General features: G+C 46.5%; 1 protein-coding gene across 2 annotated transcripts; it reads left to right on the forward strand.

Annotated features, from left to right (window-relative positions):
* Window positions 1-13041: 13041 nt before the first annotated feature.
* On the forward strand, window positions 13042-49899 carry LOC146808951 (chemerin-like receptor 1). 2 transcript variants are annotated; one of them, XM_085615746.1, is made up of 2 exons: window positions 13042-13115; window positions 43387-49899. In XM_085615746.1, the coding sequence occupies exon 2, from the start codon at window positions 43409-43411 to the stop codon at window positions 44645-44647; it is 1239 nt and encodes a 412-aa protein (XP_085471872.1). In that variant the 5' UTR covers window positions 13042-13115; window positions 43387-43408; the 3' UTR covers window positions 44648-49899. The 2 variants fall into 2 exon arrangements, with proteins under 2 accessions (XP_085471872.1, XP_085471873.1); XM_085615747.1 differs by lacking the exon at window positions 13042-13115 and adding an exon at window positions 15021-15120.
* The last annotated feature ends 22190 nt before the right edge of the window (window positions 49900-72089 follow it).

The raw sequence follows: 72089 nt of genomic DNA on the forward strand, positions 1-72089 counted from the left end.
CAGTGTTTTGTTGTTTGCTTGCTTTGAGGGTAACGGAGCCCGAGGTGTGGCGACTTTCCCTCACCTCAGAGTTACGGAGGGACGCGAGGCCAGTTTGAGAGAATGACTTCCAGGCCTGCTGGTCTGGGGAGGGGTCACGCCTGACATGTGGCTCCACCGACCCTCCTCGGGCATGCCTCAGCAGTGCGTTCCCCCAGTGTTCCCGTGGGATGTCTCGTCCTAGCATTGCAGACCCGTGCAGGGCACGGCGGGTGCTTGGAAGGAGCTGGCATTCCCAGGTTAGCAGAGGTGCCTCCATAGGAAGGGAGGTGAGGGTCCCTCTCTACCAGGCGCGCAACACCCATTGGAATCAAAGGGCTTCAGCCCCCCCCTTTCCCGTCGTGTGTGGCAGCCCGGGATGAGACATCTTCCCGGGCACAAACACAGCCGCGCCCGAGCACTTCACAGGTCTTTAAAAAGACCATTTGCATGTTAATGAGGCTTTGCTGTCGTTTCACCCCTTCTAAGAGCCCCTGCAGCTCCACTCTGCCTAGATTCAGCCCCCCCCCCGAAATTTTTGCTTAGCCCCCCCCCGAAATTTGGCTCTAGTTGCGCCTCTGCGTAGGGTGGAAGGATCCGAATGGCAGATTGGCCTGGAGGCTCCGTGTGTGTTCAGAGGGGGTTCACCTTCCCAGGCTCTGGTTTTCATACTGCTAAGGGATGTGAGGCGACAAATGTGTCCCACTGCGCATGCGCAGGTGTTCCACACATTATAAAAGCACATGGCTCATTCAGATCGGATTTTTGCAAGAAATCATGACAAGAACTGCTCACTGAAAACATTATAATCCTGTGGAGAGTATCGATTCCTGTCACTTTAAAATAATTAGAATCTTGCTGAGAAGTGCCAGTGCTGAGCAGTGTGGTACTGCTGGCCAATGAAAAGTGTTAAACTGTTGCTGAGAAGTGCAAGTGCAGAGCAGTGTGATACTGAATTCCCATTAAAAGTGTTACAATCTTGCTGAGAAGTGCCAGTGCTGAGCAGTGTGATAGCGCTGTTCAATTAAAACGGTTAGAATCTTGGTGAGAAGTGCCAGTGTGGTAGTGCTGTCCCGTCAAAAGTTTTAGAATCTTGCTGAGAAGTGCCAGTGCTGAGCAGTGTGGTACTGTTGGCCCATCGAATGTGTTAGAATCTTGCCGAGAAATGCCATGCTGAGCAGTGTGTTACTGCTGGCCCATTAAAAGTGTTAGAATCTTGCTAAGAAGTGTCACTGCTGAGCAGCATGATACTACTGTCCCATTATAAGTGCTAGAATCTTGCTGAGTAGTGTCATGTTTAGCAGAGTGGTACGGCTGTCCCATGAAAAGTGTTTGGATTTTGCTGAGAAGTGCCAGCACCGAGTAGTGTGGCAGTGATGTCACTTTAAAAGTAACAGAATACTTTTGAGATGTGCCATGATTTCATTTGATAAGTGCCAGTGCCATCACACAACAGGAATCCTGTAAAGAAGCGCCACCACTGTAGAGTTCATTTGATACCTGCTGATAAAAATCTGCACAGTCCCTTAAAACTATTAGGAAAAAAATGAGAATTGCAGCGGCTGTCCCATGAAAAGTATTCAAATAATCCATAGGCGTGCGTACACTGTCCGACAGAAAGTGTTCGATTACAGCTGATACAGGCCAGTCCCTCTCATCTGACACACAGGAGTCCTTTTGAGAACCGCCAGTACTACTTCATTGTGCAGAGAAGTTCCTGTAGCTGTCCCAATTCAAGTACGGAAGCCTTAAAGACCATGCTAACAATATCCTACCATAGTTAACTATTTTATGAGATGAGTCAGTTGTGTCCCGTGAACGTAATGATATATTCACGAGAAGTGACACTACTTTACTTTCAAAACCTGTCTCTGAAGCCCTGTTACATCACAGCTCCCTATGTGGGCTACAATCCAGCCACCAACGGACCCCGCAAGAATGAAGGCCAGTATCAGCCAGTCATTACTTATCTCAACCACCGACCATCTCACTTCCTCACAACATCCCTCTCCCTCACTACATCACTGTTTCACTAACTCACTCTTTCTCACTACATAACTCTCTCTACCTCACTACTCCACTCTATCTCACTACCTCACAACTTCTCTCTCTCAAAACATCACTACCTCACTCTCTAGCTCACAACCTCACAACTTCACTCTCTCTCACTCACTACCTCAATCACTCTCTATCTCACTACCTCACTCTTTCTATCTCACTAACTCACTTTCACTCTCTTTCACTACCTCTCTCTCTATCTCACTACATCACATCACTCTATGCTTATATATCACTACCTCACAACATCCCTCTCCCTCACTCTTTCACTACCTCACTCTCTCACTACCTCACTCTCTCACTACCTCACTTTCTATCTACCTCACTCTCTATCTCACTACCTCACTCTCTATCTACCTCACTCTCTCTCACTACCTCACTCTCTATTTCAATACCTCACTCTCTCTCTCTATCTCACTACCTCACTCTCTCTCTGCTAATGCAATAGGTATCGCATATGCAAAAAAAAGCTAATGCCAATAGAAATGCCAATGCCATTTATTTAGGGATACAAAAAATAATAAAAAAATAATGAGCAATACCAGTAGCTCTAACTATAATATTGCCGAGACCATTGCATTGTAAATGCTTGTTTTATCCTACTTTTACTTAATTCTCTCCCTACCTCCTCTGGTGCCCACTCTCCCTCTCTAACTCTCTCTACTTTTACTAAGGGAATTTCCTTCCTTTCCCCCATACTCGCAATTTTATGGTGGGGAGGTTCCCTGTTACCCCTCTCTTTCTTTGCACTCCTTCCTCCTTCCTCTCAGTTGTTCCCACAAATATCTCTAAAATCCTCATTCCTGGTATCGACCATTTTCTATTCTTTTCCCAGCCTCCAACTCCCATTTCTGTCCTTACATTTTCTTCTCTTCTTTTTTCATAGCAGATTTTCTTCTGGCTCATGCCGTCTTGGTTTGGGATAGACATGGGCAAAAGACAGTAACTACACAGGTGTGGTTCTGAAATATTGACATTCATCTATTTGCCTCATGGGTTATCTTTATTAGTAGATGGTATTTCTTTCATAATTGTGTCCCAGGCATGTACAACAGCATTGTGCCTCTGGCCCTGACTTGTTTCCCTTTTCAGTGCTGGTTGCTTTCATTAAGTCCCTTTATTGATCTCTTTACCCCGCTTCCAAATATTAGGCCCTACAGAGTTTTTCCAGCTCAAAGGTATCTGCCATTTACACAGTACAAGCGCTATAAATCTGCTCCCCAGGCTATTAGCCTTAGATATTGGGAAAAAGAATGTTGGAAATTACCCTCTTTTGCATGGTATTTCCCAAGATGGTTGCCTTCTTTAGATGAACCCTGCTTTCATTGGCCATAGGACTCTGCAATATTGACTCCTGCTAGCCAGTGGTAGTGTGCTTGTGGTCTCCACTTTAAACCTGATACATTTGGCGTATACCTAATTGGCACATTTAATTTACTACATGTAGCTAGGGCCTGTAAATATAATTCTACAGTGGGCTACAGAACCCATTGTGCCACCCTCTAAAGTAGCACTGTAAAACATGTCTTACGCCTACCACTGCATTGTGTGTGCAGTTGTATACTGCCATTTCGATCTGACAAAATAAAGCTATTGCCAGGGTTAAACCTTCCTTTATAAGGCCTATAAGGCACCCCGTGGGTCAGCTCCGAATGTCCGCAGAGCAGGCTGCAGGGTACCAAAGTCGTTTTTCACTGTGGCAAAGCCGGCTCTCCCATAGGAAATCACTGGGTTACAACACTTTATAATGCTTAACTTCAGTTTGGGAATAGCAGGAAAAATGATTAAAGGACTCATGTACATAGTAATTTAAAATCCTACTTAAAAGTAAGTCAGATATTTTATTACTATTTTGGAAAGGTGTGATTATCCTGCTTAACTCAAATGTGCCTTTCTGCCAGTGTCCAATGTCACCTGGCCCCTGATGGCTGCTCTGATGTGTATTCCTCCCAGAATGTGGACTGAGGGCCTAGAGTGAGGGGAGGGCTGTTCCTCTTCTAAGCGGGATCACCTGGTGGGCTGTGCCCAGCCCATGCTTGAGATTCAAAAGATAGCCTGAGATTTGTAGCCATCCCCTTCCTGACTGCATAGGTGCCAACCATGTGACTAGCAGATGCAACTCACACCTGGGCCTGCCCTGCCTTTGTCTCTCTAGTTAAGGGTGGACCAACTCCAGTGGGGGTCAAGGAACTGACCAGAACTGGTTGAGAGGGTTGCCAAAGGCCTCCCCTCCACCCACAAACTGGTACTTGGTATAAAAGTTGACCCTACAGATCTCCTCTCAGAACAGTACTTGACTCTGAAATGTAAAAAAAAAAGGACTGCCCGGCTGTCTGAATCCTTTAGGAAACTGGGCCTGCATGTCTTAAACACAGGACCCCGAGAAGTGACAACAAGGTTTAGTTGGTTGACCTCCAGTTTGACCTACATGGACCCAACAACCATCAACAACCTTTTTCCTACAATTGCTCAGCTGCCCTGAGCCCTGGCATCTGTTAAAGTGAGTGCTAACTCCTTAGTGGTATCTTCCATGTCCTGGACATTGGCTGGAGTTAGTTTGTACAGAAAACAATATGTGGTTAGTGCTTTGCTTAGAGGTACAATCACATGGTGTTATGTAAGTACCACATCTTCACTGGGTAAACTAGAGGAGAAAAAGCGTTAATGCTTACACGAGACGCTGAAGTCCCTGCATGCAGACACTCCAGCATGCAGTGGTCTAATATTCCTCGCGGGGTGTTCAACTCGAGACCAAGACGGGTCCTTCATTCTCTCACATCAGGTAATGGGGTTGGCTCTTTCCTAGGGGGATTCTTTGCTATACACCTACATTCATGCATGTTACACTTAGGTACATCTAGTTAGGGCTTGCATCGTTGGAGTGTACATTATTATTGTCATGTATCTATATGCCTGCATATATCCATTGTTTCAGCACTATGGTAGCTTTCTACATTCTATTTACTCTCTTGGTGCTTATAACTATATGCATCTGTTTCTGTCTAATGGTTGTTGCAGCACACGCATTTTATACGAGAATGATGCTGGTTCTATAAAAGCTTATTGAAAATGTCCCCACCGTTTATTCTGTATATCTCTCTGAGACTAGGAGAGCACTGGTGACTGAGCGAAAAATACTGTACTGTTTCCACAATCCCTGAGGGGTCAGGGTTGCGATGTTTGAGAGTTTCCAGAAACTATTTGTTACTTGGTAAGAGGGCCTCATAGTGGCACTGTGAGCTAGCTGGTCTACAGACTAGCATATCCTTTGGGGGTGCTTGGAATCAGTCTGGACACCAATCCCTTAATTTAAGTTGTCTAAACGTGCAGATCCTATATAGATTTGTAGGAATTACATGACATGGCGCCGCTAACGCTGGTTTTGTTCTTATTTAACAGTCATATCTGAGTAATTCAGTCGTTCTTTCTCAGAGACCCCTACTCACCTCTACGCAGAGACGTCTGGAGTGGGAATGGAAAATCCGCTGTAGCTCAGTAGGTACACTCTATGCATAGGCTGTAGGTATATTCAAGCTTGAAGCATTATAGTTCCCTACATTGTGCTAAACACGTATCTTTTTTAACTTGCATCCATACTGTACCAGACCGCAAACACTGCAGCTGATGGCAAGGCTAGTACTAGTAGGGAGGAAGCTGAGCAGGAAGGTGCGATAAACAATATAGAATATCGCAGAAATGCACTTGCTGTAAAATTAGAACATTTTGGTCTCTTCAGCTTTAGGAGGGACCGTAACATTTGTCATTGAAGCACATGAGTCATTCAGGACAGAGGCAATCTACTCATGGGTTGAATTCCCACCTGCAGATGCACATACAAATACATTTCATTCTTATACTGCAGATGAAATACCAGAAGAGTACTGTCCATCGAAGGACATAGAAGTACCGCACACATACCAAGAGCATATAAATTGGTTTAAAGGCGCCCTCCCACACACTACAGAAAAAATTAGACTTGTTCTGCTCAGCAGAGAAGAAGCGATTTTGTCGGTCCTAGCTGCTGACACACCGCATCCAGAAATTGACACCTTGCCAATAGCAGACTTACTTCCACTACACAAAGAAATAACAAAACTTTACAGAAATCAGACACAGTTCGTTATGAGAACACTCACACTTCAACCTACAAGGGTTACTCCAGGAGGTCGATTAGAAGGGACCACAACTAAAATTACCTGAAAAACACTGAACGCAGTTATGGGAAGAATGCCCACAAAACGTTAGCAAATGCTAATCTGGATAGCACAGAAAATAGCACAGCTAAAGACAGTGTTTCTGCACACAGGCCGACAAGAAAAACAAAGAATGTTACCAATCTGCATGCCAATGGGAATAGCTCCCCAGATAAAGGACTGTGCCACTTGGGGCACAGTTTTCGCTGCCATCAATACCAGGACTCATGGTATCCCTTCAATAGCAGCGATACCAGATGTATTAAGACAAATACAGAATGAGAACGGGGCAGAACCTGTTCTGAACTTAGGGGTGAAATTAATAGGCAATTTTTCCCAGGTATCTACGATTATGTTGGCTAAGATAAAAGGGGAGGCAGCAGCGGTGGCTATACGCCAACGCCTTAGGGAATGCACTCCTGCACAACACGAGCAAGAATTACCAAAAATTATCGAAGACACATATACATCATTAGGTAGGGATAACTTGGGAGCTAGACCTGCGAAACCACAAGTAATGGGTAGTCCTGAAGAGGATAACTCCAAGCAAGCACCTGATTCTTCTAAAAAGAAATGGGATAATAAACAACAGAAAAATAGAGAGAATAGATCACAATCACGGGGTGGGTCTCCTCAATAGGAGCCCTCTGACAGGAAGGATATCCGTAGAAATCATGACTATATTAAGAAACCTAACAGTTATCAGGATACTGATACATGTTCCTCTCATTCCTTTCAGGGTAGATCCAAACACTCCGAAAGGAAAGGACGGTCAAAACACAGTTCTGAGGAGCGAGCAAAGTCAAAAGTTATACATCGCACTTCAGACTATAATATCAAAAAAGAAGATAATAAAAAATCCAAACTTCAATTTAATTAGAAGAAAGTAGCTGGCTGTAGGAATGTAGGATCTGCTTCTTATGGTTACCCCCACTTTTTGCTTGATGTGATGCTGTTTTTGACTAGTCTGAATGGGATCCTGCTAATCAGGACCCCAGTCTATTTGCTTTCTCCCTAAATGATTGTGTTCAGTACTTAGGTACATCCCAGATTGGAGACTGGGGTAATCTTATAAGTCCCTAGTATATGGCACCCTTGTACCCAGGGCATAGGTACCCCAGAGGTCTCCCAGGGGCTGAAACATGCATTATGCCACCCATGAGAGACCATGCAAAATGGAACTACAGGCCTGCCATTGCAGCCTATATACGTTGGTGCATACACCACTTACTAAATATATAATTTTAATATATATATGGGTCACTGCACTTAAAACCTATAAGTCACCCCTATAGCAGGCCTTTACCATCCTGGGGCAGGGTGCTTGGTTCTAAGTGAGAGGGTGCCCCTGCATGAGCAGGACACCCCTGCAGCCTATGGAGTCCATTCTCCCAGGTTGTCAATGAAGCAGCCATATACTATATAGAGGGGCACCTCATAATCGCGCGATGACCATCTCGAAATCAGATGCAATTAATCCTATTATGATTGGAATCAAACATGTTGGAAGCATACCCCCACACCATAAACGGTGTGGAGGTATGATTCCAAGCACTGGAAGAGCCCTTCGTTAGGCTCTTAGTGTTCTTAGTACCAGCCTTCTAGTCCCAGATAGCATAAAATGGTTGCTACTGACCAGAGACACATTTCTGCCCTCCTGCTGCTGAGGCAAGCTCGAGCAGGGGAAGGTAGAATAATTGGCACAGGGAGATGTGACCACCTCCCAGATAGGATTTAGTGTATTAGGGATGGGTTGGTACGCTTGCCAGCACCTGTAGGTCTGCATGAGGGGCACATTTGGACCTCAATAATCAACACATCTCTCACAAGGGACAGTCGCAGACTGCCTTAAAACAAGACCAATCAAGTTCCATGTAAAAAAACCCAAAGCACACTTTGAAGATCTAAGCAAGTTTCATGCAGTGACCAAACTCCTTTTCCTAGCCAGAGTGCTTGACATCAGGGATGATGCCCTTGCAATGTGGGACAAAGATCAATCCTACCTGTTCATATTCCTCAATCCCTCCTTGGCCTTTGACACAATCATAACATTCTAAAAGCATGAAGGTACAGTACTTAAATGGTTCAAGTAATTTCTCAATAATTGCCACCTTCAAATTACACTTAAATACGACCTATCAAAACCTGCCCCAGCCAACCAAGGAGTGCCTCAGGCAGTGGCGTAGCTAGCTGTACTGCCACCCAGGGCGGCCCATACGTTTGCCGCCCCGGGTGAATTAGGAGCGGGGGTGTAACCGATGGCTGTCTTCTTCCGGGCAAGGTGGACGATAGACGACTTGTTCCTTGTTCTCGGGGCTGGGGGGCGGTGCTAGTCGACAGACCGCTCAGCCAACCCCCAGCTACACCACTGGCCTCACTCCAACTCTTTTCAATCTCTATAAGGCACCTTCCTACCCTCCATCGCCCACCAGGCCAATTTTGCACGCCCTCTTTACACAGATGACATACAGCTCAACCACAAAATCACATCGCTAGAAGATACAATTCACCTGAATCAAACACTGACCAAACAACAGACTTGGCTATCAATAAACCACTTGAAGCAAAATCCATTGAAGACTGAATTTCTGCTCATTCCACTCCAAACACAGCCCCTCTCTAATCCACAACTGGCTACACTATTTTAGCACTCTAGACTGCACATCAAAAATCATGGAATGCACTAAATCTTTTGAAATCACCCCAGAAAAACGCCTAAACATGATAGCCCACATGTACTCCACTCAGGGCCGGACTGGCTGTAGCGGTCACCGGGCTGGTTTTGGACCCCTGGGGGGCGTTTTTGTTACCGGGCCAGTTTTGCTGCATAACTGCAAATTGGCCTCCTTTAACAAAAGCAGCTTCAGTGTTTTCCATGCACCACGCCTTCACCCCCACCCACGGCCAGTCCGGCTCAATTGCCAGGGCCAGTTTGCGTTCCAAGTCCAACCCAGACACCAACAACAAATACTCACTGAGCCAACTCAGAGTACTTTACTGCCTGACTTCCAAAATGTGGTACAAGTACTGGTTACTTATGTGCAGACTAGACTTTGGTAATGCTGTGTTAACCAGCTCATCAAAATCTCAACTGACTCCTCCCAGGGCTACACTAAGTGTAACAGTGAGACTGATAACTGGAGCAAGCTGCGACGATGGAATGACTTCCGCCCTGTACGTACTCAAGTGGCTAGCTATTAAAGCACACTACATTCCAAAGACAGCATGTACTACAGATAACACACTGCACCATGGTACTTCAAAATACCTGACACAGAAACCAGGACCTCATCCTCACAGCCAAGTCTGGTTCCCTGCTGGGCCCACGCCCAGTATCTATCTTTAAATTGGTGCCTGAACCAATGGCTGAAAACCTTGTCCTCTTGTTCAACACAATAATAAAAGTGAGGTGTTTTCCAAGGGCTCGATAACAGCATGAATACTTCCTTTACTTCAGAAACCCAATCTTAATCCTAACGGCTCTAACAATTTACGGCCTATTTCCTGGCTTCCTTTGGCAGCAAAAATGTTTTGAAAAAACATGAATCTCCAACTATCCTCTTTTTTCCAGGGCAATGGTTTGTTAGATGGCATGCAATAAGGATTCAGAGGAGGCCACAGCACCGAATCAGCCATGATTACATCAGTTGAAGAAATCAGAGAGGCTTTAGGTTCTGGAGGTAAGGCAGCCCTGATCTGATTGGATCTCTTGGTGGCATTCGATACGGTCCACCATAACCTCCAGCTGGGCCGATTAGCATCAATTGGAGAACAGGGGGTAGCCCTCACCCTGGCGTGCTCTGTCCTCTCAGAGAGGAAACAGTTTGTGGCACTGGACTCCTTTGTTTCCAAGCCTTTTTCCCTTCCTAGTGGGGTCCTACAGGGCTCCTGCATCAGACCGACCCTGTTTAATATTTGTGTTACAGTGCGGGCACTCCAAATTAGATCATTCAGGTTTGTCTGGACATCACACTCCAACGACACGCAAATTGTCATCTCAGTCTCAAACCTGGAAAACAACACTGGCAGTAATGTTCATAACTACGATGGCTCTCTGCTCACGGATGAGAAACAACTGCCTAAAATTATATTCCGACAAAATGGAAGTTATTTTATTTGGCAGCAAACCCTCCTTTTGGTCCCCGCCTTGGCGGCCAGCAGAATTGGATCCACTGGCCGCTCCTGTTAAGAAAGCTCAAAACCTGGGGGCTATCATGGACAATAAAGTCTCCTCCGGAGACCCGGTCAATTCCCTGACGACCTCTACTTTTTTCATTTTTAGGATGATAAAAAAGGTCCTATGATTAATTCCTGTAGAATTCCAGAAAACGGTTGTGTCCTCCCTTTATCCTTTTCCAGGCTGGATTATTGCAACAGTCTGTGTCTGAAAATGCAGCAGGAACATCTTAACAAGCTGCAGCTGCTTCAAAATGCGGCTGCAGGACTCCTCTCTGGGACTCCCGAAGTCTGCTCTGTCAAATCAGTAATCCAGGAACTTCACTGGCTACCGGTCAGGAAGAGGATCGAATTTAAATCCTTGTGCACACCCTTCAAGGCTCTTCACAATACTACACCGCTCATTTCAGACAGACATTCACGTGGTGCATACCCAATACAACCCTCTGGTCTTCTGGGCAAGAACCTCGACTGATCCTAGATTTAAAAACAAGGAAGAGGAAGAAGTTTAGTCATTGGCACCGCCAAGGGATCGAATGAGCGGCCTCTCTCCATTTGTTCTGCTCCTAGCCTGCTCGCATTCAGAAAGGATCTGCGAACATGGCTATTCGGCAGCTAGGCCCCTCCTTCTGTTTCCTGATTCTTTGGAGATAGGGCCAGGACACCTCCAGGTAACAGTGCGCTTTATAAACACAGTTAACATTAACATTGAATTTACCATCATAGTGGACGCCCTTAGTATATCAGTGATGGTGGACTATAGCAATGCAGATTCCAGTTTACTAGTTAGAAACACATCTTTGTAGCCTCCTGTTGGGTGCGGGGTGCCCTACTTATCCTACTTGTAACTTTCTGTTGATTTCCTTACCTTATACTGTAAATCGCTTTGATACCGTCGGGTCACATTCACGCTCCCTATATAAATAAATGTCATGATCTGCCAATAATTCACATCATCCTTTCAGGGGAACGACATATTGTTAATGAAGTCCCAAGTCTGGGTGGACTACACCCCACAAAGAGGCGCAGGTATTGAGGCTCCCAGCCAATATTTGTTGTGATAGACTACGCCCTTGTCGAAGGTCCAGAGACACAGGCCTAAAAACAGCAGCAAGAGGATCTCTGACGTCCACAAAGTCAACTGGAAACCCCTGCCGCAGAGCATCAATCGAGCAATGACCAGCAAGCTTCACCAGCTCAAGCCAGAGACGAAGGCTGGGTCAAGGGGCGAAGGCGATGGGCACAGCCTGTGCCTTCTTTTAGACTGACCCCCGTCCTTCATGTTCATGAAGCATCACGCGCGCCCCCGCCAAGCTCTTCCCTATTGACTAGGGTGCTCGAGGCTTGGGATGGGACTCTTATTATGGGCGAATAGTGATGTCATGAGAACATGCAGCATATCATGGAAGCAAATTGGTCAACTTGTCATTTTCTTCTGTAAAAGGTGGGATCATGAACTGTGTGTGACTCCCCATTCCTGTGTGATCCAGTGTAAGCTGCGCACGCGCTGATTCGTGCACCCCGCACTATTACTGATGAGCTCTTTGAGACCCTCGTGTCCGAATCGCTAATGTCCAGGTGAGCCCATGAATCGTGAGAGGATGCCTGGCCAGGGGGTTCATAATCATCAAGGATGAGCCAGAAATACTCTCTTGGGCTAGTCTGTTAGATCTATGTGCAGTTCTGGCTTATTGCATAGAACTTGGCAGGTGTGCTGGGCTGATTAATAGGGGACAGTAGGAGTGCAGGACTGACCCAATTTGAGGGGTTTGATCTCTCCATATCATCTCCTTATGACCCCCCCCCCCCCCCTAAACGCAGCTCCCGCCCTTCAACCTGTAATTCTGCATCGAAAGTTGATTTTGATTTGCATTCCCTCGCGCTTATCTAAAGCTTGGATGTTTGGAGTACTAGTTCATGTGTCTTTCTTGGATCTCATAAGTCTTTTACGCACTTTTTTATCAACTTATGACTATTTTAAATGGTTGTGTGTGCTTACAGCTACGTATAATATTTCTATGTACTTTTATGGCTTATTGTTTTTAGACCGAATAAAGTTATATTGAATTGAATTGAAGTGCCCACTCTCTTATGGAACACCTGGCGCGCCTCTTTTATGCCCTATTTCCGAAGAGCGCAGCTCAGTGAAATAGCCGGTTAAATGGATTGACTTTACCCACTGTAAGTGCCTGTGCCAGCGCAGCCCATCAGAATAAGACCACAAGCGCGCTGTTCGCAAAAGAAACACTAAATATGTGTACCAATCACACGGCAAACCAAGGGGCAGCAATGGAAAGAATTCATTGTCAGGTGCGGCTTGAGAAGTTTGGGAACAATTACGATTTATTAAGGCAGGTCAACAGGAAAATCTGCAGCATTCCCATCTTTACTTCTGATTACACTAAAGAAGGCGCTTCCAGCAGAAGTGATAAGCACTTTTTCAAAAGTTCAGCCCCAACCCCTGACCGTCGTTCTCTCCATCCCCCGTGCGCGTGGGCACTTCCTCTCCTGGGCCTCTCCCGCTTCCCCGTGTTGCGCCACGCGCGCCCTGCTCACGTGACGCCCTCTGCTGTCATTCTTTCCTGGCGCGTGAAGACACGGCTGGGGGTTCAGAGCCGCAGTGACCGCACAGGGCAGAGGGCAGGTCGCGCGGACCGGGCAGTGCACAAGGTAAGCACCGGGCAGGGGTGTGGCCGGGCTGGGGGTGAAAGGAGGCGGAAGGGGGAAACACCTAACAGAGTCATGGAGTGGAAAGGAGAATACCTCTGAGAAGAACGGGCAGTATGTTGGAATTCATTAAACGAAACATAAATTAATAATGGGAGGGATAATCGAAGACATTGATCGGAGCAAAAGAATTAAAGAAACGAGCGGCTGACTGCAGCTGGGGAACCGGATTCGAGTCTGGCTGGAGGCTCAAACATCCGGCGATTCTGGGTAAATCACTTCATCTCCTAGTGCCTAAAAAAACAAGCATTTGCAATGCAATAGGTCTCGCATTTACGTGAGTTTGAGCTATTGACATTGCAAATGACAATGCCTTTTATTTTTGTTTCCGTTTAAAAAAATAAATAAAAGGCATTGTTATTTACAATGCCAATAACTTAAACTCACGTAAATGCGAGACCTATTGCATTGCAAATGCTTGTTATGCTATGGCATGACAGGCCAGTTGTCTCCAGAAAGCTTTGAGAGACAGACTCCCTAGGAAATGGGTTTTGGGTGCGTCAACTTGTTGGAAACTAGGAGGACATGTTTTGATTGGGCAGAGGTTGTGTGCTTCTACAAAAAAAGTTCTTGCCCTCCACACAGCTGTGTTCATTTTGTTTATTTATCCAGCTGTCGAGGCTTTAACTTTCTGGGGCACACACATGCCATTGTAATGCTATTACAGTGTCTCAGATGACTAGATAATTTATGGCGTTTTTCTCTGCAAGTTGGGGGAGGGCATTCATTAACGTCCATGAATGTTTAGGTCTGGCTTAACATGTCATTCTTTAGAATGAATGCATGAATTCATGAAATAAAACTTATAGAGCGCTAACTAAGCCCAAGGGCATCAAGGCGCTTAGACAGTCATTTTGGGATGGCCAATGCTTGAATCTGAATTAGCTCCATATTGGTCCACTGGTCTGTTTTTATTCTCACACTTTAGAAACTCTGTCTGCACCATGGCCTTCTCAGATCCCATACTTTGTACGCAAACATACAAATGCTCCTCATAATGGTAACAGTTTTTGGACAGTAACATAAAACCTGCTGATGGTAGAATACAAAAAAGTGTAGTCTGTCCGAGTCCTATCCGCGACTTCGCTTGGGAAAATCACTCAATGAGGCGGCACAATGGGACCGGGGCTTTGAGCGGGTTTTTAGAAGTAGAACCGGGTGAGGAGATGTGGCCTAACGGCCCAAGCTGCCGACTTTGGAACTCGGAATCCAGGTTCGAGGACCGCCATCGTCTCAACAGTCTGTGATTCAGATCACCTAATGTGTATGTGCCTTTAAAAATTATTCTGACCTTCTGTGATATAATCTGGCGTTTATGTAAAACGCTCTCATGACCGTGGTCCAAGCTTGCCCTATATTAACACACAAACTAACTGTAAAAAACAAAACACCTTGGTTATAGAAATGGTCGCACTTCAAGCTGAATTCAGATCTGAAAAAACTCGCACCTCTTTCTGCAAAAGCGTCCGGCTAGAAGTGTGTCTGCTCCTCGGCAAAGCCGTTGATTGAGTCGCCGCCCCCTGGCCCGCGCTTCGTTAGCCGTGGTCAGTGGCCCATGGGCCCAGCTGGACACCTCCATTGACTTCGTCAAAGCACAGCGGCCAGCGCGTTGATTGCATCACTGAAACAATGTCACTTGTGGGGCTTCGTCATTTCCTTGGGGGGGGGGGGGGGGGCTGGGGGGGGGCAGATGGGACAAAACTCGAATGACGTGATCCTGGAATCAGAGTTAGGCCTCAGAAGGGTCCCGAGTGGTCAGAGAGGTGTCAGCCACCGCGCCTTTCGGCTTAGTCCGCTACTGGGCTCTGCAACCACCGCCCCCCCCCCCCCCCTCGACACCCTCCCAACCAGACCCTCCAACCCTTTCATCTCCCACCACCACGGCCTGGTTCCTGTTGGACACTCTAGTCACCAGAGCGAGGCCTTCCGGAAGATTCCAGAGGCACAGGTAAACTTATTCAAACGTTTCTATGGTTATAGATTCTTGCCCTATCATAACGAACGTCTACCATCTGTCTGTTGAAGTAGACAGAACAATGCTTGATACCCACCCGTAAGGAAACATGAGTGATACAAAAAGTATGCAAAACATTAAACGGTATTGTACGGAGCTTATTTACAAGCCCCTTGCGCCGCCTGTGCGTCGCTTTTTTATGTGGGAAAAAGTTATGTCCCAGGCGGCGCAAGGGGTTTGTAAATAAGATACCTAGCCAGGTATATTTCATTTTAGGAGTGGGTCGTAGTAACGAAACATATGGCAAAGGAACTGTTGCAATCTCAATTGAAGGGATTCCGTGTAAGTCTTTAAACTTCGAATAAGCGGTGTACCACGAAAATACGATTCAGGGGGGAAGAACGTGTGTTTCTTGACTTAGATCTCTCCTGAGAGCCAGCGGCTGTTTTATGTTCTCCACAGGCCCGGCTATTTCTTCTAAAGCACGAATTCACTTGTTAAATTGTAAAATTATATACGGCCAGTTTTTCCATTTCTTGGTACAAAAAAACAAGAAATAGAAAAAGAGGGCGAGTTAATATTTACGTGCGTGGTGAGACTTTCAAAGTTTCTAAAGTGAGCAGGGATCCGCGCTCCTAGCACCAGGCGCAGGAAGCGGAAATCAAGACAGAGGAGGAAGTTCGTATTTGATAAAAGAAACCTCTTTGGTGCTTTCAGGGAAATGGTGAGATAATGCAGCAGGCAGAAGAGACGGCACGATTTCACTGTATGTGTCTCTGATATATGTGGACCACAGACTCACATGCTAATGTGATCCATGCCCAGATGGAAGCAGTGGAGAAGTGTGGCTCAATGATTGGAGCGGCAGACCCTGATGCAGAGGTCTAGCCCGGGACCAGGGTTCAATTCCCCGCCTCGGCGGGTCTTGGGCTCAAACATTCCACGGACCTGATAATTCTCGCCGCGGTGCCATTCCAATCATGGAGTCCCACTCTGGGCAATAGCTTGCTTAATCTCCACAACGGCCCCCACAACGCTAAGGATGTCTGGCCTCCACCTTGGGGGTGCCCAGGAGTGGACGCCTCACAGGGAAAGCCAGGATGGGTTCCACAGCGGTATTCGTACCCGGATAAAGATTAAATTCCATATTCCTTTTGAGATGAATAGTGTTATTTTGTGCACAGTCATTGTGTCTACTTGTGTCGCAGTTCCCTTTCTGTCTAGAAAGAGAGCGCTTGAAAGCTAATATTAAGCGCTAGGCACATACATGAGTTTCCCAGACCAACCTGCGGCCTCGCATATAGCATACGTGCACTGATGGCAGATACCCAGAGACACTCACGGGTAATAATGGAAGGGTGGCACGGCTTTCAAGGCCTGTGCCCCGGTGCCAACCTCTAAGATGCTACTTCATGGCACACGGGTCCATTGAGGGTTCCGCACTCGATAGGTGCATCTTTGTAAACCTGCTCCCCGGGGGCTCGGGAAAACAAGTTCCGTCCGTCGGGTGTCTCGTGTTCACCCGGAGTCAACAGAATTAGCCAGGAAGGTTCTGCGAGGGGCTGCTCGAAGGGACAGGATTAGGAGAATGGTGCCTAGCGAGTAGACACAACTTCACGGCCAAAGACTGCGAAACAGCCTTCAGAAGGAGCCCGACCTACGACTTTAGTCTGCAGACCATTGGGCACGAGTCCCTGGAACGGCAAACACAGGAAGCACAGAAGCGGTGAACTTGTCTGCACCTCATGGGTCACTGTAGGCATGCCCGATGGTTGTAGCATCCAGACGGGATAAGGACCCCAGGCATTGTGACCCGCCCCTGCTAGGGCCGAAGAACCACCATCTTGCCATTACCCCTGGTGGGGTGCAGGCGCCGCTGCTTGTCTGATGACGTAAGACGCCATATTTACAGGAGCCCAGCTCTAGCTGTGGCGTCACCTCTCTGTTAATGCGCCTACTCCCGGTGCTCCTCCTGCCCAAGCCCCTGCTGTGCTGGAGCACCGCCCGAACCCCTGGTGCTCAGTTCCTCTTTGTTGTGAAACGCTGCAGCACAGCCCCTCAGACTGACCATGCACAGCAGTCTCCATCTTTGACGCCTGTTCCCTAGTTGCACCAGAGCAGGCCACGCATTCTGTGCTCCTTTGATTTGTTTCACAGTTTGCCTTTCTCCTCAGTGTCTTCCGTCCCCCCCCCCCCCCTTCCGCAATCACCGCGATTTCGATATCTGATCTTCTAGAAACCCATTTTCTAGAAGCACCTGTCCTGAACATTTTACAGAGAACATTTTTATTGTAGCAGGTGTTGCTCTTAGACCCTGATAGGGTGCATATGGGCCGACATGCACCACACTTGAGAATTCATGACGTATGGACAGCAAGTTTACTAAAACCGAAATGAAGTATCCCAAAACTAATTTTCCCAAAACTGGGCGATTTTTTTAGCTTCATGGCCAACTACTGACGAGTCCCAACGAACCTGAACTTATCCCTATCAATACAATGGGGGAACCAGATCGATTACCTAAGAAATTAATGTAGTCTTCGTTCCAAAAATAAGGTACTTCATCTATGAAAAAATTATGCAATAATTATTGGTTTGTCAAAAAACTAAAAACGTATTTAAAATTTAAATCTGGTGCCTAAATAGCCCTTGTTTGCCAAGTCGTAAACTGCATTTGTGGAGATGTTTCATCTAGTTTTCTCTTCATGTATAAACGCTAGAAATATTTGTCTAGTAGCACTGGAAATATATAAATGTATTAACACCGGCGCTCGCACTGTTCAATGGTCTTTTACATGTTTACATTGTACATGTGTCCAATTTAATGCACACGGGTGTATAGCGGTTCCCCAACAATCGCACAGCATTATGAATATAGGAACATTATCAGGTGCACACATTTTCATACCTGTTCAAAATGACGAGATCCCAGATTGCTTGAACAGAACCTTTCCAGAGCGCTCACTTGGACACATGAGTGAATGTTTGAGCCTAGCGTCTCCTGTGAAGCCAGGCGCCTCGGGCAAACTCAGGAGTGGATGGGAAGCTGCCTGGAAGCAGTGACATATCTTGACATCCGACAGAAGATTACCTTTGTGAGTGTGTAAAGAAACTCGCGATCTTTTTAGCTTCAGCTGACCCGTCAGCCTCATGTAAACAAAAACATATCACAAATAGAGCGTCCATAGATGGCTTCCCCTCCTTAGTCAGGCGCTCATCTTCGCAATTCCGCAAACTAGCCAGTGAAACGGAAGGTTTTCAGCAAGCGTTGTGTGCACCAAACAGTGCCAGTGCGCGCGGAGAGTCGCCGTTGCTACAAAGACGTGTTTCGCAAGAGTGCCTCCCGCTGCGGTTTCACCCACCGGTTGCCACACTCCGTTCTCCGGTTGCTCCTGCGAGGAGGAACGTTTAGCGTGAGAGTTTGAGGGCTCTTGCTTTAGGAACACACGCATTTAACAACTTCTCAGGCATGCAGTCCTCCTAGGACGTGCATTAAAAGACCAGTGAGGGGCTTTCAGGATCAGAAGTATAGAGGCCCTGAGGGGAATTAGAGAGAAGATGTGGCCTTGTGGCTAGAGCTGCTTAACTCCAGCACGGGGCTCCAGACTCCCACCCCGGACTTGCCTCAAATTCACTTAAGGCCCAGTGTATAGCTTCGCCTCCGTCCGCCTGTGGTGACCATCTGTGTGATGAGAGGTTTGCTGTGCATCAAACTGAGCGCACCTGGGACCATCCCACTGTCGGGTCCCTGTAGATCAGCCTCGTTTCTGCTTCTTAATATTACAACGAGTGTTCTGCAAATACATCAAATTACATTCAGGCACAGGTTCCGAAAGCAGGCTGTTGGACACAAAAATATTTGAGGGCGTTACCAAAAAACCCCTAATTGGCCACTTGTCACCTCTTTTTTTGCACAACCTATGCATGTCCTTTACTGAATATTTCTCTGTTCAATAAAGGCCATTTCATTGGAATTTGATGTACTTTCTTGTTATAGATCATAAAATTGCTCTCACTTGATCTTCCATCTTAGGTCTTTCTTGGATGAAGAAGAAAAACTGTCTCCTCGTTGAGGGCTACTGATAATTCAAGAGATGTACATCCCGACCCATTGGGTCAATCTGACATCACTCCTTATTGCTCTGCACAATTTCCTTAATACATCCATCCTTGGCTTTATGCATTATCTCTGTTGCCTCGTGGTAGGGCTTGGGGCCCCATTTTTGGAGAAGCGCTCTTTGACCTGTCAGTTTTAGGCCACTGTTGACCAACAAGTCAACTTCCCTTTTGTTTGGTACATAGTTGTCTTCCCGTGTCACGCAATCCGTGTCTCGCGTGAGCTGTACCATTGAGGTAGTTGTATGAGCAGTATCTTCTGCGGACAGATGGGTTACACCCAGTTTGATCTCTCTGCTGTCCTCAAATAGACTTGAACATGGATTTTTTCTTAACATCTTGGAGACTTGAATGTGAGTCACAAGTACTGTGCTGATGTACAGATGTGGACAGGCAAGGATTTTCACATCGCATAAACGTACCTGGCAAGCTACAGGGCAGAGACAATCCTGTACATCTAGTGAGGATTTAATATATGTGAATTACACATTCCCATATCATGCAATGTTTACAAATGTTAGGCTCAGGAAAATTAAGTGATTTACTCAGATTTCACTAAGGAATTAGAACCCAGGTTAGTAGCTCGGTCACTTGGTCACATCCACTCACGTAATCAAGAAAAATGACACGGGGGGACAGGAAGCTAAATGAAGGCCCCGGGCTCCTGAGTAATGAATTGCTACTAAAGGGGGTCATTCATGCACAATATTCTTCAGCTACTGAGGGCCATAATTACCATGATAGAGGGACTCCTTTCATTAAATCCACTCATTTTAGATACCCTCTAGTCATTTTTTAACTCACCTATCACAGAACTAGCACTAACCTGTACACATCATACGACGTGTAAACTAAAAAGAACTCCTACAAAATGACCCTTCGGGGGACCCGTAGGGCAATGCAGCGCCGGCCCGACAAGGAGCACCGCCCTGTGTTGAAGCATAAAATCCTTCGGGGTGTGTGAGGGCATCAAGTAAAATCACTCTGACTTCCCCTCTTTCCAAAACGACTCCTACCCTTTCTTATAGGAACAGCGGCCCTGTTAGTAGCAATTCACATCTACTCACGGTCATGCATAGAATTTCTTACAAGCATGGTGAGGCTGCTCAAACCATACCGACATTGGGAAACACCTGGTCCCCACTAGAACGAGTTCTACTATCAGAACTGGATCAGTCGAGGGATTCTTAACCAGCCCCGAAAGCAACCACTTAGGTGCAAAATGCAGTTTTCATATACAGGGAAAGTTGTGGATGGAGAGAATGATTGGTCCTGTGTAACTTCTGGAGGTTTTGGAGTATTGGAAAATTTGCAATTTCTTTTCCAAGCTAATAAAAAATGTCCTTCTTATGTCTTTTAGGCTGATACATTTTTAAAATTGTGCTGTAAAATTAATTACTTGAAATCATTTTTAGGTGGAGCCTAGAGGCAGCGTGCTGGCGCTGCTCTGTGAGGCATGTTATAATCCCTCTGTGTTAGCCTTGGCACACCCTTGCTTTACATTTTTTTATTTTGTGTGACGTCGTAACATACTGGCTTTTCATTGGTGCATTGGTTGAATTTGTCCCTCCTTTGAGTGCTTGTTTCCCTCCCATTGCAGCTGACCCTCTTACATGTACTCTTTCTTTGCTGCTGCTCTATGCTGGTTGCAGCGCACTATTTTTATTTTACGTCTCAGCTTATGTTTGGTTGGGAGGAATGGAGCTTGTGGAGGACTGGCCCACTGAATCCTTGAGCTTTCACCACGTGGTGAGCGCTTTGTCTCCCTCAAACTGACCTGATTTCGGTGAGCGCACTCCCCAGTGCCCTCGGGGCACAAGTAGGCATCCACTTCGGTGCAAGTTAAAGGACGGCCAGTGTACACCAGCGTCTGCTTTTTCTTTTCTGCCCACAAATTTCCTACTCCTGTTTCAGTGGACATTGGTGGCTAGTGCTCATTTACTTATGTGTAGCTCCAACTCAAACAAGCATTGGTAATACATCGGTTTCGGATATGAGGGAAAAGTGCGGGACCTATTGCATTTCTAATGCTTAAAGAGATTTCCGACCTGGCAACTCAAGGAGGCATTGGTAGCAGGAAGTGAAGGAAGATGACGAAGGAAGACAAGGGGATGGGAGAGAGTGCAAGGTAGCGCCACCCCAGGATCCGCAGCACAGAACTGGAGCAGCACTGAAGGAGCAGCGGTGGGCAGCACTAAGTCATCAAGACACGCGAAGTCTGTGGGAGTGTGGCTCAGTGTGCACAGAATGGTGCAGTACTGCGGCGTGCACTGAATTCATCCAGTGCACCCCTCTTCCTGGAGAATCAGTGACAATTAGCCCCAGAGCACAAACTCTTGACAGTCAGTGCTCTATGTGCAGGTGGACTGTAAACAACTTACGTGCATTCTAGCTCACCTCGCACCACGTGCACACAGCCCACAGCCCAGCGAGTCTGTGGTAAACTCCGGGGGTGAGTACAGTGCAGTGACATGGATTGACACTGTAACACATAGGAGACAATAGCAGTACATTTTCTGCTACGTCTATACAGTCTTTGCTTCAGTGCATATATGTCATCCATACGTGCACAGCTTTGGCCAACCTTCGCCGTCGTATACCTATCCATTTGCTATGCATTGCCACCCTACAGCACTCAGAGCTGTGAGCACGCACATCAGCACACTGTTGTGTACTTTGTGTACTCCAATGTGTATTCACATACTACAAAATCCAGCACCACAAACACAATGCAAAACCCCAAGAAGCAACTGTGGGAAGCAATAGCATTGGGTACCCCTCGTGTCCCCAATATTCTGCGTGTCATAATGTAACCACAGCCAACACCACGTGTGCGTAAGAGCAGAACATACACTGTATGTACATGAATTGTGTTTAACACGAGGTCTTTCTGGGTCTTAGTGTCACACCTGCACCACAACCATCAACAGCATCCGCATGTGCTCCGATATATGAAATAAGTGAAATACTTCAACCGGCACAAGCAGGTACACACGCATGCACGTCACACGAGTGCGCGTCGCAGTGTCGCACTGCAACTGGAGCCTACTTCATTGCATGATCATCGCTTTAACCCCACCCAGACCAGTGCAGCATAAGGGGTCGCCGAAAACCAAAGCTGACAAAGCAACACCCTTGGCCACAAACCAGAAGCGCACGCAGGCTTCTTTCATCCCAAAGTGCACGTGAAGTGAGTCAGAGGTCAGCCGTGCTCACCGCGAACTGTCAAATGTACTTCACGTACCTCACTATACCTCATGTATGCAGGGTACATAGACTGCGTGTCCTCTTGCTCTCACGTTATCTGGGCACCATACCTGTCGGGTCTGCATTGGTCACTCCCCCTATCCCGAAGGCGGCTTTGGAATATTCCAGCGGAGGCGTATTCAGGGAAGTGGAAAGTAGTTGCTCCACGTTCCGATCCATTCATTTTCAAGAATCTTTTAATACGCACTGTCCACCTAATTGTAATTGCCCTTCACTGTGATACGGTTCAAGTATGGACGTGAAAGTGCCTCACAGCACACTGTGCAAACATCTGCCTATGATTTCCAAAAGGGGCCTTTTTCATGGGAAGACCAAACACGATGCATGGACAGTGGCGTAGCTAGGGGCGGGGGAGGGGGTGCACTCCAGGCGGCATGCATGAAATCTTGGGACGGCGGCTTCCCCCAGCCATTCCCTGCCGTCTCGGGCGGCAATAGCAAGCCCTACCCGCTCCTCAATGCGTTTGCCAACCCTGCCGCAAACTGAGAATACTCGCCAGCACCCCCCCCCCCCCCCCCCCCCCCTCCACCTTCAGTTTACACTGTGCGGCCGCAAAGCGGCAAACGCAGGGACCACCACGGGCAGCCAGGGGCGTAACATAGGTCCCCGCGGTGCATGGGGCCCCAGCTCCAGGGGCCCCCCTCAGCACAATGCTCTGGGCCGGGAGCTCCTGATTGAGCCCCGAGGGGGGCCCTCCACATACCTTGCAGGGGGGGGGCCCTTCAAGTTTCGTTACGCCACTGCGGGCTGGCTAGCTACGCCACTGTGCATGGAGGGTTTAATAACTATATATTCCTTGTGATGCTGGGTTCCGCTCTTTTTAATATTCAGCTCCCTCTAGAAGTTATGGATCACCTGCTTGTGCCGCGCATACACCTACACACACCACATGCCAAGCAGGGCCGGCTCTAGGGCGGTGCGACTGGTGCCACCGCACCGGGTGCTGACTTCCCGTGGGGGCGCCTGTTTGCTAGTTTTCATTGTTTTTTAAAGCACCCACAGTGTTCCTGGCCTCCAACAATTTCCAGCAAACAATAAAAATGTCAAGTGAACTCCGGAGATTAATGTTCTTCCCCGGAGAGAGACCCGAGTTTTGTCTAGTGGAATTTTGACTTGTGGAAGTTTTGATTCATCATAAGATAGCGCAGAAGGTTAATGTGCCTGCTGCGAAGAATGCGACCATGAAAATCACAAAGCGAATATAGCATACATAGGTAAGTGGGTTACTGCTTTCGACAGAGACTTCCCTTTGCTACCTGCAGTTTATAAGTTAAACTCCCAACAGTGAGCTACCAACTGTCATCAAAGAACTGAGATGCAGCCTTCAGGTATAGATTAGAGCGTATTGATTTTTTCCTCAGACTTTCATTATCCTAATGTTTCACAAAGGGGTTGTTTGGTAGACATCATTTCTGATTGTTCAGAGAACCCCCAACCACGGTGTGTTACGTTTTAAATTCTGAGTTTGTGCTTCTCCGACCAACCCCCCTAAACTCTCCTGCCTACCAGTGTGGATGACATAAATCCCACCCCTTGCAGTCCTCTGTCTTATGTAACGTTTCCGATATGGATTTACACACATATGATTGATTGTCTCTGTAATGTGTGTGCAGTGTAAAGTGCGCTGACACCCTTCACTTTTATGAGTGGCCCCATAAACTAATTAAATGCATTTTAGAGAGAGAGGCTACGGAGACTGTTATAGGGTGGTAGTGCGGGAATCCGTTTCGGAGGTGGTCGGTGGGAGGGGGACGCCAAAAAACATTGTCGCACTGGGCGCCACCAGTGCTAAAGCCGGCGCTGATGCCGAGACTGGGACTCCGCGGTGCTTTCTGCAGCAGTCTCCACCAGGGATGCCCAGCCTCTATCTGCTGCCAATATCTCAGTTCGGGATTGCCAATCTGCTGTGCTATGCTCCAACGCAGCAGAGACGTTTTAATGCATGGGCAAAGTGGGCTCTGGCCCAGGGCCCCAGCCTTTCAAGGGGCTCCCTGACAGAGTCAGCTCCGTTCTCCATAGTTTTGCCCTAATGACCTTGAATATTTCTTAAACAGATTATTTTAAATACTGTTTTCCTTTAATTTATTTTGTATGTACCTGATGTGTGAGTCTAGTACAGCCATTTTGCAGAGAAATGTTGTGTTTGTTTCATGAAATATACATAAAAAAAGTTTATTTTAGATCAAAACAAGGCCTAACATATACGAAATGGGAGGGCGTCACAGAGATTATTTGCACTAATATTGGTGAGCTGCTGCTGTGTTACAATATTGAAAACACACAGACCTATCCCTGAATATTAGATTTAAACTCATTTAGGGCCTTATATATGAGAAGTGATGCATCGCTGTGTGAAAACAGGGATGCGTCACTTCTTAGTGCGCCCTCCTTGCGACATGATGGATGCATCCTATTTACTGTATGACGCATCATGTCGCAAGGAGTTACAGATACATCAGTATTCCTGACATATCTGTAGGCGCAAAAGTGATGCATTGCTGGGGTGTGTCTGAAAATTGACGCAAGTCCAGCAATGTGTCCTTTCACATGTGGCAAGCCCCTTGTGAAAGGGCCTGCATCAGTCTTATGCCTGCTGTGAGGCAGGTGTAAGATATTGACGCAATGGGGTCCTAGAAGTGGTGCACTGAGTTCTCAAAGATTTCAATGTGCCACTTCTATGAGGCTTTTTGCGGGGGAAAACCCACCCTGCATACATTTTACCTGGCGCAGGTATAATGAGGTGCAGGCAGATCTTTTGGCCACCAAGAGCTCCAGTCAGGCGTTTCTGGATTCTTTTATGTTATGTTAGTGGGTTTATAAAGCGTGACAGCTGCACCAGCAAAGAGGTGTCCCGGCACTGACAGCAATGAGGTGACCAAGATCAGGGAGGGCCCAAGGAGGCCTACGAAGTGGGAAAGAGAAAGGTTATGATGGCTTTCCTAAATTCGAGGTAATTATGGAGCCCCCACACGTGGGCCGGCAGCGTGTTCCAAAGGATGGCCGCTCTGTTCCGAAAAGAACTACCTCCGGCACGAACCCTCCTAACCAGGGGGGCCACCTACCAGGTGTTGTCCCATGGAGCGGAGCTGGCAGGACGGAACATAAGGTAGAAGGAAGTCAGTCAATATATTAGGAGAGGCAAATTTCAGAACTTTAAAGGCTTTGCAGAGAGCCTTGAACTCAATCCGCCTAGCCACAGGCAGCCAGTGGGGACGGCGAATAGCGTTTGTCACTGAGCAGTCTCTGTGCAGACCGAGGAGAGATCTTGCGGCCGCATTCTGAACTCTCTGTAGCCTATGTATTTCTGTCTTGTTTGCTCCCAGATACAGTGAGCTAGGGCAATCAAGTCTTGACATAATCAAGGCCTGGATTATAATTTGCCTGGTGGGAGCATCAAAGAAGCCCAGAATGGGCATGAGTCCTCGCAACAACCCAAAGCAGGTTCCCGCCACCTTTTTCTTTTGAGTCTGGAAGTTAAGGGAAGCATCCATCCAAACCCCTAAGTTCTTCACTGCCTGCTTGGGAGAAGGGCAGTGCCTAGGCTCTTGGGCCACCAGAGCTCATTCCATAGACCATGGTCCTTTCCTATCAACAACACCTCCGACTTGTTGGCATTAAGTTGGAGACAGTTGGTGGTCATCCACTCGGCGACTACCCCAAGATCGCCTAGAAATTTAAAAGCATCCTGCTTAGAGTCGCTCAAGAGAGCCACCACCAACTATGTGTCGTCGGCATAGGAGACCATGGTCAGCCCTCTGCTCTTGTCTACTGTGGCCAGAGGTTGTACATATAGATTGAAAAACAGAGGGCTCAGGGAAGAGCCCTGTGGCACCCCTTGCTTGATGGGAAAGATGTCAGAGGTATACGGGGGAGCTATCACCTGAAACATCCTATCAGCAAGGAATGAGGCCAGCCACTTCAGGGCTGAACCAACAATTCCAGCCTTCTCCAGGCATCGCAACAGAATGGCGTGGAACACTGAATCAAACGCGGCACTGAGATCCAGAAGGATCAGTGTTGATGTCTGCCCAGCATCCAAAGCTGTCCACAGATGTTCTGTCACTGCCAAGAGCGCCGACTCTGTGCTGTGGCCAGGGCGAAAGCCATTTTGGGAAGGGTCAAGCCTGTTGTTGGAATTCAGGTGGTCCGTGAGGAGGGAGTTAATACAATATTACCAAAGAAAACAACTTCAGTTTTGTCAGGATTGCACTTCAGCTGATTGATCTTAAGTCAATTAAAAACCTTTGTGAGGCAAGACCTAATCATTGCCCTATCAATGTCAGTTCCTTTTTCACATGTAAAAATCAGCATAGGAAACAATTTTGGCACCCTCTTCCTCTACCAGAAATTCAAGGGGGATAAATATATATTAAAAAGGGTAGGGCTGAGAATGGAGCCCTGAGGGACACCTACAGTCACGGCCGGAACAGGGGCTGGGAAAGGGGGGAGCCAGATGTCCTGAGATCGGTTTTCCAAAAAGGATGACATCCATGTTAAGGCGGTCCTCCCCAGGCCGATGTTAGCAAGTTTCTCCAGGAGCTTCTCATGTGGGACCGTATCGAAGGCTGCCGACAGATCGAGCAGTATCAGAACAGCTTTGCCTCCCTGGTCCAGCTTACCTTTGACAAATTCAGTCACTTCCATCAGAGCGGACTCCGTACTGTAGTTTGCCCTAAAACCGGATTGGGACTCAGGAAGGAGCTTCCCATCTTCAATGTGTTTTTGGAGGGCCTTGTTTACATGCTTCTCTAATACTTTGGAGAGGTCCGGAAGAAGGGAGATTGGCCTGTAGTTGGCAGGGTCCGTCGGTTTGGCGGTAGCTTTTTTTATCAGTGGGAGAATCTTAGCATTCTTCCATAAATTTGGAACGTTGCCTGAGGAGAGGGAAGCATTAAAGAGCTGGTTTACCATGGGGTTTATGGTGGGAGCTAATGGGTTCAGGATATTCACTGGACATAGGTCGGTAGGAGAGTTGGAGTTAATGCTTTGGAGAAGGGTCAGTGACTCTTCAAGCTGAAACTCAGGGAAAGCTAGTAAGATGGAGGATCCAAGAGGTAGAAGGTCAGTTCTTCCTCTGAGATGTTAGTGAAGGCTTGTTGGATCATGGAGATCTTTTTGTGGAAGAATTGAGCTATTTGCTTAGACCATACTTCCATGCATGGCTCTTCCTTTGTGCCGGCTTTTGGTGCGGTAAAGGATTTAACTATGCTAAAGATTTCCTTACTCTTATTTTGGGCATTTTCTATCTTGGTTTTAAAGAAGTTTTTCTTGGCTGCCTTCACAAGAATGTAATGAGCTTTTAAGGTGTCTTTATACACCTTCCTGGCCTCAGGTAGATAGGATTTACGCCATTTCTGTACTATTTTTCTACAATTTCTTTTGCTAGATCTGAGGGAATTGTTAAACCATGGAGCTGGTGGGACCAACTACTTTGAAGAGCGGGAAAATACCGGTACCGCTGCACCAATGTTGGTTCAGAGCCATGAATCTATTGAGAGGGCGTCCGAGTCGGGCGGCTAGACAGCTCTGGTGAGGAACGACCGAGGGAGTCTGCTAACATCGGGATGGATATTTTATGGAACGTCCTGTAATTAGGAACCCTCTGCCCTGCGTTAGCCCGAGGGGCTGTGGCAGAGTTGGGAATGACGAATTTTAATAAGAGGTGGTCAGACCAGGTAATGGGAAGAGGTAGGCTTACTGATATGTCAAAGTTGTGAAAGATTTGGTCTAGGGTATGGCCCTTTCTCATGGGTGGGCGAAGAAATAGATGGAAACATGTTGCAGGCCTGCAGCATCTCCAATAAGGAAATTGTTTGAGGGTCATTTCATTTCATTAAACTTTATTCGGTGTGTAGAAACAACCATAAAGGTATACAGAAAATACAGTACATCGCGAGTAGTTCATAACATAAAAACTCATAAAATGTCATTAAAAAGACAGTACAATTACATCAAATCATCAAGAATTCAGCGGTCCATGGGAATAATTATGCTTTTACGTATATTAAGTGCATTTATAATAAAAAGCGCCATGTTAAAACAGACCCTAGCATCGCTGAGCTCGGATTTTTTTTTTGCTGCAGCAAGATGTGATCCACCACCAAATGCGAGCCAAAGTGGTTTAACCCCTTCAGTGCCCATGACGAGCTGGACTCGTCATGGGCTGCGGTGGCGCTGTGCCCATGACGAGTCCAGCTCGTCATGAACTCCGCCCGCTAATAAAAAGCGCGGCACTGGGCGGGGAAAGGGGCGGGCATGCAAGGGGTTAAGGTAGTAAATTCTGAAACCAGTATAAAATTAGCAAAACAACATAAAGTGCACTGTGCTCTGTTTACTTTGTCCATCGCATGGGCACGGAAACGTGTTTGAGGGACAGGATTTTTATGGGTAACGCAACCAAATGATGGACAATACCCAATCTTAGTCTAACTAGGGCAAAGCGATGCATGGGATTGTGTATATAGGTCAGCTAATCCTGGCAGCCCTGTACTTGGTTAAGCGTTAGATAAAACATAACTGATGGTTTCTCATTCTCACTAACTAGCCGGGTTTCCCTCCTAATATTCATATTTAAGTTTCTCTGATGGACAATTTACTAAGTGATAAAACTTGAAGGGGGTTATTCTGGATTGACATATTAAACATTTTGCTATACCCAGAATTGATATAGTTTAGCCAAGGGATCATAATGGCGTTGTCCAATTTAAGACTGTCTTGGATAATTGCTTTGGTAAAGCTGGTTTTGTCTTTGGACCATAGAGAATGCCAAAGCAATAGGGGGCGTGATGCAACTACATCTGTGAGGTACTGTAGTCCGACTTCTCTGTGAATAATCTCAGATGAAGCCGAGGTAGGCAGACAAAGTAAGCGTTTTAGGAAAACATTTTCCTTAGTCTGCAAAACTTTACTATTAAAATAACCCCATACACCAGCCCCATATGTTGCAATGGATAAAACCCTTGCCTTATAAATTTCAGTCATCTCCTTAACTGGTCTGGAGCCCAACTTGGCAGAAAATCTAAAAATGCCATGTGTACTTCTGTCCATTTTACTCTTAACATTAATGAGTTCACGAGTCCAGGAGCCATTACCAGAGAAGGTAATGCCCAAGTAACAAAATTAATCAACAGAAGCCACTGGTATTTTATTCAAAAGGAACGATCTACAGTTTTTTAACCTTGGACCGACATGCCATTGTGTAAGTTTTACTTTTGTTAATGACCAGTTTCCGTGCACCAATAAAATCCCCCAAAGCATCCCTTAGACGTTGCAACCCCAGAGGGGTCCTGGCCGGCAGGACCGCATCATCTGCGTGCTGTAGTATCGGAATGGGACACCCATCCACTTGTGGGACATCAGCATGGATAGTTTGCAAAGTCTGATCCACCCCATTAATAAATAAAGAAAATGAAATAGGGGCTAAAACACAAACTTATCGAATGCCACGTTTAACTGCAAAATGATTAGTGCATTCTCCCAGAGAACCGTTGCACAATGGGGGACCCCCTCTAAAGGCTAGGGAAAAGAGGGGAAAGAACCAGAGACCACTAAATATGCTAACTCATAGCCTATCTATTCCTTACATCAAGGACTTGCTCTCTCTTGAGCTATCTCATGCATATAATCACAACAGGGACACTTGACATTTAAATTTTCATTACTTCTATTATTTAATTGCTTTATATATTTTAGAACATTTCACTTTTCTTTTTCTTTTTATGTGTATCTTTCTTTCATTCTAATAGAAAAAACTGATTATGAAAATTCGTACAAAAAACAAAATCATCACAATAATTACATAAAATTTCACATGCACAAATCCATTTAATAGAAAAACAACCCCTGGACTAACTTCAATAAATACATCCATATCACAGCCATTCGAACACATACATACTCTCACAAACTTCATACAACCAGCATCTGAACAAGGTAGAGGTTATGTGTGACGCAGAAAACCTCCACAACCAAATAGATTTTTATGTTCAGAGAGCAAGGCTCAACATCAGGTCGACGCGCGTTTCGGCGGTATATGAAGAGTAGTTAGACCACCTTCATCAGGACCTTTCCAGATACCCACATCAATATCACAGCAACCAGGGGACAGGGTCAAAGGATTTATGGAAAATTGACAAATGGCAGCTATTCGTATGGTCTCATTATAATAAGCGAAAGAATCCTCCCTATATTTCCAAGGCAAGTTCCTTAGCAAATGCGTAGTTTCAATATGTATGAGTCCTGGGGCCCAATGCGCGAGGAAGCCAAGCTTTTTCCAAAAGTTGTTGATAGGCAAGACCATAGAAGACCTTCTACGTTTTCTTTCATCAATTTGTATTCCTCAGTCGATTTTTTTATTCCCCCACTTAACTCTGTTAGAGTTTCAGAGTTGTTACACGACTCGTGCGTTCTGCTTCTCAAAGTACGGATGTCTGCACGCGATGGCCCACAGTTCTCCAATTGAGAACCACAATTGCTTACCAAATTCTCATACAGTCTGGCCCGGAAGCTCACAATTGGTCTAGAGCAGTGGTCTTCAAACTTTTTTGCTCGGAGCCCCCCAAAGCAAAATGTTTTGGAGTCGGGGCCCCCCTGCAAACCTTTATGGCAAGGATCGGAAAACAGGAGATGCAGGGCTGAGCGCAGAGGCAGAGCTTTTGAGATCATATCATGGATACTTTTTTTTTGTGGCTCATGATCCACAATAAATGTGAAACATATAATAGGGAAAATCATCAAACAATAACAGAAATTGACTAAAAACTGTTCTCTCCATAATTTGGTTATTGTGAGCCCCTCACACTCCTGGGCTCCAATACTACTGCACTTACTGCACTAATGATAGCTGAGGCCCTAAGAAGAAGTCTACCCTTCTCTCCCTCTTTCACAACTTACCGACCATGGCCATCACTCCAATCTTGAATCAAATTATCCATCCCTATTTTGGTTTTTGGAGGGAGGACCTGGCCCAAGGGCATTGGAAAACTTTACAAAAGCACCATATACATTACACAAACACTATTTCATATTCATTCATCATATATTTTTTTATTTTAGGCAATGGACGATTAAGTGATTTGAGTTGCGCGAATATGAGGACCTGAACTAGGTTCCAAAGTAGGCAGCTCTCGCCATTAGGCTACAACTCCTCCCTTTCAGAATAAAAGAGCTCCAGCGTGTTGCCCGCACCTTTTTGCAGCAAAGGTGCTCTCATCTCTATATGAAAGGTCCTTTTCAAAGCTTGACTAGTATGCTTTTTGCTATATTTGGGTATTAAACCGGTATTAATGAGGTGAAACCTATGCCCAGATAGTTTTTACCAAATGTAAAAATGACAAAATAACAAAATAAATGTATGACAAAATGTGCTGTATAACATCACATAATTTAGTCAACCCTACCACATAATTTGATCCTCCCCTGCCGCATAATTCCGGTGAGCCTGGCTTTAATTGGCCTCATGACGCTGGACCCTATGCAACTGGTTAAGCAACACACACAAAAGCTGCTGAGGAGCTAATATATGCTCTAACTGTTGGAGTCAGAGTGCTTTTTACCACAGGCATGGAAGTTGTAGCTCTATAAATACACTAGTTACTATTTCCCACTGTAAAAACCAGGATTCAAATCGGCGACTCTCTGGTAAGACAGAAATCTGCAGTTATTGCTTTACCTAACTGAGGTTTATAACGTAAGACAGTATATTTTCAAAACATTTGTTTCATTTGCTTTGTTTTTTCATTTATTGTGTGTGCGTGACTGAAGACATTTGGTCTAGTGGCACCCATACCAAGCAAGGTAGTCCAAAGAGTGAGGTGATCTACTAGATCAAAAGCGCTGCTCAAGTCAGCGAAACAAAGATATAATCTTCCACCTTTGGCACAAGTATACTTGCCTATAAGCAGGTCAAGATTCACGCATTGCTCGATAGACCCTAGGGCTTTCCGGAAACCAAACCGCGCAGGTGAGAGAATTGAACAGTCCCAAGCCCATTTTTCTAATCTTTTCAGTAATACCTTGCTCATCCCTTTAACAGACGAGTCTAACAATGAAATTGGTCTGTAATTTTTGGGGTCTGATTTATTGCCCTACTTATGAATATGAGCTATGATAGATGCACTCCAAGTAAGAGGAGGAGTTGATTCTGCAGCCATATTAAAAACTCTAGTTAAAATTGGTGCCCATAAACTAACATTTTGCTTAAAAACATCCACTGGTACCCCATCCAGGCTCAGTGCTTTCCCCCTTTGCTTTCATTCAGTGCCCAAGCCACTTCCTGTAAGGTAGTTATTTATTTATTTGAAAGATTTTATATAGCGCTGGCTAGACCCGGAAGTATCAGAGCGCTTTGGTAAAGGGCGCCATACCATGCCTCAGCTGTGCGTGGTTCCCTTGACGCTGTGGACTCTCTCAGAGGGTTCACTGAGACTCCAGAGTAAGAATATTAGATCTTTCTCCAACAAGGGGAGAAGGAGTGCTTAGTCAAAGGGCAACAAGGGACAGGGGGCTAGGAGGAGGGTCGGAACTGGCAGGTCAACGGAGGGGGAACAAACGGCAAAAGAAAATCGCATTAATTACAGAAAGATAACACCTACAATACCCGGATAAATTAGCGATCCAGAAAAAGACAGGATCCACTAAAGGCAAGGGTCAGGGAGGACAAAGGGAGGGAGACAGTGAGTTGAAGAGTCCCACAAGGAAGATCCGTGTTATGCTTGGTAGATTTCGCTTGGTCGTGGACCATTTCCAGGTTCCTGAGTATCATGTCCATTATGCTGGTACCTTCACCTTTAATATCCAGAGGTAACGATGGATTTATCAACTGGCCCCTTTTTAGAGTGGGCACCGATCCTGCTACAGGGGGATTAAAGATACTAGTGAACTGCGCCACCCATGCCTCGCAGGTGACATGCCAGGAAGTCAGGAAGGGAATCATCCTTTAAAAGAGACGAGTTAACAATGTCCCAAAAATAACTTACTATCCCTTATCTCCGCCGCTTGAGTCAGTTTTGACCAGGCTATTTCCTGCAATTCTTTTTTCCTTGCTAGAAGTAACTCTCTTTGTTTAAATCTAAGAGATTTAACCAGTAGGCTATCTCTAGGTTGTTTGAGGGTCTTTTCCATTGTCCATATGTATATTGAAATCTCCCAGAATAAGGCAGTTGTTGTATTTTAAGTCCAGGGAGGTGGTGGCTGTATTAAGTGTAGTAATAAAATTTCCAATTGCACCGAGAGATCTGTAAATCAGAAAAACAGTTATGCTATGAATGGGGGGATGAGGTACAGCGGAAGCCTAAGGACTCTGCACCCTCGATGTTTTCCATTGGGATGGGAGAGCAGTCTAGTTTTTTATTGTAAATTATGGTGACACTGCCCCCCTTCCCACTCAGTCTGTCCCTCCAAAGGATATTATAACCCGTAGGAATGGCCGAGGTGATAGTAGGGTTGGAGGCTTCATACAGGCAGGTCTCAGTGAGAAATAAAAGATCAGGCTGTAGGTCATAAATGTGTGGTTCATGCTTTTGCATAGAGCAACAATTTAAAAGGGAGGCCTTTAAGTCCTCTGTTTTCTTATTGTTTTTACACTTATTGTTCGTGGGAGGATCTTGGGTGCGAGTTTCCTGGGCTGGAGGAGAGACCAGTTGCACTTATTGCATCAAAAGTCTACCTCCAAGCTCATATCAGCCGCTGTACACTGACATAATGGTAGCTGCCTAAGGCTAAGCAGTTTTCCCTATTGTAATATAGTGGAAGAAACTCACCGGAGGGAAACTGGGCAGCATGGCTGGATCCGGACGCCTCCGCGAAGCTGACGGGCGCAGACGGGCTTGTCTGTTGCATCGGGAATATATAGGCTAATGCCTGTGATGCAAACTGGATCACTAACGCAGCTGAGGAAGCGGAAACTGCGTGGGTGGAAGTGAGGAGCCCGGTAGTAGCCACAGCCCTCTGCACAATCTGCGTATAATCCGTGGCGGACCAGGACTGGAGGAAAAGCGAGATGCGAAACGGAGCATCTAAGGAGGTGTAGGCAAGCAGAATCAAGTAAAGTGCAAGTGCGCGTAGGTAGGAGAAATTGTTAAAAAGCACAGAGTAATTCAGCCACACATATACAATTTAAAAAGTATTAAAAACCTAGTAGCAGGGCAGGATACACGAAATCCTGCCACTGTCAGCTGTGTGCGTCCGTTTGCAGTGGGTCTATATAGGCTAATGCCTATGATGCAAACTGGATTGCTACCGCAGCTGAGCGACTGAAAACTGCGTGGGAAACAGGGACTCAAATTGGATCATAAATTCAAGCTGTTCTGAAAAGGGGCCCCCAAAATATGTTTGGCCCAGGGCCCCCAAAATCCTTAAGATGTCCCTGCAACGCAGAGGCGCAACTAGAGCCAAATTTCGGGGGGGGGGGGGGGGGGGCTGAGCAAAAATTTCGGGGGGGGGCTGAACTTTAAGCAATAGGCAGAGTGGAGCTGCAGGGGCTCTTAGAAGGGGTGAAACAACAGCGAGGCCTCATTAACATGCAAATGGTCTTTTAAAGACCTGTGAAGTACTCGGGTGCGGCTGCTTTTTTGCCCGGGAAGGTGTCTCACCCCGGGCTGCCACACACGAGGGGGGGGGGGGGGGTGGCTGAAGCCCTTTGAGTCCAATGGGTGTTGCGCGCCTGCTCCAACGCCCATGAAGCATGGTCCGCGCTATGGAAACCCACACATCGGACGAAAATAAACCCCAATTCCTAGCATAACAGAGAAAAAACGAAGGCAGAGCTCCTAGCATATATCCATAATGATAATATTAAAAATAAAATAATTGGCCATTATCGGCACATAACAGCGCCCCTACCACCCCCTCCCTTAGACAGACGTACTTCCGCAAGGCATGTCTACTCTCCTCGAAGATGCAGAAGTGATTTGGACCCCCCCCCCCCCCCGGTGTTGCCCAGAATAAAACTCCCACAACATATTGAACCTGACAAATTAAAGTAAACATAAGAACACACCCTCTCACGCTATAGATGGTACATCTTCCAGGGTCGGTCTGGCCATAGGGACATCACACTGTGCCCGAGGGCTGGTCTAAAAGGTCAGTGTGTGGGCTGCTTTCTCAAGGTTTGTGGGCCTTTTTTTATCTGTTTGGCCGCTTTCTATGGTTGATTTTGTTCATACTACTGCAAACATTACTTGGAACAAGCAAGAAAGCGCGCAGATTTGGAAGGCTAGCCAGGGCTTTCTGTTGATTATTTAGTTTTTTTGTGATTCTGCATTCCACATTATGCAATAATTTCAGGTCCCCAGTAAAAATCACGTTGTGTTACTCAGGCGCTCCATTTCCCCTTGTAAAAAAGTTTTTCTGGTGTTATCTTTTGGCCATTTGTGGTTGCTCCAGAAGCCAGTCTCCTTCAATGGGTTTACACCACCTGGGCAATTATTTCACCTCATTAGTACCAGATTAACAGCCAAGTACAGTAATAAGCAATTGAAAGATAACCAATTAATCTTTCCGAAGGGCCACAAGCGAACAAATTCACCACACATTTTAGTAACTCTAGCTGCGCTCACCTTCTCATGGTCTGTCTCCTTCATACTGTTCACCAGAAAAACGTGTCTTTAACCAGACACTTAACTCTCTCTTACAGCCCCTTTCCTTGTTTTAGTCTGAAACCCTCCAATTGTAACTTTATGCCTATTTTGTTCTTGAGGCATGGTTGAACCACAGTTGTCCACAGAGATGTATTCCTGAATCAGACTGCATGACCCAGTGTGAGGTAATTGTACAGCTCTTCAATCCCTGGCAGCACAGCACTCAGAATAGTGCCCCATGGCTAAACACTTATAAGGTCCCAATGGCGAGACCTTTTGGCAATGCCAATGCTAAGTAGTTCTTGATGCAGGGCATCTTTGACTGGCTCTGCGTACTCTGATGCTGATATTAGTATGTCTATCCGACTAGTTCCTAGTGTAGTTCTCATATCCTTGGAGGCACTGTACTACCACCATAGAGCCAAGTGGAGCCCCCCTGCCTACTTTGCTTCAGACTGGACACAGCTGTGAACTAAGGGTGAATGATACTTAAACACAGTGCCCTCTTCTGTACAAACTGCTATTTTAGAAGGCACTTCGTTGCCACCCACAGTGAGGGTGTGGACCCTGGGAAACGGTGCTGGCTTATTTTTTGTTCGGTCTATGAAGATGGAACCCACCAGAGACAAGATAAGATGTCAGGTGGGTTGAAGTTGTGATGGATTGATTGAACTGGTCATGCCAGTGATCCATAATTTGTTTCCACCCCCACTGTCACTGGGATGCATTTTATTTCATAGCTGATGTTAGAAATGGGGGTCTCTAGTTGGCAAGGGTTTGTACCTTTGTCCAAGTAGGGACCCTTCTTCCTAGTCAGGATAAGGAAGTTACACTCCTAAAATCACCACTGCTCACCCCCTTGGTAGCTTGGCACGAGCAGTCAGGCTTATCTTAGAGGCAGTGTGTAAAGCATTTGCACATAACCATCAGTAATACAGTGTAAGCACTACAAAAGAACACCACACCAGTTTAGAAAAATATCCAATATATTTTAAATACTTAAGACAAGACCAAATAAAATGCAAATCCACAATACAGTACCTAGAATTCGTCAGTTATCAAAATATGCTTGAAATACAGTTCCTTGAGGTGGATAGCTCCGCCCGTGGCTATCACGGCGTCGTGAACAAACAAATCCAAACAGTTTTGGCTGACCGTGGTGTCGTGGGCCAGCTACGGTGTCGGGAAGACCCGCAAACAGTACCTTTAGAGATGCAGGGTGTCGGCAACCTCTTGTTGAGCTTCCAAAAGCACGGCATCCATAGGCGTCTGTTCCGGAGGTCGGTGCAAGAGTCATTGGGCCCTCGAAGTCACACGCTTTGCAGATCAAACTCTTCTCTGTTGAAGTCAGGAGTGCTGGCATCAGCAGGCGTCGGGTGCTGCGGTGCAAAGTGCAGCAGTGCGGCGTGCTGCGCCCTCAGGTCGCCATGCGAGCAGTGGCTCGGTGGCGGCATCTGATGGCGTTGTTGGTGAGACCAGGGTCGCGGTGTGAGGTGAATGCAGTGCTCGTCGCAGTGCTAGCAGGTCCTGGTGCAAGCAGCGTTGTCGTCGTTGTGAAGCGCTGTCATCGTCTGACGAACAGGAGTCGATGGCGCTGGCGTCGGTAGGCCAGGGCTGTGGTGCGGGAAGAGAGCGGTGTGTCGTGCAACTTTACAAGCGGTGCCCTCGAACCACAGTGCAAGCAGCGGCGTTGATTTCGGCGTAGAGCGTCGTCGTCAGGGATACCAAGGCGTCGTCGTGAAGCAAGGCGGTGCAGAGAACGGGGCTCATAGGTCGTGGTGCGAGCAGCGGCGCGGTGGCGGCATCAGCAGGCATCGCCGGTGAGCCCAGGGTCACAGTGCGGCATTGCGGCGGTGCCCTCTGCGGTGCCTTCAGGACACAGAGTCGGCAGCAGCCTCGTAGACGTCGTCAGATTGCTTTCCTTCTGTTGCAGCACAAAACACACAGTTCCCAGTGCTGAGGGCAGAAGAGCTTGAAGTCTTTGCTGTTCCTGAGACTTCTTGAACAGGGGGCAAGCTCTACCTCAAGCCCTTGGGCAAACTCACCAAAGTAGATTGCAGAAGGTCCAGTCCAGTCCTTTCACTGCCCAAGACAGAAGCAGCCACTGCAGGCCAATACAGCAAAGCACACAGCAATGTGGTAACAAATGCAGCGTTGCTAAGGTCCAGGGGTCCCAGTTCCAGAGAAAATTACCCAATATCTAAAGCTTATTAGTTTGAGGAGATTGACTCGAGACACTGGACCTCTATGGTCTCAGGGAAAGTACATGCGTAAGGTTATGAGTCAAAGAGCTCCTCCTCAAATAGTTAACAGTAAAAATGGTCAGAGTACTTGATTAAGTACAGATTTCCGTTTTATTTGTTTAGACATAAAGGTTCTTTTTCAAAGGTTCCAACATTCAGATTGTATCTTTTCTTGTTGTTATTTTGTTTTTTCTGTTTTTTTCTTCACATTAAAGCAAAACAGCTGACACGTGTTTCACCCAGTGGCTGAATTTAGCCAGGGCTTTTTCAAGGCTTAAGATTCAAAGTAGAAGCGCATCTTATTAATATTGACACTTTGTTTTTCAAAAATTACTTCATATTAGAACAGGACGGATATCCTTGTCCTCCTCCTCGCGAAACTGTTTCAGCAATGTGGTAGTTCTTCCTCACAGCTTCTTCAGTTCTTCTTCTTGGCAGTCTTCTGGTTCCATAAGAGTTCTAAAGTTCAGGGGTCTGGGCCCCAATATTTATATCGCAAAATCCTTTGATCTCTTAGGCACAGAGTGTCTGTGCCCAGCCAGAACCAGTTCTGCTGTCTCTGGTGTGGTTTCCTGGCAGGAGGTGGAGACGGCATTGTCAGAGGCAGACCAGGCCCATTCATGTGCAAGGAAATCTCCTCCCCCTACTCTAAATGCAGCCCAGGTCTAATCAGCCCTTTCCTGACCCACCTAGACTTTCCGGAGTCACTCCTGCTCCCCAGCCCCCTGTCATCCAAAACCCAGACAGTCAATCCACATTCTGGCAGAGGCACACTGGATGGCTGAGCAATAAATAACTACTTTCTAAAAGTGGTATTCTCAAACACAGAATGTAAAAATCACCTTCACTAAAAGATGCATCTTTAGATTCTGAGTTCAGGCATACTAAACTTTATTTTCCTACCTCATTCCCCTGGCCGGCCAGTTTATAAGATGTTATAAACAAACTCCCCATTCTGTCCTATGGGGAACAGGTAGCCTTGCAAAAGTGAAAACTGAATTGGCAGTAATTCACTATCAGGACATGCCACACACACCAGGGCATGCCCTACCTTTCACATACACTGCACCCTTCCCACAGGGGTACTTCAGGGGTGGCTGACATGTAAGAAAAGGGAAGGTTAGGGCTTGGCAAGTGGGTGCACTTGCCAAGTCGTCATGACAGTACCAGACTGCACACAGGCTCTGCAATGGCAGGCCAGAGTCACATTTGTGGGCTGTTTGTGTGGGTGGCACAATCCAGTGCTGCAGCCCACCAACAGCATTTGATTCACAGGCCCTGGCACAAGCAGTGCACTTTACTAGGGACTGACACATAAATCAAATAGGCCAATCATGGAAACACCAATCCATAACACATTTTACCACAGGAGCACCTGCACTTTACCACTGATTAGCAGTGAGAAAAGTGTGCAGAAACACTACGCCAGCAAAAACAGAGTCAAAACCGGGATGTCAGAAAGCAAAAACTCAGGGGATACACGCCAAAAGGTGCCAAGTCTAACAGCTGACCATCCACTTATGCATTTTTCCTCTGGCCGCTCTACTTCAGCATTCCATGAATCCTCATCCTCTTGGTAGGTGCTACCTCTGGGGGTCCAATATTGTCTTTATCTCACTGTTATATAGTATCAGGGGCCCGATCTTCAACACGTCTTCATGATTGAGATTTCTCTAATTCTGTTTACGTACAATCTCCGTAGTAAACCTTGGCCCTGACAGAGTTTCACAATTAGAGACATACTTACTTTTCTTTAACCTTAAAGAGATGCCTCCTCCTTGCATGGCCCCTACACCTTACTTGTCTTTCCAAATGCTTCATCAAATCTGCTTATATAACCTATAAAATGCAGTGCCAACGGAAGTCTAACTCTTCTAAACACAAGATCATCAGAGAATATCCCTAAACTTGCAGGTCTGTACCTCTATGGCCACAAATGGAAACTCAAAACTGACCTTATTTGCTTCTCTCACAGACAATCTAACTATTTTTGATAATCTTGTCTCAACTTTTCTTCATGCAGAGAAACTGCTGGCTTCTCTTTCTTCTTCCATCACATCACGGTCCACTATCGTAGTTAGAGATCAGCTCCTGTGCGTACCTCCCATTCCCATTTTATTTTTCTCCCCAGCCCCCATATCTTTTCCAGTCTTTCTCATTTTGACCTCCCTCACACTTTGTTCCCTTCTCTTCTCCAGATTCGCTCAGCTATCTTGTCTTGCACTTTTCTACACCTGCTTTTCCCATTATCCCATCCACCAAGGCTCTCTGCTATTTCAATCAGTCAGTCAGGTTTCTTGTAAAACATGACTGCTCACCCGTAAGGGCCTCAAAGCGCAGGGGAGGTTGGGGGCGAAGGGATGTTGTTTGTATTTAGGCCTTGCAATCATGCTGTATGTAGGTGAACTTTTTGAATCAGTTTGTTTTACGCCAACAATTTACTGTAACTCTATTTAGGGCTTCCTTTTTCTGTAATTTGGATATTGCTTCCTGTAACCATGCAATGTAAAGCACTCTAACACTTGTGGCCACACTCATGCTATATAAAACCACATAAATAAATAAATATATAAATACATAAATGATCTAGAGGTGGTAGATGTATGGTGAGTAGATGATTGAGTGTACTAGAAGTGGAAGAAGAAGTCTGGTACTGAATGTTGTGATGGAGCGAGGCAAAGGCAGAAGTAGATGTTGGGTGGGTGGATGTTGTGAGAGAGGGATGTAGAGGCAGAATTAAATGTTGGGTGGGTATCTGTTGTGATGAAGTGACATAGAAGCAGAGGAAGATGCCTAGGGGGTGGATGTTGTGATGGAGTGACGTAGAGGCAGAAGTAGATGTGGGGGGTAGATGTTGTGATGGAGTGACATAGAAGCAGAGGAAGATGCCTAGGGGGTGGATGTTGTGATGGAGTGACGTAGAAGCAGAGGAAGATGCCTAGGGGGTGGATGTTGTGATGGAGTGACGTAGAAGCAGAGGAAGATGCCTAGGGGGTGGATGTTGTGATGGAGTGACGTAGAAGCAGAGGAAGATGCCTAGGGGGTGGATGTTGTGATGGAGTGATGTAGAGGCAGAAGTAGATGTTGAGTGGGTGGATGTTGTGATGGAGTGATGTAGAGGCAGAAGTAGATGTCGGGGGGGGGGGTGGATGTTGTGATGGAGTGACGTAGAGGCAGAAGTAGATGTTGGGTGTGTGACGTAGAGGCAGTAGTTGATGTTGGTTGGGAGATGCTATGATAAAGCCAAGTCGTGGCAGAAGACAAACCATGCGTAGATGTATTAGGGTGGACATTTTCTTTAAATCAATTTCGGGTAGAGGAAGAGATAGAGTCAACCAGTGTTTTTACCACTGTTGGAGGAAAGGTGGGATTAGGAGGAATCATAGAATCAAACTACTTGAATCATTTATTTCACGGATCCTCCACTACGAATGTGTTCCATCTAGAGGGATTATGTGGTCTGTTTAGTGCTGAACTTGAGCCGGTGGTTGCAGGTGACACTATGTTTTGGGGAGCGGCACTTTTTTTTCCTCATCAGACTGTGACCCTGTGCAAGTGAGGGAAAAACACAAAAAGAGGAAAGAGGGAGTGAGAGAAAGATGAAAAAACAGTGACAAAGAGGGAAAAGATTGATGAGAAAGAACTTGCAAGGGTGAGACAAAGGGGCAGAGAGAGTCTGGTGGTGGATTAAAGAGTCATGAGCTGGAATGAAGACTAGGCAGCTTTGGTATTTGGTACTCACAACATTCTCTGGCCCAAGCCTCAGGCTTCTCAGTAAAACTTTGGGCCCCAGCACCTATTCTTTTACAAATTAAGCACTGTGAATCAGTGATGAGCATAAGGGGTGCGATGAATATCAGAGCTCATAAAAACACACCGTTCCCTCCTTTGCCAGGCACTCGCTTGGTTTCTGGACCACGGGGGTGAAGAAGGTGGAAAAACATGGTGGCAGATACTTGCCACTGTCTCACAAAATATGCTGGTGCCATGCCACCGGGGCATCGCTTCTCCATGCCAAAGCCACACACACAGAAAATCACAAACTTGAAGCTAACAAGATATAGAAAGACATAAAAAGGGAAATGGGATTTTTCAGACTTCCAGATATTTCCACAGCTAGTGAACATTTGTATGTATATCAACACATATGCCTGAGAAGCAGAAATATTAGTAGGACTAATATTGTTCTAAAATACGGTTTAATTCCAATCTGTAATAAATCTGTTATGTGTCTGATCCTTGCTGTTCCTTTGCAATGAGATATTTTACAATTTAATTACTGGAGTTTGTGGGGTGGCGTTAGGTTTCCAAACAACTTAAACCCCCACCTGAGAAGGACTCACTTGAATGCTTAAGTCTCCGGGACACACGGCCATTGGAGCTCATGGACAGGTGCACTTTAACTCTAGGACCAAGACGAATACCCATGTAAGCACAGAGGACAGCAATATTGTAAGTTGATGGGGCAAGCATCAAATGATATGTATGGGATAAACAGTGACATAAGTCCATGGGTCAAATGTGTATTTTTATCTCAAAGAACAGTCTCCCACTTTCGTCAAAGGGACAAAGGTATATTTAACTCTGAGGGACAAACTTCGATTTGCACCTATGTAGAAACTTGTAAGATATTTAATTTTTTTTGGGGGGGGGGGTGTATTTGAGTTATGTACAAAATCCATTTCTTCCGTACTACGTGTCTGATCCGCGTTCCCTCCATAATAGTGACTGTTATTTTATTGCTTATTTCTTAATCACAAAATAAGAACAGTAGTCCAGAAATTGATTTTTAGGGGAAGTTTTCAGAAACATTTGTCATTTGCGTCAAACAATCCCTTTTTATGACTCTTAAATGTCTTAGTTTGGTGAATATCTTCATAAAATAAATATTGTAACCTGATTCAATCTATCTTATCCCAGCCTGCCACTGGTGTGTCCTTTGGGCGCTGTGGCCTGTGGAGAACGTGCAGAAGTGTGATCCAAACACAAAGCTCTACTGTGGGAATGATAAGTATTTCAATGTAGGTTCTGATTCCTCATTTTCTTTTTCTTTTCAGAAAGTTAGACCAATCCCAAAAGATGGAGAACATGACATCAAATGCGGAGTTGATGACTTCTGCTTTGCTGGGACCCTCCTCCCTAGATACTGCAACCTTCCCAGAATCATCAGTCAATATCACAACCTTTTCACCATCGTCGGCATACACCGCCTTTCCACCACTATCGACAAACTTTACTGGTCCAGAAGAGTTCACGCCCCCTGTTGACGACTATTACTATTACGAGCAGGACGAAGGCACCAAGAGAGCGTTGCATGGTTTTACTATGTTCATTTACTTTGTCGCTTTCTTCTTGGGGGTGACGGGCAATGGTCTAGTGATCTGGATCACCGGCTTTAAGATGAAGAGGACTGTCAATACCGTGTGGTTTCTGAACCTCGCCGTCGCCGACTTCATCTTCACCTTCTTCTTGCCCCTTAGCATCATCTACATCGCCTTGGGCTTCCACTGGCCATTCGGCAAATTCCTGTGCAAATTAAACAGCACGGTGGCCTTCCTGAACATGTTTGCCAGCATCTTCTTTCTGATGGTGATCAGCATTGACCGTTGTATCTCAGTGATCAGGCCCGTGTGGTCTCAGAACCACAGGACTCCGCGGCTGGCCATCTTCATAGCCCTGGCAGTGTGGGCTGCATCTTTGATAGTAAGCCTGCCATATTTTATTTTCCGAACCACTGACCTTAAGGCACAAAATTCAACAGATATAAATTGCTACAATGAATTTGGGTTGGGCGATGATGACGAAACATATGTAGTTGGGCTACGCAGATACTCAGCTGTAATTTGGGCACGGTTTGTGATAGGATTTTTCTTACCCTTCTCCGTCATTGTGATTTGTTATTTCACTATTGCCATAAGGTTGAGCAGAAACCGCCTGGCGACATCCAGCAAACCATTCAAGATCATCATTGCGGTCATCGTGTGCTTCTTCATCTGCTGGTTCCCCTACCATGTCTTCTCCTTCCTGGAGCTAGCTGTGCATGTCAGAAGGGATTGGCCAGGTAGACTGCAGTACATTGGAGTGCCCATCACCTCCAGCCTCGCATTCATCAACAGCTGCATCAACCCCATCTTGTATGTCTTTGTGGGGCGCGACTTCAAAGAGAGGTTCCGTACGTCCATCCTCGCCGTGTTGGAGAACGCTTTCATCGAAGAAGCTTCTCAGGCAACAAATAACACTGCCATGAAATCAAAATCTAGCTCAACGGTGGAATCACAAACCCGATCAATGGTGGAAACACAAATCCGTGATACCTAACTTTCTAGAAAAAATAACAGCTTCAAAAGCTGTTGTGGAAGATGCAGCTGAATCACTGTATCTTATGCCGCTTCTTATGTTGGACATCCTCACGGGTCACTTTGAAAATTGACTTTGAAAGTCAACAAGTGATCAAAGGACAAATAGCCATTAGGGGATGCTATAGAGACTTCCCAACTAGGGGGCAGATCTACGAGGAAGTGCCGCAGCGTGGCACCGCAAGCGACATACTGCAGCCATGCGCTGGTGCAGGCACCCTTGCACCATGGTGCAAGGATGACTGCGTTGTGGGGAGATTGTTTTTGTGCAGGAAGGGGCACCTTCCTGCACAAAAACAATAATTACAGGCATTTTCCTCTTTCAATGTGTGCTGTAGAATGCCATAAGGGGCCATATTTACAAGGAGAGGAAAAGTCACGCAGGGTGGCTTTTCCTGTCCTTGTAAATATGGAGGAGCCCCCTGTGCCACCAGTACGTCACAAAAAGTGACATACTGGTGGCGCAGGGGGCTTGTAAATCTGCCCCTAGATGCTATCTATGGAAAATCAGTAAAAGCAAGGAACCAGCCACTTATGAGGAGAATTAACTATGTGCATGGCCTGGACCCAGACCTATTGTGCAAATTCTGTACATGTAATCTGCAACATAACACAAGAAGGAGCAAATGGTGCAGATTCTTCCCATGGTACTATGCCAAGTGCTGAACTTTGTCCCCTTTCGTTTTGTCTGAGAACATTTGCCAGTTTTGTTCTGAAATGATAGATATGACCATACAAGTCCCAGACTCAGAGAGGAGTCTGCCCTTTATTTGATCTGTTTGAGTTATGCCCTAACTTACTTCATTGTGTCATTTAGGCAGACATTAGACAACTCTTGCTCTTAAGCTATATACAAGTCCTGCTTGCGGACCAAGTTTTGCTTGAAAAGTACACACATTTGCGATGAACAAACGCTTATCTGATCTTCTTTGAAGTTTACTTGCACCAGTGATTTTGGGGTGTCACAAAAACACACCACAACACTGTCACTTGGAGGGATCTTAACCCCTTCCCTGCTCATGACGGAACCACTCTGTCATGAGCCACGGTTGAGCTGTGCTCATGACGGAGGGGTTTCGTCATGCCGCGGCCGTTGGCGGCCGCTCCTCCCACGCTGCGCTGATTCCCTGCCTGTGCGGGTGATTAGCGCAGTGGGCGGAGTCATGACGGAACCACTCCGTCATGAGCACAGCTCAACCGTGGCTCATGACGGAGTGGCTCCGTCATGAGCACAGCGCCACCGCGCTGCCCCCAAACCCCCCCCCCAGCGCTGCGGCGGGATTCCCGCCGCAGCGAAGGGGTTAAGGACCAAATAGTGATGGAGCAAAGAAAAAATTGGTTGGTACCTTAGTTACTGCACATTTTGTTCTGCTCCACTGTATTTTAGATACAACCCCTAGGACTGGCTGTCATACCACACAGCGCCCAGCAATGTCCTCCAACATTTCCTAAAGCTAAAGGTGACCAGTGCAGGGATGCAGAAAAACCCTCAAATCAACGATTAACTGATCAATTAGGTGGTAATGGATCCAGCTAATAGTTCTGCAGTTTTACCAGTGTATTTACTTCAAGTGCTTGAGCTGAGTCTTCGTGCCGGCTGCAAGAAATACCTGGAATAAGGGGCATAAATGCTGTGGTCTGTGTGGGATTTCCATGTTTGTGGAGTTTTACCCACAGCTCAAATATAGTGTGAAATGTAGGTGCAAACCAGAGCTAGCACAATTTGTTCTCAGTTGTGAACCCACAGAGCCCTGGTGCAAATATGCTTGAGGCCATTTTCAACCCGCCCCCAGTTCCTAAATGCCCCAGTGCTTACAAAGCACCCTAAAACAAGAGGCACCCTAAAACAAGAGGCAGCAGACCCTTTGGGGCCCCAGTGCTCCATTTGCTGTCTGAGGTGGATCATGAAGCTCGGCAGCCATTTGAGAAGCTTTGCAGTCTCCAGGTGCATCCCATCCTGGGCGCCTGGGAATGCTCAGTGAGAGAAGAGCTTGGACCATGAAGAAACATATTGAATTAGAGCGATGGAAATTAGAGTTCAGGAAAAGAGCCACGGGGCATATTTACAACACTTGCGATAAATATCGCAAAGCGCGCTTAATGCTATTTTATTTATCGCCAGCTATCGCTGGATTTTAACGCCTAGCTAGCGCCTTATCATCAACGCTTATCTCCGAGGCGATATGAAATCCAGCAATAGCAGCGAAAAGCGCCAATATCGCTTGAAAAACAGAGATAAATTGTGGGAGATAATGAAATCCTTGCTGATATGCCCCTGTGACCTTAACCCTGCAATCCACCTCCCATTATGTAGATGGCTTAGTCAACTTTTAAGCAGGTGTTAAAATCCTGCGATAAGGGGGCTTAGCGCGAATATTCTTGTCGCTAAGGGGGTCTGCTGCAGAACGCCTACTTTGCATGTCATTAGCGAAGGCATGCAGGGCGATAAAAAACGGGAGCAAACTCACGGAAACTAGCGCTAACAAGCCTTAGCACGAGCTTGTTAATAGTGCGATGTAATATCGCCGCTTTTCTGGGTTTTAAAGCCAGAAAAGCGGCGATATGGCCCTTGATAATATGCCCCCACATGACAGAACAGGCACTTTTTTCCATAAACCATTGTACGGTGATTCTAAGTCTGGCATTAGCCAAGATGTTTTGGTTTTATCAAAATTGTATCTATTTGATGTAGGTATAGGGGCTTATATCTAGCTGTGTTCATCCATTGGTCTATTGTGTCATTCACGTTTTTCTTCCACCCACGACAGTATGAGGCAGTGGATCAACTTATTCCAGTCACTGGCTGACTTCATTGTGAGGGACACCATTCCCCCCCTTCACAAGGAGCGCATCTGCACACAGAGTGGTTCTCCTCAATACCAGGGATTACTATGTCATGTGTGCTCTTTGAGATATAGAAAATATGTTTGCTTTTAGTCATTTTTAAAAAAATATATTGGCGAAGGCCTGGCAGTTTTACCAGTAGTAACACACACAAAATTCCGGTCCAGGGAAGACATGGCTTGGCAGTTCGGGCTGGACTGTTCCCATGAGGCACAGGGTCAAGACTGATTTGCATATGGCCATGTCTGAACTGGGGTGGCGTGGTGAGCAAAATAATGATGGATTAAACCTAGATCTGTGACTGGGGGTGAATGTTTTGCCAATGTACAACATTCCGTCCATCATCTTGTGTGTTTTGCTATTCGCCCTATGTGGGAAGGGTATGCCCAGACGTGGGTCCTGTGCTCACTACGCCACTGGAGTCAAGCTATCCTGGCTGAAGAGGGGTGAAACCCCGAAACCGGTCCTAGGATGCTTGATTCCGGTCCAGGGAAGACATGGCTTGGCAGTTCGGGCTGGACTGTTCCCATGAGGCACAGGGTCAAGACTGATTTGCATATGGCCATGTCTGAACTGGGGTGGTGTGGTGAGCAAAATGACGATGGATTAAACCCAGATCTGTGACTGGGGGTGAATGTTTTGCCAATGTGCAACATTCCATCCATCATCTTGTGTGTTTTGCTTTACCAGTAGTACATTTTTACAAAAGCAACAAGCAAATAAAACACATTTTAACCAAGTGAAAAGACTGGCAGCCAAAGGCAGATCTGTTCAATTTACCAGTGCTTAATCTTATCTCGCCTTATACAATACAGTAAAATGCAAAGTTTAATTTCAAATGTAGGTTTATCACAGTCTTACCTTCTGGAATCTTTTGTAAGCAGCGTGATAGGAAAGCTATGGAGTTCAGGGTTGTGATGCATAAAACATTCACCTACATGCAAGGAGCGCGTCATGCAGCTTTGCCCATAGCTGGAACCATGGGGCACTGATACTTCTTTTTTTTTTTTCAATATCTTTATTGGTTTTATACATATATGTAATCCCCCGACCCCTGAACCCCCCCTCCCTTTTTCAGACTTTATCCGTACCAAACAGAGTGACAATTTGATTGCAGAGTTCATCAAGATAAAAAAATAAAAAACAGAGCATAGAATTCAAAGGTGCAAAACAGTTCATCATATACACATTACAATCAATCTTCCGTTACGTAATTAAATCTGGGCTAGAATTCAACATCATACAATGAGTCTAAAAGGAGTATCTATCGGTCCCCAGTGTAACTTTGTATCCACTGCAATAGTGGATCCCATATTGCCAATCCTTTTTTATGATTATTACGCCCTTTTCTTTTGCAGATAGCCTCCTCTAGGCTACATGTTGCCAATAATCGGGCTCTCCATTGTTGCAACACCGGTGGATTTGGGTCTAGCCATGCTGAAGCAATGCACAACCTTAAAACAGTCATTGCCACGAACATTAACCCTTGCATATGTTTTGGCCGCCTAGCATTCACTGTGCCTAGTATTGTTTCCTCCGTTGAGATAGTTATTCCTATTTTTAGAATCTCCGATAGAAAGCCTGATATTTCATTAATCAAATTTGTTAATTCATCGCATGAGGTGAATATGTGCACAATATCAGCCTCGCATAGTGCACAGCATGGACATGTCGTCCCTTTTCCCGATCCCCATTTCGCTATTTTATTTGGGGTGTAATACAGTGAGAAGAAGGTTTTATAGAATTGGGCTTGTAATTTTATAGACATCACGCAAGTCTGAGATAGTTTGTAGGAGTGGTGGGGAGTTTGGGGCAAGACTCCAAGTGTAACCTGCCATTTAGCCATCCATTTCTCCATATCATCTGGATAATGCGAGTTCATAGACTCATAAACTTCCCTGATAGTTATGGTAGATTTATTTTAGCAGGTTCTCCATAGTTTGAATTGCCTGAAATTTTATCCTACCCCCCCTTTCTTTATCAAACAATCTCTAACCTGTAAACATTTAAAAAAGTCCCTATGGCTAAGTTTATAGACATTTCGTAATTCCTCAAAGGTTTTCAGCCCAATAGGCACTGATACTTCTATATACAGACCCCATCTGTTCATATTGTGATTGGGGCTTTATTTTGTGAAATGAATATTCACCTTGAAAAGGTGTTTTTTCTTGAGGACTGCAACAACAGCCATTCACACACATGGAAGGTAGACAATTAATGCAAGCAAAGGGCCAGATAATGTATATTTTGCTTATTTGTATAAACAACAATTGTTGTAATGTTATTTGCCATAAATATTTATTTATTTAGCATTTTCGTGCAGAATGTGTTTGTTATCAATAAATTGGCATAAGTGCTGGAAGAAACTGACTCATACGTTGTGTTGAAAACAAAGTCTTTTATCCTTTTATTACAAAACATCAGACATTTCTATTGTCATGGAGGTTCTCACAACCAATCAGGTATGTGGAAACATATTCTGATAGATGTGTGTTAGACCTGGCACCTTGGCGTGGGTCTCCCTTCCATTTTTTGCTGTTGCCTCATGTGTTTTTGCTGGTTATAGATGCTTTGGGAAATGTGCCACTGCTGTCCAGTGCCACAGTGCAAGTGCTCCCTATGGTAAATTGATTTAATGGTTAGTGATTCCATGACTGGCTAGTTTGGTTTACCTGTCAGACCCTAGTACAGTGCACCAGGAGTTTCCAGGGCTTGTAAATCAAATGCTGCTGGTGGGCTTGCAGCACTGGTTGTGCCACCCACAGAAGCAGCCTGTAAAAGTGTGTCTCAGGTCTGCCATTGCAGAGCCTGTGTGCAGTCTGGTACTGCCATGCTGACTGGGCAGGTGCACGCACTTGCAAGTCCCTAAACCTTCCCTTTTCTTCATATCTGACACCCCTATGGTAGGCCCAAGGACAGGGTGCATTGTAAGTATAAGGTAGGACATGCCCTGGTGTGTGGCATGTCCTAATAGTGAATTACAGCCATTTTCGTTTTTCACTATTGTAAGGCTACCTGTTCCCTGTAGGCCAAAATGGGCAGTTTTATTATTACATCTTATAATCCTTACTGACTCAGGTAACTAGGTAGAAACTCGAGTTTAGTATGCCTGAACTCAGAATGATAAAATACATCTTTTAGTGAAGTTGGTTTTAACATTCTGTGTTTGAAAATACCACTTTTGAGAAGGAGGTATTTTCTTGTCTAACCATCCAAGCCTGCCTCTGTTAGGGTGTGTATTCCTTGTCTGGAGTTTGAGTGACAGGGGTTGGGGATTCCAAGAGACAGTGTGAGTCATCACAGGGCTGAATAGAAAGATCTGAATGTAGATGGGTGGGAGGAGTTGCACCTGGGACCTGAATATGGCTGTGCCTTCCCTCCACAATGCTGGCTCCAACTCCTGTGGTGCGTCTGATGTCTCAGCCCTGCACTGTGAAAGGAAAGAAGGAGTCATGTCAACAAGGTGCACCAGGACTGACCAGAACTGGTTTGGACTAGGCAAAGGCCTCTCTGCCTTCAGAGAACAATGAGAAATTGAGTATAAATATTGGGACGCAAACCCGAGAACTTTAGATTACTTTGGGAAACAAGAAGAAAGCTTTGCTGAGGAGAGGAACCAGAGAGACCGAGGAGAGACCATCCCTAAGCTGAAGTGCTGCGTGGGGGATTGGCCTGCAGTGGTTGCCTAAACTGCCAAAGAAAGGAGAGAGGAAATTTGTGTGTACTTTCATCAACTTGTAAAGGATCTCCAAGAGCTTGAGAGAGAACTTGCCTCCTGCTGAAGTCTCATGGACAACAGACTTCACCCACCAGCTCCCCAAGAGTTCTTCTGGAAGTGCCTGCTGCTGTGCGAGGCTTTTTGAAGGAGTGCGTTTCGCAAGGAGCTGGAAGCCCGACTCACGAAGAAAAAGCATATCGCCGCCGCAGCTGCTGTCGTCGCATCGCCGAAGAAAAGGATCAATGTTGCATCAGATGCTGCCGTATCAATGGAGAAGCATGTCACCACCGCTGCAGTTGTCGCACTGTTGCCGACGCGCCTCGTATCGCCGGAGAAGAGGATCAGCGTCGCATCAGAAGCCACCGCATCACCAGGAAGCATGTCGCAGGGCATGTCGCAGCTCAGAAGAATCGTTGAGTTGCCACATGGCCGTCGGGCATGCACGCACCGTGTCGCATCAAGAAGAAGACGCCATCTTTGTCACATTGTACCGGATCTTCATCGCATCACGGCGTTGCGTGCCGCAACGCCACGGAAGCACAGTAAGAAACCGACGCATCACCTCCCCTCGCAGAGAAGAACTGACGCATCCCCTACGCATCAGTAGGGACCCGATGCATCACCGTTTTTGCGTGTAAGGAACCAACGCATCACCTTCCCTGCAACACTTTCGTTGTATAGCGTAACGCATCCTAAGGTAGATATAACTCAAAGTGACACATTTTAACATCTAAAGAGAACTAAGCTAATTCTACCATTTTAAGTACAGTATTGTGGATTTTTGTCATTTATGGTCGTGTTAAGTGTATATAAAGAATACTTATTTTTTAATATACAACTTGTGTGGTGTCCATCTGTAGTGTGGTCACTGAGTTACTGTATATGTTCACAAATCCTTTACACACTGCTTCTGAGATAAGCCTGTCTGCTCATGCCAAGCTACCAAGTGGGTGAGCAGGGGTTATTTTAGGAGTGTACCCCTTACCCTGACTAGACGCAAGGGCCCCTATTTGGTCAAAGGTACCCACCTCTGTCAACTAGAGACCCCCAAATCTAACATTGGTGGTCAGCGGTGAGGATTCTGGCCTTGCATTTGTGACTCATATACAGTGCTTGGTGAACACTACTAGGGAGTGCAGCCCAAAACGCGACCATATACTTTTGGTAGATTGTTTTTCCTGGGATTTTCTACTTTTGCAAAGAACTGCCAAGTTTAATCACCATGGAGAAAGCAGCACCCACAGCATCTGTTGATTATGATTGGGAAGAGGAGAAACTAGAATGCTACAATGTGAGACAGCTCAAGCACTTCTGCTGGAAATTTAAAGTTTCAATGACCGGTCTCTCCAAGAAGGATGAGTTCCAAAAGGAGCTGTGGGCCTGGGTCGAAGCAAGGAATACCCCTGAGGATGAGGAAGGGGTTGAGAATGCAGATGAGCAGCTGGAATGGCCATTTGGTCCAGGGGGGAGGAGGGCAACCTCCCCAGCAGGTAGCAGTGTTTCTGCCAAAGGACTGTCCCCAGAGGAGTTGGCAGACAGGAAGGAGTGTGGGATGCATGAAATGGAGCTGGCCAAGCTCAAGTTGGGTGGGCAACTGGAGTTAGAGAATAGGAAATTGGCCCTGGAGGAAAAGAGAATGCAGTTGGAGCATGAGAAGAGTTTGAGGGAGTTGGAGTTGAAAGCGAGGAGCTTAGAAATTACTCCCTCTGGTGGCAGCACACCGTCCATGCCTGTTGAAGCCAGGGTGTATATTTCTAAATATGTGGTAAAAGAGTTTTTTAAGAATGATGACATTGGGCAGTGGTTCAAAGCCTATGAGGTAGCCATGTCTTCCCACCGGGTCCCTGAGAAGGATTGGGGAGCGGGGTTGTGGGGGCGGTTCCTTAGTGAGGGACGGGATACACTGTTAAACTTACCTTCTGAAGTCCATAATTCTAATAGCCACATGAAAGATGCATTGATGTCCAGGTATGGGTTGACTCCTGAATTGTATAGGCAGAGGTTCAGGAATTGCAATAAGATAGAGGGCGGTACCTGGGTGGAATATGTCACTTTGTTCTGCAGAGCATTGGATGGTTGGGTGAAAGGTAGCAAAGTGAATTATTTTGAGGCATTCTTTGATTTAATTGCATGGGAGCACTTGTCAAGTAATTGTTTTCCAGAGCTACACCAGCACCTGATTGATAGTAGGCTGACTAACCCTAGGAAGCTTGCTGAGGAGGCGGACCACTGGGTGAGCGGGTCCACATGGGTCATGTGGGAGACTCAGCCAAGAGTGGGCAGGGTCCCCAGCAGAAGAGTGGGGGGACAAGGGTAAACAGAGGGGTTTCCAGAAAGGGTCCCAAAGTAATTCCCAAGGGAACCAAGGGCAAGGTTCCCAGCCTCCTCCTGAGAAGAAGCAAGGGGCCCGACAGGTAAACCTGTTCAAAGAGGGCCCATAACATGTTTTAAGTGTGGCCTAGTGGGTCACAGTGCATGGGATCCCAAATGTCCCCAGTTTGAGAAGACAGCACCCACTGGTGCAGCCCCCCGGCAGTTGGCTAGTGTAGCCCTGGGTGAGAAAATGGGTGCCCAAGATGGGTGGGGTCCCGAAGAGATGTCCCGTGTCTCATTAGGAGACTGTGAGGTGGTCCCCAGTACCCAACTGCCTGATAACACTAAGAAGTACAGGCAGTGGGTGACCATCAATGGCCATAGAGTGGAGGCTCTTAGAGACACAGGAGCCAGTGTGACAGCTGTCAAGTGCCACCTGGTATCTCAAGAGCAGGTTGTCCCCAATGCGCTCTACCCAGTTGTTGCCGCTGACAACACAGAGAGCCACTGCAAGGTGGCTCAGGTTCCCTTTGAGTGGGGGGGGGGAGTCTCTGGTACTCTTCAGGTAGCTGAGAGGCCCGCCATGCCTGTTGACTGTTTGTTAGGGTACGATTTGGAGAGCTCACCTTGGGCAAAGGTGGAGCGAAGTGCTCACTTGGAGATGTTGGGTCTGCCTGACGGGCATGTGTGACCACACGGTCCATTGCAGCCAGTAAGGGTGCTCAAGAGGACCTGGAGCCTGAGAGGGAGGCCCAGGTACCTGCCTTAAAGAGAAGAGGCAGGGGGCATGAGAAACTGGCACCCGAAGTTCCCACGGCCCAGGAGGAGGCAGACCCTGAGGGGGATGCCCTGGAGCCTACAGGGGAACAGGTAGCTGAACTGGGGGACCTGATTGAGCTGACCCATTGGCAGCAGGAAGGAGGACCCTCCAGGGAAGAGTTCTGTGGGGAGCAGAACAAGTGCCCTTCTCTTGTGGGTTTGCGGCAGAAGGCTGCAAGCCAGGCAGCAGGTAATCAGTCTGGATCACATTGGATCTCCTGGGAGAATGGTCTCCTGTGTAGTGAGCCTAAGGTTGCTGAGCCTGGGTCAGACCGTGTGCTGGTGGTACCCCAGCGCTTCAGAGCCTTCCTACTGGGGCTGGCTCATGATGTGCCATTGGCAGGACATTTGGGGCAGGACAAGACCTTTGAGAGGCCGCTTGTATTGGCCCCAAATGCACAAGAGTTCAGACACTCATTGCAGGACATGTCAGACTTGCCAGGAAAGTGGAAAGAGTGGGAGCAAGTAAAAGGCTACTCTCCAGCCATTCCCTCTGGTCAGCACCCCCTTTGAACGGGTGAGTATTGACATTGTGGGACCATTAGACCCCAAGACAGCCATGGGCAACAGGTTCATCCTGGTCTTGGTGGAACATGCCACCCGGTACCCGGAAGCCATTCCTCTGAGAACAGTGACGGCCCCCATGGTGGGACGGGCACTGATGGGAGTTTTCTCCCGAGTGGGATTCCCTCAAGAGGTAGTGTCTGACCGGGGGACCAACTTAATTTCCAAGTATATTAAGGCCCTGTGGCAGGAGTGTGTGGTAACCTACAAGATCACCACTCCTTACCAACCCGAAGGAAATGGGTTGGTTGACAGATTCAACCAAACCCTAAAAGGCATGATTATGGGTCTTAAGGAACCTATGAGCCGTAAGTGGGACGTCCTCTTACCATGTCTGCTCTTTGCATACCGTGAGGTGCCCCAGAAATCTCTATGGTTCAGTCCCTTTGAGCTTCTCTATGGTCACCCAGTGAGAGGACCTCTGAGTTTGGTCAAGGAAGGCTGGGAGCAATCTCTCAGGAAACCTCCCCAGGATGTATATAGCTACACGCTGACCTTCAGGAACCAGACTAGGCGTTTCAAGCAACTCTCTGAGGCGAATCTGGAAGCCAGCCAGGAGGAGATTAAGCGGTGGTATGACCAGAATGGCACTCTGGTAGAGCTTCAGCCTGGTCAGAAAGTATGGGTCATGGCCCCAGTGGAGCCCTGCGCGCTCCAGGATAAGTGGACCGGACCATTTGAGATGGTGGAGCGCAAAAGTCCTGTTACCTACTTGGTGGACTTGCAGTCTCCCAGGAACCCCTTGCGAGTCCTGCATGTCAACTGCCTGAAGCCCCACTTGGAGAGGTCCGAAGTGGGCATGCTCTTAGCAACAGATGCTGGGATGGAGGATGAGACTGAACCTCTTCCTGACCTCCTGTCGGCGACAGAGCAAGTTGGGTCAGTGGATTGTGTAAACCGCTCTTCCACCCTGACCCCTGAGCAACAGAATGACTGCCGCCAGTTGCTGGGACAGTTTTCTGATCGGTTCTCCCTGATTCCCAGTGTCACTGATTGGTGCATCCGTGATGTGGACACTGGAGACAGTCTTACTGTGAAGCACAAAACTTACAGGGTGACTGACAGGGTGAGGGCTTGCATCAAGGAGGAGGTCTCCAAATGCTTGCGTTAGGGGTGATTGAGTCCTCTAACAGTCCTTGGGCCAGCCCAGTGGTCTTTCTCCCAAAGGCTGCCGCACCAGGAGCCACACCAGAACTCTGGTTTTGTGTGGACTACCGAGGGCTCAATTCAATCACCAGGACTGATGCGCACCCCATCCCCAGAGCTGATGAGCTCATAGATCGGTTAGGGCCTGCCCGTTACCTCAGCACGTTTGACTTAACGTCTGGGTACTGGCAGATTGCCTTGACTGATGGGGAAAGAGAGAGGTCAACATTCTCCACACCAGATGGGTACTACCAGTTCCGGGTTATGCCCTTTGGGATGAAGAATGCCCCTGCCACTTTTCAGAGATGATCTACCAGGTGTTGGCTAGACTGGAAGAGTTCAGTGCCGCCTACCTGGGTGACATTGCAGTGCTTAGCGCCAGTTGGGAAAAACATTTGCGCCACCTCTGGGAAGTGTTGATTGCACTGCGGAGGGCAGGCCTCACGATCAAGGCGAGTAAGTGCCAGATCGGGCAGGGTTCCATGGTGTACTTGGGACACCAGGTTGGGAGCAGCCAGGTGGCACCCCTACAGCCCACGATTGAAACCATCCTGGCTTGGGAACCCCTCCAAAACCCAGACAGAGGTGAGAGCCTTTTTAGAACTCACTGGGTATTACAGGAGGTTTGTCAAGGGGTATGGCAGCATTGTTGCACCCTTGACAGAGCTGACTTCCAGGAAGCAGCCCAAGAAAGTGAGTTGGACTGACACCTGTCAGAAAGCTTTTGAGGCCCTGAAAACTGCTAAGTGCACGGTGCCCGTGTTCCTGGCCCCCAACTTCTCCAGAGAGTTTATTGTTCAGACAGACGCTTCAGAGCATGGTGTGGGGGCTGTTTTGTCACAGATGAATGAGGAGGGCCTAGATCAACCCGTAGCCTTCATCAGTAGGAGGTTACTTCCACTGGAACAGAGGTGGAGTGCGTTTGAGCGTGAGGCATTTGCCGTGGTCTTGGCACTGAAGAAGCTGAGACCATACCTGTTTGGGACTCACTTCCGGGTTCAGACAGACCACAGGCACCTCAGGTGGTTGATGTAGATGATGGGGTGAGAATGACGATTCTCCAATTATCATACAGAGAGAATCTTGATTTCATTAAAGACTACTGAGGCTAGCTTTATGCAATATACTTTTATTGCTGCCCCAACTGCAGCCCTTTAAAGAACACATTACATCATGAATGCATTACATCATGAATAACAAAGTTCCAAACAAAAATACACAGCGCCATAGCAACAGGTCAACATCCTCTAGAGCTGCGACGGACAAACTAGATGTATAGATGAAGAGATGAATGTCATACGGATGAAGAATCTGGAAGAAAAGAAAAAATCAAATTGGTAGTTCCGATTTAAACAGATTAAAATCCTGTAAACAAGGAGTGAAGGATAAGGAATTAAAATTGAAAAACGAATACATAGGTGTTACAGTCTTAAAAAAGATCGTAAAATATAAAGGTATCTTAATCTGTAGGGAGTGAAAGAACAAGGTTATATTATAATAAACTTAAAGAACACAAAAAATAGATAGATCTCCACCAGGGAGTGGTGGGTTGGATAATGCTAGCCTCCGTAGTCTTTAATGAAATCAAGATTCTCTCTGTATGATAATTGGAGAATCCTCATTTCATTACAAGACCGGAGGCTATCATTATGCAAGTTTAAAGCTTCTTAAAGCTGAATTGCTCACATGCTCCACAGGTCTAAGATAAAATTGAGAAAAAGTGGAAACACTTGACCAATCAGCAGTTTTAAGGATATCAGTGAGAGAACCTCCCGACCAGAATACTTTACTGGCCATAGCTCCACGAGAGGAATGAGTTCCAAATTTAGATAAATCTATTCCTGCTTGTGACATTTTAAACTTAACACATCTGGCAATGGTGGCAGTTGAAACTGCTTTGAAAGGTTTCGCAAAAGAAATTATAAGTTGTTTTTCATCAATAGGTTTAAGGTTTTGCATTAAAGAATCGTACGATTTCATGCAGTCTACTACACACAATTACTTACCATCTGGGAAAGAGGGGTAAAAGATGTTTTCGGTCATAGTTTTAGTTCTTTTCCAAATATCAAAATGTACTCCCTCTGGAGAATAAAATCTACTAGATATATCTAAGGCCTTAACGTCAGAAACCTTTTTAAAAGATATTAAACAGAGTAAGGTCGCTAGTTTAGTAGTTAACTGTTTTCTTGAAAGGTAAGGATTATCTGGCCATGAAGAGAAAAGTTAAAAAATGAGGTTAACATTCCATAAAGAGTCATATCTTGACTTAGGGGGACGTTTTGGTCTAATTCCTTTCATTACTCTACAGATCAGTGGATCTGAACCAATTGAACATTCATTGATTAAGGGGTGTCCTTCAGAAATGCCTGCTCTATAACAGGTGATTGTTCTATAGCATAGACCTGAATTAAACAATCTGGCAAGGAAATTAGCTAAATCCACTATAGGAGCTTCCACAGGATCCAAATCCCGTTCCAGGCACCAACTACACCATTTTTTCCAAACTCCGATGTATCTTCTCCTTGTGCCTGGTGCCCATGATTCGTCCAAAAGGTCTTTAGCCTGTCCTGAAAGGCCTGAGTATCTTTTTGATTTTCTGAAATCTTCCAGACAAGAAGGTTCATGTTGCCTTATAGGAAGAGAGGATGTTCTTCTCCGTTTTGACCCTGAAGAAGGCCACTCTTCCCTGGGATAAGACGTGGAATATCTATTGCTAGTTCCATTGCTCCTGGAAACCAAACTTGTGTGTTCCAGAAGGGAGTAATTAGGATTATCATGCACTGATCTGAGCTGACTTTCAGTAAAACTCTCTGAATTAGGGAAAACGGGGGAAAGGCATAGCAGTTCAGATTCTTCCAAGATTGGGCTCGGGCATCTACTGCTTGTGTGTTGGGATCTGGTCTCCAACTGTAATATGTTTCGATCTGAAAGGTAAGTCTGCTGGCAAAAAGATCTACCTGAAAAGGACCCCACAGGTTCTGGATCTTCCTGAAGATAAAAGGGTTCAATTTTCAATCGCTAGAGTCTTTCAGGAACCTTGAGTTCCAATCGGCCCTTGTATTCTGATGGCCAGGGATAAAATCTGCTTTAAGATAATTTCTGGATCCAACAAAAATACCAAATCCTTTTGGCTAGGTCCGCAAGGTTTTCTGATCTTGCACCCCCCCAAGCGATTGATATAAGAAACAGCTGTGAAATTGTCTAATTTTATCAGGACAACACTGTTCTTCAGGGTGGTTTTGAATCTCATAAGGGCGTTTAGACAAGCTAACATTTCTAAACAATTTATGTGGAGAAAGAGTTCTTCTCGGGACCATCTCCCACCTGTTTCTAATGTACCCATCCTGGCACACCATCCTAGATTGCTCGCATCTGATTCCACCGTGTGTTCGGGGGTGTTTCCAAAGATCGCCTTCCCATTCCAACTGTCAAGGTTGTTTCACCACCAAAGAAGATCTATTCGAGCTTCTTCCGAAATGTGGAGGGTATCTGAATACCATAGTCCCTTCTTTAAACCCAAGGATTTTAATCTTTGTAGGGCTCTGTAATGTAATGGGCCTGGAGAAACTGCTTGAATAGAAGAGGAGAGTAGGCCAACTATTCTGGACAGTTCTCGTAAACTGACTAAGTTCTTGGACATCACGTATGAAACTTCTTTCTTTATTTTGGTAAGTTTCTTTGGTGGAAGTTGTAATTGGCTTATAGTTGTGTCTACTTGGAATCCTAAGAATTCTACATTTTGAGAGGGTGTCAGAATAGATTTTTCTATATTGATAATGAACCCCAAACTTTCTAAGAGGTCTCTTGTCCAGTTCATGTGTTTCAGTAAGACTTCCTTGTTTTGAAACATTAGGAGAATGTTGTCTAGATAAATTATTAATCAGACTCCTTTCCTTCTTAGTACAGCTACAACTGGTCTTAGCATCTTGGTGAAACACCATGGTGTTGAGGAGTCCAAAGGGAAGGCTTTGAAATTGGTATGTTATACCTTTCCAGGAGAATCTTAGAAACCTCTGGGAGTCTTTGTGCAATGGAATTGTGAAATAGGCGTCTTTTAGATCCAGTTTCACAAGCCAGTCCTTCTCCTGAAGGATTTCTCTTAGGAGGTGAATACCCTCCATTTTGAAATGTCGGTAAACCAGAAAAGAATTTAGATCTTTTAAGTTTATAACTGGACGCCATCCTTTGTCTTTCTTTTTTACTAAAAAAATCGTACTTAGGAAGCCCTGATTTGATTCGGATACTCTGCGGATAGCATTCTTTAATAACATCTGATTCACTTCTGTATCTACAAGGGTGGATTTTTCCTTGTCCAAAACTAATTCTCTGGGTTGGTGTGTTTGGAAGGGGGGAGAAATGAAGTCTATTTTCAATCCTTGTACGGTTTCTAGAACCCAAGGGTCGTTTGTTAGAGCAAGCCAATTTTGGTAAAAAAGTCGTAGTCTTCCCTCTACCTTTACTTGGGAAAAAGTTTGTGGATTTAGAGATCTTACCTTGTTCTCCAAAGTTTTGAGATCGGTTTCTGCTACTGCTACGGGTACGGAAACTTCTGCCTCTTTGTGGGAAGAACGAGTGATTGTGACCTCTGAAGGTTCTTCCATATCCACGTTGATTTGGGAAATATGGGGACTTGTATTGTCCACGGCTGGCAGCCAGTCCCCTCCTGCCAGCCCGTCCAAAAATTCTATTGCCTCCGAACATCCTTCTCATATTAAATTGAGCCTTACTGAAGGCCGAAAAGGTGGCGACATATTTGCCTAGAAGTTTAACGAAGTTTTCGCCAAATAGTAAACCTTTGGTGTCACCCTGGACTTCTTTGGAAGCGAGGTCCCCCAATTTAGGATTGATTCTCATGAGAATTCCTCTTCTACGCTCTGAAGTTAGGCCTGCGTTAGCATTTCCAAGTGAACAAAGAGCGCGTTGGCTCCAACCCCTTAAGAGATCTACGTCTACTGGGGTGTCATTTAGGGATGCTTCTTCTGCCAAATCTAGAATTTTGGCTAGGGGACCAAGAATATCAAGTACCCTATCTTGGCACTGCTTGAGGTAGCGTTCGAGACCTTTTCTAGGGTCTCTGCCTGTTTTAAATAGAAAAGTTAAAAGTTCAGGGTCTAGGTTAGGAGTAAGTGCGCACTTATCTTCTATAAAGGGTCTTTGGCACGCGGCTCTCGATTTCTGGTTTCACTTTCAAGGGGTTTACAAATCCAGTATTTAATGAAGTTGGAAACATGGTCCAAAGGCCACCATTCAGAACCACTTGGGTGGGTAATTAGAGTAGGGTTAAACATCTCTACCCCTGAGGGGTCTTTGATTGAATTATTTTTTGAAGCCTCTATTAGATCTTCATCAAGGAGGTCAATGTCTAAGTTCTCAAGTGGGTCAAAAATTTGTCTTCTTCTTCGTCAAAATTATTATTAGAACGGAAATCAAAGTTATCCGTCTGCAAGATAAGGTCATTTGTGCCATGACGGTCACTATATCTTCTTGTGTCGCAAGGAGCACCTAATCCTTTTGCGCCAATAATGCTGCTCGTTATAATTGTGTCACTTGGGGCACCCCTTTTTGAAGTAATTTGATCTTTTGTAGCGCGTAGGCTACCTTGAAATGAAATTTCTTTTGTAGCGCTTAGGCTACCTGATGAAGAGGCTTGTTCTTTGTTAGCGCAAAGGCTACTATGTGGTTCCATATGTTTTTTTTTTAGCAACCTTACCTCCCTTTTGGGGTGAGGGATCGCATTCTTCAGAGAGGAGGACTGAGTCTTCTTCAGTTACAAAATCTCTTTTTCTTTTATTCATAATGGAATCCACAGCCTCTTTTAATCAGGATTTAAGGTGTTTTTCTAATAAAATCATTAAGCTATTCTCATTTGGGAAGGTATTGTCATCTTCCTCGTTATAATCATAGTGATTGTCCATTTCAGCAGGAGAGGTCGTTCTTCCGACCCGAACAAGAGGCTTCCTTCAAAGAGGGGAACAGAACGGAACAGAGCACAGATCGAGGGCGATTACATTGAAAGAGGTAAACTTATAAAAAATTTAAAAATGCTATGAGACTTCATTGAATATTGACACCAATACAAAGGTGAGCATCCCAACCATAAATTGGAAGGGGGGGAGAAAGAGAAAAAGTCATGATTTTAGAGGGAAAAAACTCTCTCAGAGACAATAAAAAAATGTAAAATTACTCACCTTATGACGATCTAGAGGAAAAACAAGTGGTTAGGAGTCCAAAAAGGAGCTCACAATTATCAACCAGTAGAGAGAAAGCAAAGATATACTTAACTGTCCAGGAGCAGCGAATAAAAGAGGATGTTGACCTGTTGCTATGGCGCTTTGTATTTTTGTTAGGAAATTTGTTATTCATGATGTAATGCATTCATGATGTAATGTGTTCTTTAAAGGGCTGCAGTTGGGGCAGCAATAAAAGTATATTGCATAATGATAGCCTCCGGTCTTGTAATGAAATCCAAAGCTGTTGAGGTGGTCCATTTCCCTACAGGGGATGGATTTCACGGTGGAACACCGCCCTGGTACAGAACACGCCAATGCTGAGGGTCTGTCCAGATTTTGCCGCCTTAGTGATGAGAACTCCCAGGAGGTAGGGTAGTTCTCCCCACATTTCATCTGGAGGGGACATGTGTTAGACCTGGCACCTTGGCGTGGGTCTCCCTTCCATTTTTTGAGGTTGCCTCATGTGTTTTTGCTGGTTATAGATGCTTTGGGCACTATGCCAGTGCTGTCCAGTGCCACAGTGCGAGCGCTCCCTATGGTAAATTGATGTATGGATTAGTGATTCCATGATTGGCTAGTTTGGATTACCTGTTAGACCCTAGTACAGTGCACCAGGAGTGCCCAGGGCTTGTAAATCAAATGCTGCTGGTGGGATTGCAGCAATGGTTGTGCCACCCACAGAAGCAGCCTGTAAAAGTGTGTCTCAGTTCTGCCTTTGCAGAGCCGGTGTGCAGTCTGGTACTGCCATGCTGACTGGGCAAGTGCACGCACTTGCTAGTCCCTAAACCTTCCCTTTTCTTCATATCAGACACCCCTATGGTAGGCCCAAGGGCAGGGTGCATTGTAACTATAAGGTAGGACATGCCCTGGTGTGTGGCATGTCCTAATAGTGAATTTACAGCCATTTTCGTTTTTTCACTGTTGCAAGGCCATCTGTTCCCCATAGGCCAGAATGGGCAGTTTAATTATTACATCTTATAATCCTAACTGACTTAGGGAACTAGGTAAAAAATCGAGTTTAGTATGCCTGAACTCAGAATGATAAAATACATCTTTTAGTGAAGTTGGTTTTAACATTCTGTTTTTGAAAATATCACTTTTAGAAAGTAGGTATTTTCTAATCTAACCATCCAAGCCTGCCTTTGCTAGGTTGTGTATTCCTTGTCTGGAGATTGAGTGACAGTGGCTGGGGGATCCCAAGAGACAGTGTGAGTCAGCACAGGTCTGAATAGAAAGATCTACATGTAGATGGGTGGGAGGAGTTGCACCTGGGACCTGTATAGGGCTGTGCCTTCCCTCCACAATGCTGGCTCCCCCTCCTTATGGTGCGTCTGATATCTAGGCCCTGCACTGTGAAAGGAAAGAAGGAGTTATGTCAACAAAGTGCTCCAGGACTGGCCAGAACTGGTTTAGACTAGGCAAAGGCCTCTCTGCCTTCAGAGAACAAAGAGAAATTGAGTATAAATATTGGGACCCAAACCCAAGAACTTTAGATTACTTTGGGAAACAAGAAGAAACCTTTGCTGAGGAGAGGAACCAGAGAGACTATTCCTAAACTGAATTGCTGCTTGGGAGATTGACCTGCAGTGGTTGCCTAAACTGCCAAAGAAAGGATAGAAGAACTTTGTGTGTACTTTCATCAACTTGTAAAGGATCTCCAAGGGCTTGAGAGAGAGCTTGCCTCCTGCTGAAGTCTCAGGGACAACAAACTTCACCCACCAGCTCCCCAAGAGTTCTTCTGGAAGTGCCTGCTGCTGTGCGAGGCTTTCTGAAGGACTGTGTGTCGCAAGGAGCTGGAAGCGCGACTCACCAAGAAGAAGCGTGTCGCTGCCGCAGTCGGTGTCGTCGCATCGCCTAAGAAGAGGATCGACATCGCATCAGATACCGCCGCATCAACGGAGAAGCTTGTCGCCACTGCTGCAGTTGAGGCATCGTTGCCGAAGCGCCTCACCGGAGAAGAGGATCGACGTCGCATCAGACGCTGCCGCATCACAGAGAAGCGTGTCGCAGGGCGCGGCTCAGAAAAATCGCTGAGTCGCCGCACAGCCGTCGCATCATTGCCGAAGTGCCTCGCATCACCGGAGAAGAGGATCTAAAGAGAACTAAGCGAATTCTACCATTTTAAGTACAGTATTGTGGATTTTTGTCGTTTATGGTCTTGTGTTAAGTCTATATAAAGAATACTTATTTTTTGATATACAACTTATGTGGTGTTCATCTGTGGTGTTGTCACTGAGTTACTGTATGTGTTCATAAATTCTTTACACACTGCCTCGGAGACAAGCCTGTCTGCTTGTGCCAAGCTACCAAGGGGGTGAGCAGGGGTTATTTTCTGGAGTGTACCACCTTACCCTGACTAGACGCAAGGGCCCCTATTTGGTCAAAGGTACCCACCTCTGCCAACTAGAAACCCCCAGATCTAACAGTGTGGGAAAGCAAAGTGACCCTGGATTTGTAGTTGAACTCATTATATGACTAGGAGAATGGTTGACAGTTGTGTATTACACATGGAGCTAAAAATGCAGGCTGTGCAATGCTTCTTCATGCCCTATTGCTAAAAGATAGCATCTGCTAGTATACAAATGTGGCTGCCATTTTGTTTTTAAGCTATTTCTTTATGGCAATGGGTCCAGAGATGAAAGTTTTTGCTGACTATTTTCCTCAGGTAGTAGGCATTTTTCCACAAGTTTATAAGCTCTACTTACCACATCTAGTGAGTGACGTACAAAACTATTTTGTAGTTGCAAACCTGCACTTTGCAAAGTAACAGTATTTTCAACTACAAAATGTTTTTACTAGCTACTAAACCTATTTTTGTATTCAGTCTTCTGACTCTCTCCAAGTTGCAACTGCAATGGTGCATACATGAGTATTTCCTCTTGGGGATTTGTTGGTCCAAGAGCTCTGGAAGGTTAGAGATGTGGGCCATACAAGTTAGTGAAGGTGATCTCTCAGGTTAACTACTTGGTGAGTCGAAGAGTCTGGTCCATTTTCAGCGACTTAAGGCATACCTCTCGAGAGACTATACTATGAACATCATGGCAAGGAAGAGAAGGTTGACAAAGTCAGTGCATCTCTCCCTGTCCAACTGCAAGGTGATGTGAAGGACGGTTCTTTCAATTGGGTAAAACGTTTACCCTAGCTAATACCTGAGCAGCAGAAAGAGGGTAGGGGTACTTGGATAATTGTCCCTCCTCTTTTCACTGACTCCTCAGTTGAACTCTCAGTTGACACCTGTCTGTGTCTATGACACCGACAGCTTGCCATTTAAGAGCAAGAATTCCTGGATGTCTGGCCAAGTCCAGGAGCTGTATCAAAGAAAGTGCCAAGGGGTTGTAATAGGCTTGTGCACCTGCTTTGTGTGGCCCCATCTGTATTACAGATAGCACTGGCGCACATGTAGTGCCAGCGCTGTCTCAAGAGGGAATGCCATCATTTGCATGGGTGCATGGCCCCATGCAAATGAGGGAATCGATTTTGCCTCTGAGCCTGTGCCATATTCTGGAAGTGGGCGCAAAGGCAAAGAAGCTGTCAGGAGATGCACTGAAAGTGCACCACAAAAATGTGGCACACTGCCAGTGCTCCACCTGATATCAGCCCTCTGGGGAGGGAAAGGGGGTCCTACGGACCTACATATATCTCTAATCATAAGTTCAGGTAGGTTTGCCACGTGAAACATGGAGCAGCCACCTCGAGAACAACAACGATGTTAACTCCACCACGCTCATCGGCAACCTCGCAAACCTCGGCCTCAGACAACTCGTCACTGCACCCACCCACGCCGCCAGCCACACGCTGGACGCCGTCTTCTCCACAAGCACCCACGTCTCCTTTGACCACACCACTGAACCCCACTGGACCGACCACCGCTGCATTCACTTCAGCTTCAAAAAACCAACAACGCACAACCGCACCCAACAGCTGCCTCGCCGCAGCTGGAGCAAAGTCACCGAAGACCAGCTGCTCACCAACCTCTTCCAGAACCCACCCACTGACCCCACCAACCCAGACGCCGCAGCCCGCAACCTCAGACAGTGGATCAACGACTGTGCCAACACCCTCGCCCCACTGAAGAAACTCTCCAACAGCCACGCCAGCAAGAGAGCTACCTGGTTCACCAACGAGCTCCTGGCCTCCAAGCGCGCATGTCGGACACTGTAGAAGAAATGGCTCCACGAACGTAAACTGGACAACCACGCAGCCCACAAGGACGCCACCCGCAGACACCATCACCTCATCAGATCGGCCAAGAGGTCCTCCTTCAAAGACCGCCTGGATAACAAGGCACATGACAGCAAAGAGCTCTTCTGCATCGTTAAAGAACTATCCAACCCCAGCGCCAACACCAACGACATCCCACCCTCACAGGAACTGTGCGACTCACTGGCCATCTTCTTCCACTGCAAGATCGCTGACATCCACAACAGTTTCAACACCACGACCGACCCGACCACGCCAGACTCCACCCCTCCTCCGAACACCAACAACGCCAACCGCCTTACCTCCTGGTCCAACGTCAGCGACGACGAGACACGCAAGGTCATGAACTCCATCTACTCAGGATCTCCGACAGACCCGTGCCCACACCACATATTCAACAAGGCAGACGCAGCCATCGCCCCCCAACTACGGAAGGTCATCAACATCTCCTTCGAAACAGCGACATTCCCGGAAAGCTGGAAGCACGCCGAAATCAACGCCCTCCTCAAGAAGCCCAACGCGGACCCCAAGGACCTCAAGAACTTCCGACCCATCTCCCTGCTCCCGTTCCCGGCGACGGTCATCGAGAAAATCGTTAACATGCAACTGACTCGCCACTTCGAAGACAACAACATCCTGGACCCGTCCCAATCCGGATTCAGACGAAACCACAGCACCGAGACTGCCCTCATCGCCGCCACAGATGACATCAGGTGCCAATTAGACAACGGCAAAACATCAGCCATCAGACCTCTCAGCCGCCTTCGACACGGTCTGCCATCGCACTCTAAAAACACGCCTCCAAGAAGCCGGTATCCAAGAGAAGGCCCTTGACTGGACCACATCCTTCCTTTCTGGCAGATCCCAGAGCGTCCGCCTCCCACCCTTTCGATCCGAAGCCACCGACATCATCTGCGGCGTCCCCCAGGGCTCCTCCCTCAGCCCAACGCTGTTCAACGTCTACATGGCCCACCTCGCACAAGTGGCCCGCCACCACAACCTCAACATCATCTCCTAAGCCGACGACACTCAGCTCATCCTCTCCCTCACCAAGGACCCACGCACTGCAAAAACAAACATCCATGACGGAATGAAGGCCATCGCCGACTGGATGAGGAGCAGCCGGCTGAAACTGAACTGGGACAAGACGGAGGTCCTCATCCTCGGACCCAACCCCTCGGCCTGGGACGACTCCTGGTGGCCGACCCCTCTGGGGACAGCACCGACACCCACCGACCACACATACAATCTAGGATTCATCCTCGACTCCTCCCTCTCCATGTCCAAACAGGTCAACGACGTCTCCTCCTCCTGCTACAACACCCTCCGCACGCTTCGCAGGATCTACAAGTAGATACCTACCGAAACAAGAAGAACGGTGACACAGGCCCTCGTCAGCAGCAGGCTGGACTACTGCAACACACTCTACTCCGGAATCCCAGCCAAACACCTACGATGACTACAGCACATCCAAAATGCCTGATCAGGATACAGGGTGTGAAAATAACCACCAAACCAACCAAGTGCCAGGTGTGGCAGTTCTTTGTACTCAACATTGAACTAGACCAAGGCAAAAAGTTTTGTTACGCCAGTGTAATTTCATGTAATTCCGATAAAGTCGGTTTACGCGTGTTTTGCAAAACTATTGGGATTGAGCTATCATGCCATGTTACACAATTATATGTTATTAGTGACAAAAATTTAGGGACACAAAAACAACGCGACCGACCAGAATGCAAGCGGCTGTTGTCTGTGGTGATTGCGGGTATTGTGTTCTTTTTTTGAGTGAAATTCAAAATGAAAGCAAGGATGCTGGTTTTTTCATTTTCCATAATTTCAAATAATTTCCACAAAATTAGGCATTATTAGGTTAAAGCAAATTATACAAATATAATAACCCTTATTTTAGACATCAGTTTGGCAATGGAATGATCTGCTGGTTGGATGCCAAGATCCAGTCTATGTTGAAGTGAGAACCTGCCACCATCCAGATCCAAGTGGGGCCTTTTTAGACTCATTGATTACTAAAGGAATTGGGTGCACAAATGTGGGACGATAGTTGCGTTGTTGATTGTGCTGACATCCAGCAGAGAGTCCAAGAATGTGATGTGGACTGCAGAATGCCTGAAAGCTTTTGAGGACCTGGAGAGTAAATTGTTCAACACACCTGTACATAATGCATTTGATTGTGGATAGGTCTTCAGAACCAACTTCACCAACTGGATGACTGTAGGAGGTTGGCTCTATATATGACATCACCACTAGGTGGTAATATCATGCACAGAGTCCAGAGGTTCCCCAAAAGTGTACAGGCCTCAATGTACACCCAAAAGTTCTCTAATAGTGGCAGCATTGGTGAGCAGCATTAGATCCAGACCAGTTTTAGAAAAAGACACTTTGTTTGCACTTTATTTTAAGACTAAGGTCTTTGCAATCAGGTAAGTACGTTTTCGATTAAAAATGCTTTTCAGATTCAGACATCGACAGTGCAATTTCAGAATAGTTTAATTTTATCCTGTGGAGGAAAACAATTATGCGGTGTAACAAGCAAGTATGCCACTTACAGTTCTGGTCCAGTCTTCGGGTGTCTCATGCCAACAAGGAGCACAGTGTCGGTCACGATGAGATGGGGGCACCCAGAAGGAGCGAGATTCAGTATCTACGCCGAGGCGGTCAAGACCGTCAATGATATTTATCCTTGCCATCTGCGGAGAGCAAAGAAGCAGGTAGGTGTTCAGCAGACCGCAAACACAGCTACCATCACTGGCAGAAGGCTGCTGTAGATGGGGTGTAAGAGTTCCAATGTCGTCGGTCGTTGGACCATCACAAAGAGGTCATGTTCAGCAAGGCAGTGAAGGAGGTGCCGGAGGAGGCCAACTAAGCCACTTTCAGGAAGGTACGGGCTAGAGGGTAAGGAGCTGGGAACAGCTGGGGTTGTTAGGCTGAGAGGATCCCTCAAGGTCATTGAGACCATCTGGCTGATGCTTTTTTCTGGCAGGGCAGAGTCGCATCGACACAAGTGCCGGTCCTGTACTACAGTGGTCGTGGAGTTCTTTTGTAGCAGTGAGTCGCATCAACACAACTGTCGGTCCTCTCTGCTGCGGCTCTTGTACCAGCAGACTCTGGGTACCAGAGCCTCTAGTCTGAAGGGAGGTTCTTGCCACTTTGGTGAAGGTTGAAAGGTCTCTGGGGTTTCTTGAAGGCCTTGCAGGGTTTCTGGCAGAATAGCAGGTCAAACTGGTTGCAGGTGGCGGGGATCTTATCAAGTTTTATGTCCAACGGATCAGTTCCTGGTTCTTCAGCGGTCATCTTCCTTCTTCTTTGGTTCACCGAATCTAATTTCTAGGCCTGGGGGAGCCACCTAAATATTACATTTAGGAGGCATCATAGGGGAGTTGCATGTAGGGCCTATGGGCACCTTACCTGGGGTGGCTACATCCTCTATTATGCCACCCTCCTGTGGGAGGGGGGCATAGACCTAGCCCTGATTGGAGGGGTACCCCCATCATCAAGATCGCGGAGACTGTAAGATATGCTTCACCTCCCCTCCCCCACCGTAGGAGTGGAGTTAGCAGAGGTGGGCACATCTTAAGTTTTCCCACCCAAAGTGGGGGTGTAAACCGGGGCCTGCCATCTGCTGCTTGCAGCAAAGGCTAGGGGTCGCATTACAAAGGCTGCAGGCCTCTGAAGCTTTCCTCTTTGAGCACTGGCCTATCTTGGGGGAGGAGGTGTGACACCTCTGCCCAGGATGTGTGTTGTTTGTAGTCCCATAGAGCACAGGCTCTCTACCCAGGGGTCCAGAAGCATGTCTGGTTATGGATGGCTGTCTACAGCGGGTCAAAGACCACACCAAGTTTGGCAAGGGTTTTAGGGGGCACCTCTGAAGTACTCTCCAGGTACATGGTAGAATAATTTCCACACTGGCATCAGTGTGGATTTATTGCGAGGAGTAGTTTGGTATCTAACACTCCTGTGTTCAGTGAAGCTATCATGGTGCTGGGGAACTCGAGTTGTTGAGTTTACAGCCCATGTATTCTTTATGGCTCCACTGGCACTTACAATATTAAGGAATCAGCCCTCATGTTGTAGTGGCATATCTGCTCATGCAGATATGCCCTTGTTAGAACTGGGTGTCTCTATTTGGCAGAGGTAAGTCCCTTTGACCAAATAGGGACCCTTGCTTCTAAGTCAGGGAAAGGGGATTACACTACTGGATAACCCCTGCTCACCCCCTTTGGTAGCTTGGCACGAGCAGACAGGCTTATCTCAGAGGCAGTGTGTTAAGAATTTGTGAACACATACAGTAATACAGTGAAAACAGTACAGATGGACACCACACAGGTTTTATAAAAATAAATATTCTTTATATAGACTTAACACAAGACCATAAACGACAAAAATCCACAATACTGTACTCAAAAATAGACTTAAAGATGGTAGAAGTCACTTAGTTCAAGTTGATGATAAATGCAACAAGGTTCTCACAAAAGTACCTGGATGCGTAACGCAAAACATACAAAAAGGTTCGCAGGTATGAAGATGCGTCGGTTCCTTACTTCGGGGGAGACTATGCGTCGCGCCTCAATGCTTGCGCAGAGTAGGGAATGCGTCTTGGTCCTTACCGGGGAGGAGGTGATCCGTTGATTCACGTACTGCGTTCCGGTTACGATGCAACAAGTTGGCGCCTCAATGCGATGCGACTATCTGGTGCGATGCGATAAGATGGCGCCCTTGATGCGACGACGTGAAGACGATGAGTGCACACCCTACGGCTGCGCGGTGAACTCTGTAACTTCGGAGCCGCGACAGGCCCTGCGACACGCTTCTCCCGTGATGTGACGGCGGCCTCTGCGGCAGCAACACGCTCCTCCAGCAATGCGACGGCAACAGTTGAGATTGCAACACGCTATTTCTCGTTGAGTCGCGCTTCCAGCTCCCAGCGACACGCAGGCTTCTGCAGACAGAATTCCCAGCAAGGAAATTCAGAGGGGAGGTAGTGGTGAAGTCTTTTGTCCCTGAGACTTCAGCAGGAGGCAAGCACAAGTTCAACCCCTTGGAGTAATATTCTGCAAGATGATGAACGTTCTTTGAAAGTTCCTTCTCCTCTCCTTGACACTGAAGACACCACTGTAGGCCAACCCAGCAACACAGCACACTGGCAGGGGGGCAGTCCAACTCCTAAAGCTTCCTTGGTTCTTCTCCCTGGCAGAGGTTTGTCTTTTTGTTCCAGAGGTGATCTAAAGTCTTGGGGTCTGGGTCCCCATATTTATACTACTAAATCCTTTGTCCTCTGAAGGCAGAGGGGCCTGTACCTAGTCCAAACCAGTTCTGTGCAGTCCTGGAGCACTTTGTTTACAGGACTCCCTCTTTGCTTTGACAGTGTGGGTCAGGGACATCAGACGCACCACAGGAGGTGGAGCCAACATTGTGGAAGGCAGGCACAGCCCTATTCAGACCTAGGTTCTCCTCCCACCACTCTACATGCACATAGGTCTATTCAGCCCTGTGCTGACTCACCCTGTCTCCTGGAATCCCCCAGCCCCTGTCACTCACAAAACCAGACACACAAA

This window comes from Triturus cristatus, chromosome 7, assembly GCF_964204655.1.
Source record: "Triturus cristatus chromosome 7, aTriCri1.1, whole genome shotgun sequence".
In the NCBI taxonomy this organism is placed as follows: Eukaryota; Metazoa; Chordata; class Amphibia; order Caudata; family Salamandridae; genus Triturus; species Triturus cristatus.

Bases quoted from the DNA above. Each gene is read 5' to 3' on its own strand.
- LOC146808951 (XM_085615746.1), top strand. From the start codon at position 43,409: ATGGAGAACATGACATCAAATGCGGAGTTGATGACTTCTGCTTTGCTG.